The sequence below is a fragment of the Ranitomeya imitator genome, chromosome 4 (genome assembly GCF_032444005.1).
Source record: "Ranitomeya imitator isolate aRanImi1 chromosome 4, aRanImi1.pri, whole genome shotgun sequence".
Lineage (NCBI taxonomy): Eukaryota > Metazoa > Chordata > Amphibia > Anura > Dendrobatidae > Ranitomeya > Ranitomeya imitator.
Genome location: NC_091285.1, coordinates 638,555,133 through 638,627,221, shown reverse-complemented (window position 1 = coordinate 638,627,221; position 72,089 = coordinate 638,555,133). Strand labels below are relative to the sequence as shown.

Sequence of the window (72,089 nt, the reverse complement as noted above, 5' to 3'; positions counted from 1 at the left end):
TGAAAAACATGCATAAAATGCACCAGAGGGGGACCGCAGTGGAGTTGCTCCAAATTTTCCAACTTTTTGAAAATAGAAGTAAAAAAGGTGAACATAGAATAATGAATTAGGCTCAAAGAAGAAAAAAAGGAGCAAAACTAGACAAAAAACAGGCACAAAGGCAATTATGAATGTTTATTGACACCAATGTTGCACTATCGAGATTACCAAGTACCAGGAACACTATGGTGCTTTCAAGTATGGGGAAGACTCAGGTTCCAGCAGTATAACACAAGAATGGCAGGTATTGCCAATGGAAATCTGGGCCTAGTGGACCCCCAGTCTACTAGGCCCAGACTTCTATTGGCGACATCTACCATATTTGTATTACACTGCTGGAACTTGAGTCTAACACTTGGGATCAGAGCTTGCTCCAATCACAACAGTTCTATTGAGATAGTGGTATTTAAGAAGTGGGAAATTGGGGGAGTGAGGAAAAGATGTCCCTTCCAACATGATGATGCAGTGCTGGTGACATTACATACAGGGAAGAGGAGGCTTTATCTCAAGAACAGAGAGACACAGGAACATAAAAATCCTACCAGATTCAGAAGACTAGCGGCATTTACATCGACTAAGAAAAATTATATATACAAGGAGTTTGTCATGTACCCAAATACTGTTAATCTGCAAGTTAATAGCATTCCAAATTTCTGAAAGTGCAGCTACTGGGAGGAAGTGGACTTTATTCCTCCTGTAAGCCTCCGGCTTTTAGTCATAGAGGCGCGGCTGGAGTGGTTTCGGTCACCATTCAGTACACAGTCAGTAGCTGTGGTAACCGTGCCCAGGCATTTTGATAGCTCATTCTGCAGGGCATCAGTGCAGGGCAGGATGTCAATTAAAGCGCTAGGGCATAATTACACACTGCAGCTCACTGTGTACTGAGCAGAGTGAAGCCTCACCTCTATGACTGAAAACCAGCAGCTCCCAGGAGGAATTAAGTTAATTTCCTTCCCACCAGGGATTTCCCCGGTACCCCGCCAGGCCAGTCTGACCCTGTGTGTCTTGTTCAGTGGTGGTCGGGTGTCAGCCTCACCTCGGCCATGTCTCTTGAGCACTGAACACCTTGTACTTCTGTGTCTTGCTCAGTGGTGGTCATGTGTCAGCCTCCTCACCTCGGCCACGTCTCTGAGCACTGAACACCTTGTACTTCTGTGTCTTCTTCAGTGGTGGAGTTTGGTAGCACATGGAGAACTTTCTGCAGCAAATCTGCCTCAACTGAAAATCCATTCCATCCATGAGTGGGGTTGATTTCTTCAAAAGCCACAAACACAAAACGTTCTGCGGCAAATCTGCTAAGTGGGAATATAACCCAAGCATATACAGTCATGGCCAAAAGTATTGACATCCCTGCAATTCTGTCAGATAATAATCAGTTTCTTCCTGAAAATGATTGCAAACACAAATTCTTTGTTATTATTATCTTCATTTAATTTGTCTTAAATGATAAAAACACAAAAAGAATTGTCCTAAAGCCAAATTGGATATAATTCCACACCAAACATAAAAAAGGGGGTGGACAAAAGTATTGGCACTGTTGGAAAAATCATGTGATGCTTCTCTAATTTGGGTAATTAACAGCACCTGTAACTTACCTGTGGCACCTAACATCTGTTGGCAATAACTAAATCACACTTGCAGCCAGTTGACATGGATTAAAGTTGACTCATCCTCTGTCCTGTGTCCTTGTGTGTACCACATTGAGCATGGAGAAAAGAAAGGCGGCCAAAGAACTGTCTGAGGACTTGAGAAACCAAATTGTGAGGAAGCATGAGCAATCTCAAGGCTACAAGTCCATCTCCAAAGACCTGAATGTTCCTGTGTCTACCGTGCGCAGTGTCATCAAGAAGTTTAAAGCCCATAGCACTGTGGCTAACCTCCCTAGATGTGGACGGAAAAGAAAAATTGACAAGAGATTTCAACGCAAGATTGTGCGGATGTTGGATAAAGAACCTCGACTAACATCCAAACAAGTTCAAGCTGCCCTGCAGTCCGAGGGTACAACAGTGTCAACCCGTACTATCCGTTGGTGTCTGAATGAAAAGGGACTGTATGGTAGGAGACCCATCAAGACCCCACTTCTTACCCCGAGACATTAAAAAGCCAGGCTGGAGTTTGCCAAAACTTACCTGAAAAAGCCCAAAATGTTTTGGAAGAATGTTTTTTGGTCAGATGAGACAGAAGTAGAGCTTTTTGGGCAAAGACATCAACATAGAGTTTACAGGAGAAAAAAAGAGGCATTCAAGGAAAAGAACACGGTCCCTACAGTCAAACATGGCGGAGGTTCCCTGATGTTTTGGGGTTGCTTTGCTGCCTCTGGCACTGGACTGCTTGACCGTGTGCATGGCATTATGAAGTTTGAAGACTACCAATAAATTTTGCAGCATAATGTAGGGCCCAGTGTGAGAAAGCTGGGTCTCCCAGCAGGACAATGACCCAAAATACACTTCAAAGAGCTCTAGAAAATGGTTTGAGAGGAAGCACTGGAGACTTCTAAGGTGGCCAGCAATGAGTCCAGACCTGAATCCCATAGAACACCTGTGGAGAGATCTAAAAATGGCAGTTTGGAGAAGGCACCCTTCAAATATCAGGGACCTGGAGCAGTTTGCCAAAGAAGAATGGTCTAAAATTCCAGCAGAGCTTTGTAAGAAACTCATTGATGGTTACCGGAAGCGGTTGGTCGCAGTTATTTTGGCTAAAGGTTGTGCAACCAAGTATTAGGCTGAGGGTGCCAATACTTTTGTCTGGCCCATTTTTGGAGTTTTGTGTGAAATGATCAATGTTTTGCTTTTTGCTTCATTCTCTTTTGTGTTTTTTAATTTAAGATAAATTAAATGAAGATAATAATACCAAAGAATTTGTGATTGCAATCATTTTCAGGAAGAAACTGTGTCTTATCTGACAGAACTACAGGGGTGTCAATACTTTTGGCCATGACTGTATCTCCATGGATCAGGCACATTGTGTATTTTTTTGTTTCGATTTTTGGCTGGAAAATCAATTGGCGGCTTACATTGTACCAGATCTTTCACCATTCTGTGCAAATATACTATGCACGTATAAAATAATTTAATCCGCGTAATTTCAATGTTTGTTTTTAGATTGATAAATGTGACTAGAAATCCATATTCCAAACAGCAGAACAGAAACTTGCTTAAATAAACTCCTTTTGTAAAAGCCATAAAGAACCGACCATGGTTATTTAAATAGTAGGACGAGCCAAGTCCCTGCCGAACCCGCCGGGCCAGTCCTTACTATAGATCAGCATTCCTGCCTCGAACCCCGTGTATGCCACACACAACAAACCTGGCAGCGCTGCTATACATAGAACTCAAAATGGTCAAACTGGTCCCACCAACCCCGGGAAGCTGATAGCTGTTAAGATATCGTCAATGCGACAAGACTGAGGACATACTTTTCTAAATTTAGCTCCAGGCCCAAGATGCTCTCAAGAAAAGTCTTACGTAAAAAAGTCAGCTAAGAATTTCCTTAGAAGAACTGCAGGATCGTCTTAGCCGTGTCATGTTATTGTACAGTTGTGGCCAAAAGTTTTGAGACTGACACAAATGTTGGTTTTCACAGTTTATAGCTTCAATGTTTTTCGATCTTTTGTTTCTGTGGTTACTGATGTACTATTATCAGCGTTTCCTACGTTTTTATACTTTTATTGATAAATATATCAATGTTACGGATAGATTCAATATTTGTTGTTGTTGACCATTATGTTTCCCGACTTCTGCACTTGACCCCGCCATCTTGATATCAGATTCTGGACCAAATCCTGACTGATGACCCATTCTTGTCTCATCAGCGCTTGGAGATTATCACAATTTCTGTGCTTTTGTTTATCCACCCACTTTTTGAGGATCGACCGCAGGTTCTCTATGGGATTGAGATCTGGGGAGTTTCTTGACCATGGACCCAAACTTTCAGTATTTTCTTCACTGAGCCACTTCTGCCTTGTGACATGGTCTCCATTATGCTGGAAAAAGAATTGTTCATCATCAAATTGCTGCTGGAGAAGTTGCTCTTGGAGGATGTTTAGATCCCATTCTTTATTCATGGCCGTAATCTATGACGATATTGTTAGTCAGCCCACTTCTTTGTATGAGAAGCAACCCCACACTTGAATGGTTTCAGGATGGTTTACTGTTGGGATGACACAGGACTCATGGTGGCACTCACCTTTTCTTCTCCGGACAATCATTCTTCCAGATGTCCCAAACAGTCTGAAGTGGTTTTCATCAAAGATAACTTTACTCTAGTACTCTGCCCTATAATCACTGTACTTCATGCAGAATGTCAATCAGTTCATGATGTTTTTCTTGGAGAGAAGTAGCTTCTTTGCTGCCCTTCTTGACACCAGGCCTTCCTCCGAAAACCTTCACCTCACTGCGCTAACACGTTCCCACTACCATTACTGAGCAAGCTCTGCATTAGTGTCCAACCAATGCCGTATCTGAATCCTCTTTAGATGTTCATAGCACTTGCTGGACTTTCTCAGGTGTCCTGAAGACTTCTTCACAGCAACTGAACCTCTCTCTCAGAAATGCTTGATGATCCGATAAATGTTTGATTTATGGGCAATGTACTTGCCTGTAAAACCCTTTTGATGGAAAGCAATGATGACTGCGTGTGTTTCCTTGGAAGTAACCATGGATAGCAGAATACACTGATTTCAAGCACCAAGTCTCTTTTAAAACACTCAGTCCTCTCTTATAATTCAATCAGGATGGAGTGGTATCAGCTGCCTTGTCCTCATTAACACTTTCATCTGAGAAAACCAGAACATCTCTGTAATTATGTAAGAAGGTCATTATGTGGTAAGGCTACGTTCACATTTGCATTGCGTCGGGCGCAGGTTCGGCGACGCATAGTGACAATGACAATGGAATATTGTTTATCATGGCTCCCCAGACCCTCCTGCTAGCATCTGATGTAATTGTAGTTAGCGGGACCTGAGTCCAGCTCACACCTCTGTGAAGGTTTTTGGAATTTATCCACCATGCCAAGGAGGCTCTTACTCGTTCCCAAAAAATATGAGCTTGAAGCACTCTGGAGTGGGCCTCAGCCCAGGCTACTGATTGGATGCAGGCTGTCATGGAGCCCAAGACCGACATGCCTTCTCAGAGTGTAGGGGACCTCATGTCTCTGAACCTCTTGACCTTTGTTATTAAGGTCAGACGGTGGTCTTCTGAAAGGAAAGACATCTGTTTTGCAGAGTTCAGGAGTACTCCCAGGAATTTTCTGGTTTTGGAGGGCCGTAGCGGAGACTTTTTCAGGTTCGGGAGAGAGTATTTGATACATGAGACTCCAGGGCCGTCTTGGTGGAGGCTACTATCAGCAAGTCGTCCAGGTAAGGCACTATACAGACGCCTTGACTCCGGATAAAGGACCCTGCTTCTGCCATTTCCTTGGAGAAGATTCTTGGCGCTGAGGAGATGCTAAACGGAAGGATGTTGAACTGATAGTGCTCCACCTGACGATCTCCCTGTACTGCAAATCTGAGATATTTTCTGTGCCTCGGGTGGATTGGAATATGGAAGTAGGCATCTTTCAAGTCGATGGTCGACATGAAGAAGTGAGGCCCGATCAAAGGAATGGCTGATCTTACGGATTCCTTCTTGAATCTGCGGTATCTTACATGTTGGTTCAGTCCCTTCAGATTTATAAGGATATGAGCCTCGCCTGAGGGATTGGCTACCAGAAACAGTAGAGAGTAGTGGCCCAGGCCCTATTCCAACTCTGGGACCTGGGAGATCACGTTTGATCTTACAAGGTCTCTGACCTACTAGTAGCGCTGTTTGATCTCTTGGGGTTGGGAGGGAGGTGACTTTTAGACCCCGTGGAGAGGAGGAGGTGAAAACTGTATCAATAGGCCTTCCTTGATGATATTGAGGACCCAGTGATGTTCTGCCACTGATGTATGTATCTTGAGAGTCCCCCCCCACTGGGTCGGAGTCATTGTTTCTCTTGTTGGGACTGCTGTTGCTGGGGGACGAGAATATTCTCCCCCCCCCCCCCCCACCTTTTGCATAGCTCCACCTCTCAGTCTTGCCCTTCACCCTCTGGGAGGCTTGAGGCTGTGAGGCACGAAAAAAAACATTTTTTTAGAGGGTTTTTATTCCGGGAGGGCTTTTTTCTTATCTGTGGCCTCTTCTAGGATCTCGTCTAGGGAAGGCCCAAAGACATATTCCCCTTTAAGGGGTATGGCACATAATTTGGCTTTGGAGGTGATGTCACCAGACCACATCTTGAGCCAAAGAGCTCTCCTAGCAGAGTTAGATTGCACGAGCGACCTAGCGGCAACTCTGATGGATTGCATTAAGGCGTCTGCTAAAAACCCAGTAGCCCTGAGAAGGATAGGCAGTGAGTCTAACAGTTCACCCCTGGAGGTACCCTGGGATATGTGGGTTTCTAGTTCCTCTAACCAGCGGGAGAGGGCTCTAGCTACGCAGGTGGAAGCAATGTTAGCCATTAAGGCAAATGTAGATGTCTCCCAGGACTTCAAGAGACTCAATTTTTCTGTCCATTGGATCCTTCAATTGCAAAGAATCTTCAAATGGGAGTGCGGTTCTTTTCGCAACCCTTGCCATCTGAACATCGACTTTGGGAATGTCCTACAGGTCCTTCTCAAAAAATTAGCATATAGTGTTAAATTTCATTATTTACCATAATGTAATGATTACAATTAAACTTTCATATATTATAGATTCATTATCCACCAACTGAAATTTGTCAGGTCTTTTATTGTTTTAATACTGATGATTTTGGCATACAACTCCTGATAACCCAAAAAACCTGTCTCAATAAATTAGCATATCAAGAAAAGGTTCTCTAAACGACCTTTTACCCTAATCTTCTGAATCAACTAATTAACTCTAAACACATGCAAAAGATACCTGAGGCTTTTATTAACTCCCTGCCTGGTTCATTACTCAAAACCCCCATCATGGGTAAGACTAGCGACCTGACAGATGTCAAGAAGGCCATCATTGACACCCTCAAGCAAGAGGGTAAGACCCAGAAAGAAATTTCTCAACAAATAGGCTGTTCCCAGAGTGCTGTATCAAGGCACCTCAATGGTAAGTCTGTTGGAAGGAAACAATGTGGCAGAAAACGCTGTACAACGAGAAGAGGAGACCGGACCCTGAGGAAGATTGTGGAGAAGGACCGATTCCAGACCTTGGGGAACCTGAAGAAGCAGTGGACTGAGTCTGGTGTGGAAACATCCAGAGCCACCGTGCACAGGCGTGTGCAGGAAATGGGCTACAGGTGCCGCATTCCCCAGGTAAAGCCACTTTTGAACCATAAACAGCGGCAGAGGCGCCTGACCTGGGCTACAGAGAAGCAGCACTGGACTGTTGCTAAGTGGTCCCAAGTACTTTTTTCTGATGAAAGCAAATTTTGCATGTCATTCGGAAATCAAGGTGCCAGAGTCTGGAGGAAGACTGGGGAGAAGGAAATGCCAAAATGCCTGAAGTCCAGTGTCAAGTACCCACAGTCAGTGATGGTGTGGGGTGCCATGTCAGCTGCTGGTGTTGGTCCACTGTGTTTCATCAAGGGCAGGGTCAATGCAGCTAGCTATCAGGAGATTTTGGAGCACTTCATGCTTCCATCGGCTGAAATGCTTTATGGAGATGAAGATTTCATTTTTCAGCACGACCTGGCACCTGCTCACAGTGCCAAAACCACTGGTAAATGGTTTACTGACCATGGTATTACTGTGCTCAATTGGCCTGCCAACTCTCCTGACCTGAACCCCATAGAGAATCTGTGGGATATTGTGAAGAGAAAGTTGAGAGACGCAAGACCCAACACTCTGGATGAGCTTAAGGCCGCTATTGAAGCATCCTGGGCCTCCATAACATCTCAGCAGTGTCACAGGCTGATTGCCTCCATGCCACGCCGCATTGAAGCAGTCATTTCTGCCAAAGGATTCCCGACCAAGTATTGAGTGCATAACTGAACATTATTATTTGATGGTTTTTTTGTTTGTTATTAAAAAACACTTTTATTTGATTGGATGGGTGAAATATGCTAATTTATTGAGACAGGTTTTTTGGGTTATCAGGAGTTGTATGCCAAAATCATCAGTATTAAAACAATAAAAGACCTGACAAATTTCAGTTGGTGGATAATGAATCTATAATATATGAAAGTTTAATTGTAATCATTACATTATGGTAAATAATGAAATTTAACACTATATGCTAATTTTTTGAGAAGGACCTGTATCTAACAGAATCACCTTCCAAGGGGAATCTGTGTTTCATCTCTGAGGGGGTGCTGAGGCGTTTCTCTGGCAGTTCCCACTCCTGAGAAATCATGTCAAGTATATTAGCATGCATCGGGAACCCTACACTTTTCCCCATTTTTAGCCCACCAAACATCTGATCCTGAATGGTCTGAGGCAGATTCCTCTTCCAGCCCCATAGTACTGCGTACTGCAGATACCAGCTCCTCAATACGGTCAGAGGGAAAAAAGGTATTTCCTGGATTCCGAGGCTTTGGGTGACATGTTCCTCCCATTTAGCAGCGGACGATGAGTAGGATAGGTCTGATTCGGACTTAGAATCTTCAACCTGTATTTTCCTTTACTTCCCTGGAGAAGTGGGTGGTATAGGTAGAGGGGTAAAAGCCGCCAGGGAGGACTGCACCTCCTGCTTGACCAGCGAGGGAATCTCTTCCAAAAGGGAGGGTTGCTCTGCTCTGACTACGTTGTTGAAACATGACTAGCAGAGCTTTTTATCCCATAGTGAGGGTAGCTTTATATTACAAAAGGCGCACTTTTTCTTAATAGTGGTTTTGGGGGTAGACTTGTCTCCCTGGAACGAGAGGGAGAAAGGTGTCAGAAAGAAGGACCCCCTAAATTATCCACCTGAGGACCCCATCCCTGCATACACTTACTATGGCAGGGGCAGTGTTGGGCTCTGCAGACGCAGGGCATGAAGTGCCTTTCATGCTATATGATAGCCTTACCTCTGTGGCTACTTCGGGCAGGTTTTATGGTGGTCGGTAGCCAGCCCCTGCCCCCAGCGTGGAGTTTCCTCCTCCCATTCCGGGGTCCATGTGCAGGCAATGCGGCGTCTGAGCACCCGATAGCCGGACGTTCAGGTGTGTTCCACTGGAATGCAAAGTCCCGGAAGTGACGCACGCTCTCCACCGACGCCACTTCCGGAATACAGATCCCCGTGTATGGAGGGGGAGAAGACCAGGGAAGCTCAGGGAGGCCCCGGGTCAGGATCTCTGGCCTGTTTTGCCCTCTTGGGGAAGGCCAGAAGGGTGTCCCGAGGTCACCGAAATGGGGGAGGACAGGAGCAGCCTGAAAGAGGCGAGAAGCGACCACCTGCTGCCTGGCAATACAGGCTCTGCCTGTCAAATTACAGTAACTGCAGTCACCGGCCACTACAGGAAAGACACTGGCAAGTGGGAGGGCCTTTTAACATCTGTGTTTCCTGTCCCCCATCAGCGCAAAGAGGCAACCTCTGTATGCCGTCGTGGAACGTGACTAGAGAAAAACACTCTAAAAGGAAGAGTTTTCAATGAGTACTCGAAGCGATATTTGATATGGATTTTGAAGTCACGGTTCCTCAAAAAATCTATACGAGTCCAGCAGAATCTGCACCAAAATCTTTGCAGAGAAACAAAAAAAATATAAACTCAGGTGAACAAGGTCCACTCACACCTCCACATTTAGCATATCGTAGTTTTTTTGCAAATAGAAGACATACCCCAAAGAAAAAATAAATGCCATTACAGTTCTTTATAAAAAAATAAAATAAAAAAAAATGCATTTTTTTACTGTGTGTTACAGTAGGAGTAATAGGAATTCAGTCTGGCTCACACTGCAGAGAAAATCCACAGCATAAATTAACCAATTTAAAATCCATGTGACATTTGGAGGACCCCTGTGTCATTGCGGTACTATTGGATCATTTTTTTCAGCAATAACTACAATTAGCTGGAAAAAGAAAAAACATCCCAAAACATGCATTATGGAGATTTTTGGCCTTGTTATCGGTCCAGCAGAATCACACGTTTTTGTACAGGAAAACAATGTTTTCAAGTGCAAGAAAGACAAGATTCCTTCATTTTCTTATGTCATTTAGCAAGCAGTAGGTTTAAAGGGGTGCCAACAATATTGAGGTCTTCAATGTTTTTTCACCTATTTATTGATTTTTTTTTTTTTTAATTCCCATCTCCAAGATCCTATCCCAATATGTAGTATATGTAATATTAGCAAATACCTCCAATTAGAAATGTAGCATAGTTCTCCTGATAAACTATGTTGCATACCCCATGTGCAGGGTATTGCAGTAGCTTAGGTATCCATGGTTACGACCACATATAGTGACAGCTAGCTGTTAAAAGGTCGTAACCATGGATACTTAAGAGGCATGCATTGACCCGCACATGGAGTAAGAGACAGAATCAGAAGAACTATACTACATTTCTAATTGGAGGTATTTGCTAATATTACACCTACTACACATTGGGATCGGATCTTGCAGATGGGAATACCCCTTCAACTTATGGATTTAAATCAGCCCTCCATGGTAAATATGGCTTTCCATTGATGTGGGATGGAGCAATACTGCCATGAGCAAAAGCCGTACAGAACAGCAGAATTTTCCTATTTTTTTTTTTTTATATTTAAAGGGGTCTAAACTGAATTTACTTCAACTGGAATTCTCTTTCCCAGTAACTTAAAACAAAATTTTGCAAAATTCCAGAAACACTAATATTTAAAGTCCATAGCAATAAAATGGTATGAGCGTCTATAAATCTATGTAGCGTAAACACAAAAATAAAAAAAAGTTTGTGGCTTCTATAAAGAGCACCGTCTGGTAATACAGCTCCGTCCTTGGGGGTTATATGGCACCTGCTGTGCTGATAATGTCACAATCCCATACACAGGTCTCCAAATTTGAGTAGGATCCTAATGCAATTTGTTCATAGGTGGAAGTGAGCGGCGCTGGATAACCATTTTATAGGTTTAGTGCCACTCCCATCCAGAGCAGAGAGGTGCTGCTGTCAAGTCAGCTGCCTCTATTGTGGAGAGATTGGCATTCAATGTATTTGGCACCTAATAAAGTTTAACTTTTCTAAAGTCCAAGTAGGTGTTGGCAAATATTTTCCACTTCCTGTATGATTTGCCCAATCCTCCTCTCATGGCACAGTCTGCTCTGCTGTACTGCCCCGTCCCCAACACCGTCTGGAGACATGTCACCCTAACATCTGTTTAAAGCACAACAGAAATATGATTACTGACAGCTCAGGACACTGTGTGGAAAGGCACAGGACAGCAGAGCTGACAGTGCTATGAAAGGAGTAACGCTGATTGAAGGGTTTATAATAGGACACTGCTAACTTCCGCTGTGCTGCCCCACTCAGCATCTTATCTGAAGGGCGCGAGTCCTCTGTGCTCTAATCTCCCAGCACTTTCTAATCATGCAGGAGGTTAGACCAGGAGATCAGAGCTGTATCATTACATCTCACCTACTGAAAAACCCGAGCTGTTGTGGAGGAGTGTTATTTTTCTGCTGTGTAGCTGCCTGCTTATGATTGGTCAGCATCATACAGGGAGAAGTACGCGCCCCCAGTAAAAAATACCCGATATCACCCACTTGGACTTGAAAGCTCTCATAAGGTGCCAAATACTGTGATTGGCAATATCTCTGCAACTGAGGGGTGAAATTAAAAAACCTAAAATGTTTTATTCCGCTCTGCAGCCACTAGGACATTGTATGTTCAGCTTAACATGAAAAATTTGGTGAGATTCTCTAAGGCAGTGTTCCCCAAGTCTGGTCCTCAAGAGCCACCAACAGGTCATGTTTTCAGGATTTCCTTAGTACTGCATCACCTGGACAGGCAAGCATTCAATGACCTGGGTAATACTAAGGAAATCCTCAAAACATGACCTGTTGGTGGCTCTTGAGGACCGGAGTTGGGGAACACTGCTCTAAGGCAAGGAAAAAGTTTTAAACTTGGAAACCCCCTTTTTTTTGCATATTCATGCTACAGTCCACATAATGGAAGCATCCCTATATGGATAGAGTCAAGCTTTGTCTTCACTAGTACTAAACCAAATGAGCAAATTAGCTTGACGAGGGGTTAGTGGTGAACAGGCTCATAGCAAGTACAAGTCTGTACACGGTTTTGCCATCATCTCCGTAGAAAGCCGAGCAAAGCCAATCACAAGTCCAATGGTGATCTCTGCACCAGCACTCACTATGACTTGACCATTTCTTTCCTGGAAGAACAAGTTCGCTTCAAGAAGAACAACCAGTGCATTTTTAGGGTTCGTGTACAGCCTGAGGGGCTGGGATTCTCCTTGGCATCATGCACTAGACCGAAATCCCTTTAGCCACATACAGGTATTCCCATGCTCATGGTATAATGAAGAGCAGAAACACAATGATTAAAAAATAAACCAATCAAATTAAATCTTTAATGGGACTTCTTCCCCTCATTATTGTGGAACGTAAGTGCTCTCATCTTGGCGTCATTACATGCAGCCGAAATAATTTCATACATTTTACCCATAATTAATATATTGCGGCTGAAGACTAGTCCAGATAGAAAAAAAGGCTTAACGTAAAGTAATCCCCCTGGGATGTGTGGTAAGCGTGGACACATACGGTGCCGTCATCCGCTCAGGAGTTCAGTACTCATCCAGGGTGTCCGCTCTGGGAATAGACAGGCCGCGCTCCTTCAGGGCCTGCAGCTTCACCTTCTCGGCCTCCTGCTTGCCTTGCTGTTCTAATCGCTGCTCCTCTAAGATCTCCTCAATGGAGACTTGTAGCAATTGTGTGTCGCTCTCCTTCTCCAGGTCCTGTGGTGACAAAAAGAAAACATTTAGAATTTATTATCTTACTATTAAAGACCATTAAAGGGTTCGTCCAGAAAGCAACAGAAAAATAAAAAGTTCCAATACCCATTCTGATATTTGTTCTATATCCCCCACTTAAGATTTCACAACTTTACTGTTCATGGACGCCAGACTCGTACTCTGTGCGCATGGAGACTACATGTACCAGCATCCTCCCTTTTTCCATACATCATTAAAATTGTAGAAGGTTAGAGCTGTGAGGGACCTCCTGGGTCATCGTGTCCACCCCCTGCTCAATGCAGGATTCACTAAATCATCCCAGACAGATGTCTGTCCAGCCTCTGCTTGAAGACTTCCATTGAAGGAGAACTCACCACCTCTCGTGGCAGCCTGTTCCACTCATTGATCACCCTCACTGTCAAAAGGGTTTTCTAATATCTAATCTATCTTCTCCCTTTCATTCCATTGCTTTTCGTGTTTCCATGTACAAATGAGAATAATGATGATCTCTCTACAATGTGACAGCCCTTGAGATATTTGTAGACAGCTATTGAGTCTCCTCTTAGCTTTTTTGCAATCTAAACATTCCCAGGTCCTTTAACCATTCCTCATAGGACAAGGTTTTCAGACCAATCACCATCCCGGTAGCTCTTCTCTGAACTTGCTCTAGTTTTTCTAGAGTCTTTTTTTACAACGTGGTGCCCAGAGCCAGACACAGTATTCCAGATGAAGCCTGACCAAGGAGTAAAGAAGTATAATTACTTCACGTGATCTAAACTCTATGCTTCTCAATACATCTTAGATCTGTTTGCTTTTTTGCAGCTGCGTCACACTGTTGACTCATGTGCAGTTTGTGATCTATTAGTATACCCAAGTCTTTTCACATGTGCTGTTGCTTAGTTCTATTCCTCCAATTCTGTAGATATAATATTCACTTCTTGCCCAGATGTAGAATCTTGCATATCTTCTTGGTAAATACCATTCTACTAGTCACTGCCCATTGTTCAAGTTTATCTAGATCCTTATGAATCCTTTCTGTCTTCTCTAGTGTTAAGGTACCTTCACACTGAGCAACTTTAGAACGATAACAATAGCGATCCGTGACGTTGCAGCGTCCTGGATAGCGATATCGTTGTGTTTGACAGGCAACAGCGATCAGGATCCTGCTGTGAGATTGCTGGTTGGAGCTACAAGGCAAGAACTTTATTTCGTCGCTGGATCACCCGCTGACATCGCTGAATCGGCGTGTGTGACGCCGATTCAGCGATGTCTTCACTGGTAACCAGGATAAACATCGGGTTACTAAGCGCAGAGCCGCGCTTAGTAACCTGATATTTACCCTGGTTACCCAAAAAAAAACAAAAACACTACATACTTACATTCCGGTTTCTATCGCGTCCCTCGCCGTCAGCTTCCCGCACTGACTGAGGGCCGGCCGTAAAGCACAGCGGTGACGGCGCTCACAGTCAGTGCGGGAAGCTGACGGCGAGGGACGCGACAGACACCGTAATGTAAGTATGTAGTGTTTTTTTTTTTTTTTTTAGGTAACCAGGGTAAATATCGGTTTACTAAGCGCGGCCCTGCGCTTAGTAACCCAATGTTTACCCTGGTTACCCGGGGACCTCGGAATCGTTGGTCGCTGGAGAGCTGTCTGTGTGACAGCTCCCCAGCGACCACACAACGACGCTGCAGCAATCGGCATCGTTGTCTATATCGCTGCAGCGTCGCTTAATGTGACGGTACCTTTAGCTATCCCTCCAGCTTTGCATCACCTGTAAATTTGATTGCTTTACCTTCAGTTCCATTATGTAGATCACTTATAAAAAATGTTGAAAACTGGTCCCCACTTAAAACGCTCTTCCAATTGGATGTGCAATCATTTATCACTTATTACTGAGCTCGTTTCCAGACAGTCTCCGCTACCAGCCCCTTCCTTCCCTTTGTCCCACCACGTCAGCCACAAGGAGCTGTCAATATTACTTTTCGGCCCTTTGTGGTTCTATGAGCGATGATGCCGGACCCATGTCATTGGGTCATGATGTCAACTGACAGTGAGAGAACTACACGAATTCTTGCATCACATGACAGATATCTGTACGACTGTGCTAGACAACATCTGTAAGTTTTTATTATAACTAATTGAATATTTTGTAAAATATTTAAGAAATATTTGTCCCCTATGAATTAAAGGGCCACATAGGGAGTTAATATCAATAAATCGTGAAATTCTTAAAGGGATATTCCACTGGATAGGGCGCAAATATTAGATCAGTGGGGGTACCCTCCCTGGTGATCTGGAGAACAGGAGACCCTGGTACCTCATTCCCCCAGGAGCAGCTTTGTACACACACCAGTAGACCCCCACTGCTCTAATATTCATGACCCATCCTAAGGATAGATCAAGTTATAAGTCATAGAAAACCTCTTCATGGCTGAAAAGATCAAGGTTAACCAAGGTCGGGTGATCTTAACAGTTGAGCTCCATGCTGACACCAGCCAGATTGGGTTTTTTAGAAGATCACTGCATGGGGCATTCACCACTTTCGATACTTACTATCTCTCCTAGTAGGACCACATTTTCTCCTCGTACCACAAATATTCCCCTAGGAATATCTCCATATTTCTTCCCAACGTGTATCCTCTCCACAGTCTGATGCAGAACAAGATTGGCTAAAAACAGGGAAGGAAAATAGGCAGAAGTGACTCGTGAGATCAGATCTTTCCTGAAAGAGTCCAGGCGCTACGTGAGGCTGTGCCACCGTGCCAGGCCTGGGACAGAGCAGGAGAACGCTTTGTTAAAGGGGTTGTCTCAGGTGGGCACTGGGCGCAGCTCATGGGCAACATGGAACAGGTTTTTGTAAGGTGATTTTAACTTGCGCCATTACAGGTCTAGAGAAAAATCTAAAGCTCAGACATTGCACCATTACTCTTATTTCTCCTGGTAGTAGAAATGAATTGACAACATACATTTCTCATATCCTTTGCCAATTAGGTACAGATCAATTTACTCAAATTTTCAAGAGAAATAAAAGGATCGGTAAGATCCGAGCAGTAAAGTGGGGAAAGATTATTTACTAAACCAGATGACAGATCCTCTTATTGACTCAAGAAATGTGATGGTCTCTAGTTCTTTAGCGGTACCTTCACCTCGCCAATAATAAGTACTACTACGTAACATCTCCAAATCCTGATCCTCCGACGTGGCTAGTAACAGGTTATAGGCCGTGTGCCTGAATACATGGGGGGGGGGGGGGGGTTGACTTTTTGCATAACAAATGTTTAAGTTTCAGCAAGAACTAAAATTTCCCTCCAGATATTTGAATAACAATCACTCATCACAAAAGCAGGAATAGCTACTACATGGATGAGTACACCTCCAGTGTAAAAATAAACGTATAGGAAAGCGATATATAAACATATATAATGTATTTATTTAACGGGCTGTATTGGCATGTCATGTGAGACCCCACATACACACACGGTTACTGGATGGGTTGTATATATTTTAGAGGTCTGCATTTGGAATGATAATCAAATGTGATGAATCAAATTACAGGCTGACCCAACCTCAGTGTAAATGCCTCAAGACAAGGAAATGGCGCCCAGTAGAGTAAATGCTCTCACCCCTACAGGTACTGTACAGTAGCATAAGGCGGTATATACAACCCACAGATGTTGTTCGGGTAGTGCAGCTCATCCAGGATGGCACATCAATGCGAGCGGTGGCAAGAAGGGTAGCTGTATCACCACAGTGCACAGAGCATGGAGCAGATACCAGGAGACATGCCAGTCCACCAGGAGACATGGAGGGAGCCATAGGAGGGCAACAACCCAGCAGCAGGACCGCTACCTCAGCCTTTGTGCAAGGAGGAAAAGGAAGAGCAGTGCCAGATCCCTGCAAAATGACCTCCAGAAGTGGATCAGTATAGATGTGGGGTGGCATTTCTTTGGAGGGCCGCACAACCCTCGCCAGAGGTAACCCTGACTGCCATTAGGTACCCGGATGAGATCCTCAAACCAGTTGTGCGACCATATGCAGGGGCACTGGGACCTGGGTTCCTTCTGATGTAGGACAATACTAGGCCTCACATGGCTGAAGTGTGTCAGCAGTTCCTGCAAGATGAAGGCACTGAAACTATGGACTGGCCCGCCTGTTCCCCAGACCTGAATACAAAAACGAGCACATCTGGGACATCATGTCTGTTCCATCCACCAACACCACATTCCACCAGACTGTTGCAGAATTGACTGATACTTGAATCCATGTCTGGTAAAAGATCCCTCATGAGAACATCCGCCGCCTCATCAGGAGCATGCCCAGGCATTGTAGGGAGGTCATACAGGCACGACGAGGCCACACACACTACTGTTAATCATTTCCTTGTCATGAGGCATTTCCACTGAAGTTGGATCAGCCTGTAATTTGATTTTCCACTTTGATTTTGAGTATCCTTCCAACTCCAGACCTCCATGGTATATTAAGTTTGATTTAGATTGATCATTTTTATGTTTCATCGTTGTCTACCCATTCCACTATGGATGTGGTATGTTCGTGTTCCCTTTGTTTTTTTGAGCAGTACACACACACACTTACTGTGCTGTTATACATCTCTGCATATTACCATCTGGTGATGTGTCAGAATACAGGGTTACCCATGCATGGGAACATATCCCACCCCCCATGTATGCCTGCCAACGTATAAAACTCAGAATGCCCCCTGACCACCAAATGTTGGCAGTTTCCTCTCTCCAGCTGGACGTCCAATGGCCGGTGATCAGCTGCCTATACAGTGTGGCTATATAATACATAGCAATCAGTGCCAGCTCCACCACTGCCACCTAGTGATGGAGTGATGTACAGACCGTCAATAAGTCACTCTGAGGCTGTGAATCATGCCCAGCGCAAACAGGTTTCTATATTAACCCTTTAAAGGTGAAGCAGTTTTATGTAAACAAGGCTTAATCCATATATGAACCACGTTTTGCCTACCATCTCCTACGCTGGTGGGCCGTTACATCAATACTGGCCTTTCTTCTGTCACACTTGCCCCAGAATCTATATGAGCTGGAGATCATCTCACTATGAGTTCTCATGTTCTTATATAGTGGATGCTTTCCTGAAACGGAAAGTACTTGCAAGCAGCATAATACAAAGAATAGCAGGTTTACCCAGAATCCTTTGCAGTAGGCGGAGCTATGCAAATCATCTCTTTCCACCCCAGTCTAATCCACAGCGCTTGGAATCGCCAAGCGTGCAATGCTGCGGATTAGGTGGCTAGCATGTATGTATCGCATGTTCTTATAGTAATTATTGTGACGGCTGTGGTCAAGCCCACCACCTTCTGTCCCACCTTATATAGCTGGCGTAAGATATGAAAGGTTGCTACTTGCTACAATTCAATGTTGCACCCAAAATTGTGCCCCTTTACACGCCACACATCAAAAGCCCCAATCTCCAAGCCAAAATATTAAACTTTTATATAGGTAAAACTAGAAAATGGGTATTATTACCTACCGATAATTCGGTTTCCAGGAGTCCATCCTGACAGCACATTGGAGGACGTCCTCCTCCTCCTTGCAGGGACAGGAAACACAACACGAGAGGTTAAAAGGTCCCACTCCACCCCCTTTCCCTCAGTGTTTTGACAAGTACCACACCATGGATAGATATACTTTTGAAAACTTTATTTGACCAAACATATTACAGCATATGAACTGGCATGCATAGGGGGGGAAATAACGGTGCTGTCAGGATGGACTCCTGGAAACCGAATTATCGGTAGGTAATAATACCCATTTTCCAGGACGTCCCCCTGACAGCACATTGGAGAATACCAAAGAAAACTACGTTTAGGGTGGGACAACTGCTTGGAGAACTTTCCTCCCATAAGACGTCTGCTGAGCTGCTACTACGTCTAGCTTATAGTGCTTACAGAACGTGTTTACTCTGGCCCAAGTTGCTGCCTTGCAAATCTGATCTAGTGACGCTCCTGCTCGCTCAGCCCATGATGCTGAAACAGCCCTAGTAGAGTGAGCTTTAATCCCTGTTGGGCACGCTATCCCTTCTGATGCGTAGGCTTTTGAAATTATAGTAGTAATCCATCTAGCTATAGACGCCTTGGAAGCTTTTTTACCTTTATTCTTACCTCCAAATAGGATAAAAAGATTAGAATCCTTCCTCCAGGAGCTAGTGGCCTCTAGATAGTTTAATACTGCCTGCCTAACATCCAGGGAGTGTAAAGCCTGTTCTTTTTCATTAGAAGGGTTCTCACAAAAGGAAGGTAAAATTATTTCCTGATCTCGATTTTTAGCTGAAGCTATTTTTGGAATAAAAGCTGGGTCTAATTTTAGGATTATATGATCCTCTCTGACTTGAAGATATGGATCCTTAATTGATAGAGCCTGAATCTCCCCTACGCGTTTAGCTGTTGTAATCGCTACTAGGAAGGCCGTCTTCCAGGTACGAACTGAAATAGGCATGTCCTCCTCTAGAGAATAGGGATCTTTACAAAGAGACCTAAGGACTAAATTTAAGTCCCATGTGGGAGCTAGCTGTCTCAAGGTAGGCCGTAATCTTTGGGTAGCCCTCACAAATCTGATTATCCAGGGGTGGGAAGCTAATGGATAATCCAGAAAAGTACTAAGGGCCGAGATCTGGACTTTAATTGTAGCTGGCCTGAGCCCCAAGTCAAAGCCTGCCTGTAAGAATTTTAAGACTCTAGGAACATCTAAGACCCCCGGAATCACAGCTGACCCGCCACTTCCCATACAAAATTTTTTCCAGATTTTGAGGTAGATGGCAGAGGTGACAGGCTTCCTACTAGCCTGGATGGTTGTAATTACTTCATCTGAAAGACCTCTGGATTTCAAGATGTCCCTCTCAGGATCCATGCTGACAGATGCAGTCTCTCCGGGTTTTGGTGTAAAACAGGCCCTTGATGAATTATATCCTTCCATAACGGGAGTATGATAGGGTCTTCCGTTGCCATGGCCCCCAACAATGGGAACCAACTTCTCTTTGGCCAGAATGGTACAATCGTCAGCACTGTTGCCTGGTCTTCCTGAATCTTCCTGAGCACTACTGGAATTAGTGCTATTGGTGGAAATGCGTAAGACAGAGGTTCGCTCCATGCTTGACTTAAGGCGTCGACTGCTTCCGGCATGTCTAGAGGGTTGAGGGAATAAAATCTGGGAACCTTTGAATTTTTCCTTGTGGCGAATAAATCTATCCTGGGCGTTCCCCAACGGTGGCAAAGAATTTGGAACATTTCTTGACTTAGTTCCCATTCGGTTGGAGAAACTTTCCTTCTGCTTAGATAGTCGGCTAGTATGTTCTGTGACCCTTCTAGATGCACTGCTGTTATAGATAAGACAACGTCTTCTGCCCAGGCAAATATTCTCTGCGCTAGACCTTGAAGCGCTTTGTGTTTGGAACCTCCCTGATGCCTCAAAAAGGATACCGCTGTTACATTGTCGGATAGGATTTTTACATGTTTGTCCTTTAGGCGTGAACGGTTTCTTCTGAGAGCTTCCCAGACTGCGTATAATTCTCTGTAATTTGACGACATCTGACTGATCTCCTCGGGCCACTTGTCCTGAAAGAATTTTCCTTCCAGGTGCGCTCCCCATCCCCACTGACTTGCATCTGTGGTGATTATCACACAAGGGGTTGATATCCAAGTGATGCCCTTTTTTAGATTGTAGTCCTGGATCCACCATCGTAGTGATCTTCTTGTCTTCATTGATAGCTCTAGCCTCTTGTCTAATGTGGAACGACGTCGATCCCATACCATGAGTATCTGTTCTTGTAAAGGCCTTGAGTGAGCCTGAGCCCATCTGACACACGGAATGCATGCTGTCATCTTCCCCAAGATTTTCATAGCTGCTCTTATCGTCACTGGACTTCTTTGGAATTCTAAGATCATCTTTTTTAATGAGGTTCGTTTGTCCCTTGGTAAGAAGGACTGCCTGGTTGTAGAATCCAAGAGTACTCCTAGAAATATCTTCTGGGATTCTGGCTTTAAATGTGACTTTTTCCTGTTGACCACCCATCCTATTTCCTCTAATACTGCTATGACCCGATCTCTGTGTTGTAGCAGAATGGCCCTTGATCGTGCCACAACCAGAAAATCGTCCAAGTAAGGAATTATTGTTATTCCTTGGTTTCTTAAGAAAGCCACCACCTGCGCTACCAATTTGGTGAAAATTCTTGGGGCGGATGCTAGACCGAAAGGGAGGCATTGAAATTGGAAGTGGCAGGTCATGTCCGAAAGACTTACTGAGAATCTCAGAAGCTCCTGAGAAGAGAGATGTATCGGGACCTGATAATACGCACTCTTCAGATCGAGAGTGCACATTACCGAATCTTTGTTTATAAGATGAATGATGGACCTGATCGACTCCATTCTGAACCGTTTGTATTTGACGAAAACGTTTAGAGGTTTTAAATTTATTATTGTACGGGATTCCCCTGACGGTTTTGGAATAGAAAAAAAGAGAGGAATAGTGACCTGCACCTATTTCTGGAGTAGGAACCCGAACTATAACCCCGGAGTCGAACAGTTTTTGTAGGTCTAGAAACATAGGGGAATCTTTGATTAACATTGTTGGTAAGATACACCTTTGAGGTACGCGGGATGTTAACTCTATTCTGTAACCCTCTGAGATTATCTTGAGGACATAATCGTTGTCTGAGATCTGACTCCATTGTTTGAGGAAGAAACTTAATCTCCCGCCTATCCCTATGGCGTCATTGTTTCCTTGGTCTATAGCCAGAACCGAACAAGGAATTCCTACCCCTTCTATTCTGAGCGTAGGAACTCCTAAAAGATCCTCTACCTGATCTCCATTGTTCTCTATACTCTGGAAATCTGCGGGGGGGAGGGGGAGGGGGGAGAGGCCTCCTCCGAAAAGGCTGAAACTTCTTGGGTTTATCCTCGGGAAACCCTCTTTTACTATCAGCTGCTGACTCTAGGATGTCATCTAAAGCCTGACCAAATATTCTGGAACCTGAAAATGGAATGGCGCATAATTTATTTTTGGATGCATTATCCCCCGACCAAGATCTAAGCCAAATAGCCCTTCGTGTTGCATTGGACAAGGAGCTATTTCTAGCCGCAAATCTCACAGATTCAGCTGATGTATCTGCCATAAAGGCCGTGGCTGACTTAATGATAGGCAGAGAAGCAATTATATCCGCCCGTGAAGTCTTATTAATTAAATGTTCTTCCAGCTGTTCCATCCACAGGAACATGGATCTCGCTACAGAAGTAGCTGCGATGTTGGTTTTTATTAAAGCTGCTGAAGTCTCCCAGGCTCGACGTAAAAGGATATCCGCCTTGCGATCCATTGCATCCTTAAGACTAGATGAATCCTCGAAAGGTATTGATGTTTTCTTTGCCACCTTGGCTAAAGGGACATCTACCTTCGGAATCTCTTCCCATGTCTTGATCTCTTCTGAATCAAACGGAAGACGGTTTTTAAACTCTCTGGACATCACCAATCTTCGTTCCGCATCTTTCCATTCTTGCGAGATCATCTTACGTATGTGTTCACTCACCGGGAACACCGTCCGTTCCTGATATGTGAGCCCTCCGAACATCTGATCTTGTCTAGATCTCGGCTGTGGATCTTCTTTCACCTGCATAGTACGTCTGACCGCCTGGACCAGTTCTTCTGTTTCTTCAACTGGAAAGTAGTACCTCTTCCCTTCTTGTTCTTCTACTGGCAGTTCTCCTTCTTGATCAGAACCTCTATATTCTGATTCCGCCTCCGACGAACCATCCTGAACCTCCTGTTCTGGATCTTTCCTTGGTCTTTTACGAGCCGGGCCCGGACTGTACACTTCCCGTTGTGACATTGAAGCTAAGGAATTCTGGACCTCCTCCCGGATTATATTCCTCATTTCGGACAACATTGATGGTTGTTCTTCTCTGACAATTTTCTTAATACAAGAGCTGCACAGATCCTTTTTGTATGCTTCTGAAAGTTTTGTGTTACATAGAGAGCACCTCTTAGATTTAGTCAATGACTTGCCAGACCTTTTAGTCTGAGGGAGGGGAGCTTGACTGGCCTCTTTATCCTAAATGTAAGAATAAGGACAAGAACGGCTCAGTGTGTGCAGGCGTATATTTGAGTACTCTGCGCATTGCGCACTTACCCCTATCTCCTCATTCCTGTTCTCCATATCTTCTGTGGAGAAATACTACTATAAGTACATGATCTCATATGATCCCATATGTATAAAAGGGATATAGCAGCGTCTGCTGCACTCACCCTTGGTCTCCGGCATGTCCGCAGCAGACTGCTCGCACGTCTGTCCTGCAGCAAATATTCTCCAGGGATACACTCCGGCGCTCTCCTACCACCAGAGGAAGCGCTGGATAACCATCTGCGAGTGCCCTGAGCCTTGCGCCCTTAAAGCTGCCTACTTCCGCGTTCCACCAGGTGGAACGCACGCCGAGATGGCCCCGTCCCCGGATGTGACGTCACCTTACCTGCGCCTGACACCGGACGTACTGCACTCGGTCTAACAATCCTACTTCCGCGTTCCACTCAGTGGAACGCACGCTGCTGCCGCTGGCGCCGGACCTCTTGCGGCGCCTCTTCTCCTGGCGCCCGAACCGAGAGCCCCCCACCGGGAGGAAGCGGTTCGACCCAGGAGCTCGTCCGCTCGACTGGTCTTTTGGCAGAGGGACTCCCCACCGGGAAGTTTCTGCCTGGGGCTTAGTGATGCGGGGAAAGGATATTGGCGTTAGCCGCACGATCCCCCGAGCCCTCCGGACTGGTGAGTCTTCCCGCTTGTATAGCGCTGTATCCTCTCGTGTGTCCCTCCATGCAGGGACAGGAAAAACACTGAGGGAAAGGGGGTGGAGTGGGACCTTTTAACCTCTCGTGTTGTGTTTCCTGTCCCTGCAAGGAGGAGGAGGACGTCCTCCAATGTGCTGTCAGGGGGACGTCCTGGAAAAAAAACATGTCTAATATAGCGATGATCAAGGGAACGAGACTCTGCTGTCTCGAATAATCAGGACAATTACACACTTGACTGACAAGTGATGAACGTGGCTGTTTCCTCTACTAGGCCAGTTATTTGGGGACTCGCGGTGAGTATGGTATATACACCACCAACTCCAACGCACGGAATATATTCACATTTATATACATACACCCCAGTACGCGTTGCCTGGGCATATTAAATATCTGTGGTTAGTTATAGCACCTCACTTCTCTCATTTTCCCAATCACATCTTTCATTTTCTCCCTCACTCCTCTCATTCCCCCCTAACACTTGTCATTTCGACCTCACATCTGTCATTTTCCGATCACTCCACTATTTTCCCTCGCTCCTCTCATTTTGCACTCACACCTTTTCATTTTCACCTCACACCCCTCATTTTCACCTCAGTATATACATGTTTGCATCTCCCTTATATATAGTATACACCTGTATGTCATCTCCTGTATATAGTATATACCTGTATGTCATCTCCCCTGTATATAGTATATACCTGCTGTGTGTCATCTCTCCTGTATATAGTATATACCTGTATGTCATCTTCTATATAGTATATACCTGTATGTCATCTCCTTCTATATATAGTATATACCTGTATGTCATCTCCTCCTATATATAGTATATATCTGTGTCATCTCCTCCTGTATATAGTATATACCTGTATGTCATCTTCTATATATAGCATATACTTGTATGTCATCTCCTCCTGTATATAATACATACTTGTAGGTCATCTGCTCCTGTATATAGTATATACCCATGTGTCATCTCCTCCTGTATATAGTTTATACCTGTATGTCATCTCCTCCTCTATATAGTATATACCTGTGTGTCATCTCTCCTGTATATAGTATATACCTGTGTGTCATCTCCCCTGTATATAGTATATATGTGTGTGTCATCTCTCCTGTATATAGTATATACCTGTATGTCATCTCCTCCTGTATTAGACCTCGTTCACACGTTATTTGCTCAGTATTTTTACCTCAGTATTTGTAAGCTAAATTGGCAGCCTGATAAATCCCCAGCCAACAGGAAGCCCTCCCCCTGGCAGTATATATTAGTTCACACATACACATAATAGACAGGTCATGTGACTGACAGCTGCCGTATTTCCTATATGGTACATTTGTTGCTCTTGTAGTTTGTCTGCTTATTAATCAGATTTTTATTTTTGAAGAATAATACCAGACTTGTGTGTTTTAGGGCGAGTTTCGTTTGTCAAGTTGTGTGTTGAGTTGCGTGTGGCGACATGCATGTAGCGACTTGTGAGATGAGTTGTGTGGCAACATGCGTGTAGCAACTTTTTGTGTGTCGAGTTACATGTGACAGGCTAGTGTAGCAAGTTGTGTGCAGCAAGTTTTGCGCGTGGCGAGTTTTATGTGTGGTGCCTTTTGAGTATGTGCAAGTTTTTTGTGAGGCAACTTTTGCATGTGTTGCAACTTTTGTGCATGTGGCAATTTTTCCGTGTGTGCAAGTTTTGCGTGTGGCGAGTTTTCCATGAGGTGAGTTTTGCACGTGTGGCGAGTTTTGCGTGAGCCTAGTTTTTGCATGTGGCGAGTTTTGCGTGAGCCTAGTTTTTGCATGTGGCGAGTTTTGAGTGGCGACTTTTGTGTTTCGACTTGTGTGGCGAGGTTGGTGTATGTGTGGTGAAATGTGTGCTGAGGGTAATATGTGTTCAAGCACGTGGTAGTGTGTGGTGCATTTTGTGTGTGTGCTCATATCCCCATGTGTGGTGAGTATTCCATGTCGGGGCCCCACCTTAGCAACTGTACGGTATATACTCTTTGGCGCCATCGCTCTCTCTCTAAGTCCCCCTTGTTCAAATCTGGCAGCTGTCAATTTGCCTCTAACACTTTTCCTTTCACTTTTCCCCATTATGTATATAGGGGCAAAATTGTTTGGTGAATTGGAAAGTGCGGGGTTAAAATCTCGCCTCACAACATAGCCTATGACGCTCTCGGGGTCCAGACATGTGACTGTGCAAAATTTTGTGGCTGTAGCTGCGACGGTGCAGATGCCAATCCCGGACATACACACATACATACTGTACATACATACACACACATTCAGCTTTATATATTAGAGAATATATATATATATATATATATATATATATATATATATATATATATATATATATATATATATATAATCCAGAATGGTAGGAAGTATATATAAAAATATGCAAGATGATGCAAAATGGGAACAGAACAATACGGAATATACAATTACATCAATTACATAAAAGGGATAACTAAACATTACTAAACGTGATGTCACAGAAATGGCTGAGCTTAGCAGAGGGAAGTAACATAGCAAAATGGACTGAACCCAGCAAGGATTGCCAAAGGACCACACCCAACGTCTGCTCTTATTAAATCAAAGTTACATCCACATACCTCCCCTTGATTAGATCAAGCGGGGGCTGTTTGTAGGATGTGTTTGGCCATTCTAAATTTTATGAGATCCCCAACTTACAGGATATCTTCACCCCTGGAGGTCTCTATCACGATTTTACCTTTCAATACAGATATATGGCATGTACAGCCAGGGCTGTGGAATCTGAGCCCAATTTGGTGGAATCGGAGGTTTGGCTTTCCGGCTCCACAGCCCTGTGAACAGCATCATCTATTGACTAGTTATAAAAGAGGCATCTGGGACTTTATAAAAAAACAAAATGTACCTATGCACTAACAGGCAGGTAACTGCAACTTACCTGCAAGCCGTGCCTGGTGCTGTTCTTCCCCGGCACAGATGCTTCTGGCAGTCATTCAGTAACCTCTGCTGACCTCAGGTCTACAGAATGGAGAAGACTTTCCCGCTCCACCGACAGGGTGGGACTTTGACAGCTGGATCTCCGATATCTAATTGGGGGAGCCGCTGTCAGTCAGAATGCTGTCAGAAGTCCCACCCTGTCAGCAGACTCCCCCACCGGGAGCGATATGTGACCGCTCTGCACCAGGGAAGATTAGCACCGTGCACAACAGGCAGGTATGATGCAATTACCTACTTGATAGTGCTTGACACGTTTTTTTCTTTTATAAAGTCCCGGATATTCCCTTTACCGTAAGTTAAAGGGATTTTTGTCGGCCTTATGGTGATGTGAGTGAATGCGTTTTGTTCATCCCTTCGCTGCCGAAAATCTATTTACCATAAACATCAGATTCATGTAAACCCCAATATCCATATCTGGTCGCCGGAGACAAAGTCTAAGAAGATTATTAGATGAAAGGCAGGCTTATCCTTGGGAAAAATACTTCCCACCTCTGTATAAACAGATCTCAGGCTTGTTGCCTCTTCCCAGCATACCTCCCTGCTGTTTTGTCACCGCAGGAGGTCCCTGCTTCAATGGAGGTTGAAGTGTTAGCACTTCCTATGTTTCTAACTTTGTCAATTAGCTTTTCTCTTCCCTACTTGTGACTAATCCCATATGTTCAATGTGGCGTCTTACGGATTTTTAATTTTTGTTTATGACAACAAACTCTCTCACCCTGCCCACTGAGTGTCTACTGCTGCTCCCAGTGTCTGAGTCTGCGGCACGGACTTCAATTTGACAGCGCTCCAAACAGTGAGCAGCTCATGCAGTCAACTCTGGTAGAGTCGCTAAGCCCAGTGATTGGCTGCAGCGCTGCTGATGAGACAGACCTCTGGGAGCAGTGGCAGAGGCTCTAGCCTTTACACACCCTTACTGGGTCCAGAGCCTTTTTTTTTTTCTTTAAACTGCACAAGAAGCTTCTGTAATTGAAAAAAAAATCTGTTTGAGCCATTAATTTAGGGGTTAATCGGTTAATCAATATAGGGGCCACTCCAGTTATCTTGTGTCTGGTATTGACTCCACACAAATGTAAGATGTCAGTATTTTTAACAGCTCAACGTTGCATATTGGAGACCCCTGTTCAAAGGAAATGAAGCCCACCAAGATGAGACTTACCAAACTGGTCAATGCTTCTCAAGTATCCAATGAGAGTTCTTCCATCTCTGAGAAGGACCAAGTGCTTTTCTGGAACAAAAGAAATGTACAGTCATATGGCAGAGCCACCAAGTGATCTACAGACAAACCCAGGGGGGAGGAAGTCAGACTGAGCAGATTCCAGGCGCTCCCGCATCACCACTGATTATTAGCCATTAAAGGGGTTGTCCAAGTTATCACCTATCTATAGGACTGATCGATTGAGGCCAATCCCTGGGACCGGCATCAATACACAGTTCAGGGGAACATATCTCCGTTGCAAAATTACATCCAACCACAGCGTCATTCTTCTGCAGCCCCATAGAGAATGAACAAAGCCGCGCTATTCTAACTGGGATAGAAGTGCCCTGTTCCGCTGATCGCAGCTACTGGACCCCGTCCAATCAAGTTGTCATTTCACTTGTGGACAGGTACGTTTTTTCAGACGATCCCTTTAAAGTGAAATCCCAATCTTACCACGACATCTCCTTGTTATACCCTCTACGCCAGTTTTCTAGTATTAAAGTCTCAAAGTTTATCTCAAGTAGTTTTGTGAAAGAATTTGGCAACTTTTCTTCCTTTTCTGAAAAGTGAGCACAGACCGTCACATTGCAGTGGGCAGAGAGTTGGCGCTGCCCATGCCCCAGACTTATCACAATGGTTGCACCCCTTACGCAAACTTAGCGTCCTATGCCAAGCAGGTTTTCGGTACAAGACTGGCAGATGAAACGCCCGTCTTTGATAAATTCTCTCCAATTGTGTCAAGTTTTGTGCCCCAGTGTTCTATAAAGATATTGTAGAACTAAAGCGGGTTTAGAGGCGAGTAGGAAAAGTAATAGATGGAATGGGTGGACTACAATAACCAGAAATATTAAAACTAGAGTTTAGAAAGAAAAAAAAAAAAAACTATGGATCCCTTTGTTAAAGAATCTGTTAATCTTTTGCTCCCCCAGCTTTATACAAGGACAGACCCCGATTCCTGCGCTGGGTCACTTACTGGACTTCTTGATGCAGTTTTGATAAAACATTGATCGGCTGCAGCTCTGTTAGTCCTCTCGGTGAGATCCTGCTAGAAAATCCTCCATATTCATGAGCTGTGGCCAGCTCCACCCCCACCACTGATTGGCAGCTTACTGCCTATGCACAGTGTATACAGACTGCTAATCATCATGTGGGCAAGGACCTCAACATTGAGACTAGCTGAGCTGTTTAGAGAACAACAAAACCTTTTAATCATAACTACAGCAAGCAGCTCAGTAAGTGACCCTGCTGTGAAATCAGATCTATGCCCCTACTTTATGCCGGTCCTCAAACTGGGCAAGCAGAAACCAAGTGCCCCTTAATCTCTCCCCCCCCCCCCCCCTTCACCACCTTCCTAGAGTCATACCTTATTTTCCTACAATATAGCCAAATATTTACCAGATGAAGTACTGAAAAATATTTAAAAAAAACTCACCACCACCATTATCTGGGATTTTTGTGGCCTGACAATTTGATTCTTTAAGTCAGTGCGACCAACAATACATTAGGTTTATTTTTTTTTATATTTTCATTGTTTAGAAGAATAGTGGCTCTTGCGGGGATGATATGGTAAATGTAAAAAAAAAATGTGGAGAAAGATTGTGCTTTATGGACCCAAGTGTTTTTTCAACCTATGTAACAAAATGTTGCTCAATCTTAAAGGGTTTTAACCAGGACTGTGGAGTCGGTATAAAATGGACTGACTCCTAAATATATAAGACATTGGGTGAAGTATTACAATGTAGGATGTGCTGTAAATGTTTTCATAAGAATTTGGGAAAGTTGTGAAATGTCCTATAAGTGTCTGTTCTGTTCCTGATCTAAGGATCTCAGCCAATAGTGGAGATGAATCTGTGCTGCACTTTATGCACATGCTCAGTAGTGACCAGGGCTGTGGGGTCAGAGTCAGGGAAATTGAGGGGTCGGATGTTTGGCTTACTGACTCCACAACTTGGGATTTCAGGATAAATACCCACATGGCAGATATTCAGTTCCACTGATCTCATTATGGATGGAAGCTCTGAAGCAGAGGGGGAATCAGCTGATACACCATGATTATTATATACCGTACCCTTCTCCTGGCCAAGTGTCTGAAAATCTCAGTCACTTAACCCCTTACCGGCATCGGACGTACTATACCGTCCGATGCCGGCTCCCCTGCTTTGATGCAGGGCTCCGCGGTGAGCCCGCACCAAAGCCGGGACATGTCAGCTGTTTTGAACAGCTGACATGTGCCCGTAATAGGCGCGGGCAGAATCGCGATCTGCCCGCACCTATTAACTAGTTAAATGCCGCTGTCAAACGCAGACAGCGGCATTTAACTACCGCTTCCGGCCGGGCGGCCGGAAATGACGTCATCGCCGACCCCCGTCATGTCCGGGGGTCGGCGATGCGTCTCCATTGTAGCCATAGAGGTCCTTGAGACCTCTATGGTTACTGATTGCCCGTCGCTGTGAGCGCCACCCTGTGGTCGGCGCTCACAGCACACGTGCAATTCTGCTACATAGCAGCGATCAGCAGATCGCTGCTATGTAGCAGAGCCGATCGAGTTGTGCCTGCTTCTAGCCTCCCATGGAGGCTATTGAAGCATGGCAAAAGTTAAAAAAAAAAGTTTAAAAAAATGTGAAAAAAATAAAAAAAACAAAAGTTTAAATCACCCCCCTTTCGCCCCAATCAAAATAAATCAATAAAAAAAATATCAAATCTACGCATATTTGGTATCGCCGCGCTCAGAATTGCCCGATCTATCAAATAAAAAAAAGTATTAACCTGATCGCTAAACAGTGTAGCGGGAAAAAAACTCGAAACGCCAGAATTACGTTTTTTTGGTCACCGCGACATTGCATTAAAATGCAATAACGGGCGATCAAAAGAACGTATCTGCACCGAAATGCTATCATTAAAAACGTCATCTCGGCACGCAAAAAATAAGCCCTCAACCGACCCCAGATCACGAAAAATGGAGACGCTACGAGTATCGGAAAATGGCGCATTTTTTTTTTTTTTTTTTAGCAAAGTTTGGAATTTTTTTTCACCACTTAGATAAAAAATAACCTAGTCATGTTTGGTGTCTATGAACTCGTAATGACCTGGAGAATCATAATGGCAGGTTATTTTTAGCATTTAGTGAACCTAGCAAAAAAGCCAAACAAAAAACCAATGTGGGATTGCACTTTTTTTGCAATTTCACCGCACTTGGAATTTTTTTCCCGTTTTCTAGTACACGACATGCTAAAACCAATGATGTCGTTCAAAAGTACAACTCGTCCCGCAAAAAATAAGCCCTCACATGGCCAAATTGACGGAAAAATAAAAAAGTTATGGCTCTGGGAAGGAGGGGAACGAAAAACGAACACGGAAAAACGAAAAATCCCCTGGTCATGAAGGGGTTAAAGGGCATCTGTCAGCAGGTTGCTGCTCTTATCTGTGGGCAGCATAATGTAGGAGCCGAGACCCTGATTTCTGGATGTTTCACATACTGATCATGTGTGCCGTTTCAATACAATAAGTGTTTTATCAGCAGGATATTATCACTGCCGGACCGCTGCCCTCCTGACACCTGGCCTGACCACGTCCCCTCCTGTGCTTACATGACGTACACGTAGAACCAGGTGTGGGCAGCTTTCTGAACTCTGCTACATCTAAAGACTACCACAACTACTGCACCCAATAAACTGAAAATGATATATTGCAGGAATCAGGGTCTCCGTCCCTACATCATGCTGCTCTCTGGTGAGGTAGCAAAAACCTACTGACAGATTTCAAAGGGGTTTTCTGGTTTTGGAAACCACATTCCCAAGCAAAAACACAATTGTGCTTTACTCACCCTCCCCTGTATCATCACCGATCACCATCGCTGCTCCCAGGGTATTATCTGCAGTGCTGAAGCCAAGAATGGGGCTCAGTGGCTCAAACCGCAAATGATTGGCTGCAGCTGGACCTGGTGATGGGAGTAAAGCCAATGCCTAACAACAAAAACCTTCAGCTGGGGGAACAGAGCTTTTCTGAAACTTAAAACCCAGTTTTAAAGGGACATGTGAGAGACATTGCATATACTCAGGACAATCCCTTTAAGTGGAATAAAAGCACCGCAGTTGCCTATGGCAACCCACCGGAAGGCAGCGTGGAGCTCAGTCACTGCCGCCTCCCCTCCTCCCGCCCCAGACGCGCGCTATACTGACTGTCAATGTCCTCTATGAGGCTGGCGGTCCCCGGCATGTAATTCATCCTCTCACCCGCCCCCTACTCGGGGCAAAGCCTCACACCGGACACGGCGCCAACCAGCCGGCAGGAACCGTCGCCATACTTCGATACAAAAATAATAAATGACGCCCGCCACACAAGTCGCGGATTATAACCACAACCATGACGTCACATTTCCGCGCCGGGTGGGTGTGGTTACACAGCTGCCGTCTATTATTACGTTACACCGATTGGACAGCAGGCTCTAAATAGGCGTGGTTAGCATCTAAATCCTGATTGGCTTAAATAATAAAAGTAGGCGCGGTCAAGAAATGATATGGATCATACGCGCTTGCGCTTATAGTGCAGTTACTATTTGAGAAGGTTAGTGTGACGTAACCGAATTATTGCACTCCTGATTGGCTAGAATACTTATAGAGGACAAGTGAAGGCGGTAACTTATGGGTAAAGTGACAGATAATTTCCCTAACACCTTATTGGCTGTTTGAAACTGTAGTGGGCGTGTCATATGTCGCACGCTGAAGTCTAATTGGCTGCTGATTATTCTCAACCGCTGTGATTGGCTCATGGTTGCTTGCCATGCTTCGTACCGCGCTTGCGCACTAGCAGTGGGTTTGCGCGGCTGGCTGTTTACTCTGCTACTTTCATGTCGGCTACGCACAGAGCCGGAGATGGCAGCGGATATTATCCCTCCGGGGAGGTGATGGCGCGGCAGCGGCAGGGGGAGGCCGCCTCCGGCTGGGGCTCCGGGTATTACCCCCAGGAGACTGCGAGAAGCTGGGCCGGAGGCGGAGAGATGGGAGGAGCCGCCGGAGCCCAGGTATTGTGTCCCCTCCGTCCGGTGCTTCAGTGACCGTGCACCTCCTCACCGTGTGCGGCCTCCTAGGGCGCCCCACTGTGGTAGAGCTGGGGGACGGCCAATATGGCGGCAGTGCAGTCAGCAAGGCGGAGAGAGGCTGACAGCCGCGGTCCGGGAGGCGTCTGTGGGGTGGGTGTCACCAGGTGCCATGAAGAAGCGGGAGGGTGTGACTGGTCCGCGGGGGCAGAGAGTCCCCAAAAGTGCACATATTGTGGGGGTGCTCCCCGGGACGTGGCACATATGGGGGTGCTCCCCGGGACGTGGCACGTATTGTGGGGGTGCTCCCCAGGACGTGGCACATATTATTATGGGGGTGCTCCCCGGGACATGGCATGTATTGCGGGGGTGCTCCCCGGGACGTGGCACGTATTGTGGGGGTGCTCCCCGGGACGTGGCACGTATTGTGGGGGTGCTCCCCAGGACGTGGCACATATTATTATGGGGGTGCTCCCCGGGACATGGCATGTATTGCGGGGGTGCTCCCCGGGACGTGGCACGTATTGTGGGGGTGCTCCCCGGGATGAGGCATGTATTGTGGGGGTGCTCCTCGGGACGTGGCATGTATTGTGGGGGTGCTCCCCGGGACGAGGCGCGCATTGCGGGGGGTGCTCCTCGGGATGAGGCATGTATTGTGGGGGTGCTCCCCGGGACGTGGCATGTATTGTGGGGGTGCTCCTCGGGACGTGGCACGCACTGCGGGGGGTGCTCCTCGGGACGTGGCATGTATTGTGGGGGTGCTCCTCGGGAAGTGGAATGTATTGCGGGGGGTGCTCCTCGGGACGTGGCACGTATTGCGGGGGGTGCTCCTCGGGACGTGGGACGTATTGCGGGGGGTGCTCCTCGGGATGAGGCATGTATTGTGGGGGTGCTCCCCGGGACGTGGCATGTATTGTGGGGGTGCTCCTCGGGACGTGGCACGCACTGCGGGGGGTGCTCCTCGGGATGAGGCATGTATTGTGGGGGTGCTCCCCGGGACGTGGCATGTATTGTGGGGGTGCTCCTCGGGACGTGGCACGCACTGCGGGGGGTGCTCCTCGGGACGTGGCATGTATTGCGGGGGGTGCTCCTCGGGATGAGGCATGTATTGTGGGGGTGCTCCCCGGGACGTGGCATGTATTGTGGGGGTGCTCCTCGGGACGTGGCACGCACTGCGGGGGGTGCTCCTCGGGACGTGGCACGTATTGCGGGGGGTGCTCCTCGGGACGTGGCACGTATTGCGGGGGGTGCTCCTCGGGACGTGGCACGTACTGCGGGGGGTGCTCCTTGGCACAACTATCACCACACGTACTGGAGACACTGACGTACTGGAGACACCGTGTGGAGGGGCCTTCGCCGGAGGACACAGTCTCCATTTATTTTAATCACCACAACAACGCAGTCAATAAATCCCATAAAATATATCACTTTATTAAGTACAAAATTAAAACCAATTAACAGGAACAGGTACAGCAGCTAAAGTGGGGAAGTGGAACATTATATGGCAGTACAAAAACAAGTAGGGGCTATACGAAACCCCCCCTACACAGGCACACCATAGATCAATTTGTATTGGCTAACTGGCCATAGATATAGAGGAATAAATCTATGTATACAGAGTATATCAATAACGAATAATCAACGCCAAGCCATTAAGACTAGAGTAGTCATACAGTACCTGGTATGCGTAGTAGTGGGGGACCTAGAGCCCACCCCAACGCGCGTTTCGGAGCAACAGAAGCTCCTTCCTCGGGGCGTTATTGCAGCCTCCTTCAGCATTTTTTGCCTCTCGCTGACTATTCCTGCCGCTCCAACCTCAGCGATTTGTTCCTCTCTAATGGAGCGAATATAATAAGGGGTCAGTGATAGGACAACTCTTATGGGGCTATGTCCATGTAGACTCGGTGGGTTTCCGAGGCATTGGACCCCCATCGATTATAGAAACATACTATTCATAAGAAAACCCCTTTCTCTACCAATAACTTGCTCTGGGGGAGTCTGTTGTGACATCTGCTGACTGTGGGCCACCGTCGTGCTGTAGACAGTAGTGACAGTCGTCCCTTTCTGCCGAGGGACATGTCACCATTCTGTGTAGATGGAAGAGGAGGTCCTGACTCTGCAGTTATGACGTCAGCAGAGCGTTGGTGACTTTTCTGTCCTCAGCGCTCCACTCTGGGGGCGGTCTCTCATGGGGCCCTCGAGGGGGGGAAAATAATTACCCACCCCTGTTTTACACCATCCATTGTAGCTCTGGCAGTATGGTTAGGGCCATCGTCCTGCTGGAAGGTGAACCTGCACTCAAGTCTTTTACAGCCTTTAACAGATTTTCCTCCAGGATTGCCCTGTATTTAACTCCATCCATCTTCCCATCAACTCTGACCAGGTTCCATGTCATTGCTGAAAAAAGCCTAACCACAGCAAGATGATGCTGCCACCACCATGAATGACGGTAGGGATGGTGTTTTGAGGGTGATGTGTATTGTTAGTTTTCTGTAAAACAGTGTTTTGCATTTAGCCAATAAACTTCTACTTTGGTCTCATGTGACCAGGGCGCCTTCTTCCACATGCTCGCTGTGGTCCTATATGACTTTTCGCAAATTGCAAATGGAACTTCTTATGGCTTTCAGAAATGGCTTTCTTCTTGCCACTCCTCTGTAAAGGCCAGATTTGTGGAGCACATGACTAATAGTTCTTTTGTGGACGATTATCCCTCCTGAGCTGTGGATTTCTGCGGCTCCTCCAGAGTGACCATGGGTGTTGTGAATTCTGTTTTCGGGCTCTCTCCTGTGGTCATGAATGGTACTTCGGCTGGTTCTGTCCATGGACTTTCTCTGATGCCTGTGGGTGTTTCTGAGTTTCCTTCCACAGGTGATGAGGCTAATTCGTTAGTGGGCTGCTCTATTTAACTCCACTTGGATCCTTGTCCGATGCCAGCTGTCAATGTTGTAGCATTGGTCTAGTTCGCTCCTGGATCTTCCTGGTTACCTGTTTTCTCCAGCAGAAGCTAAGTTTCGCTTTGCTTTTTTCTTGTTTGCTATTTTTTCTGTCCAGCATGCTTATGTGAATTTTGCCTTGCTTGCTGGAAGCTCTGGGACGCAGAGGGGCGCCTCCGCTCTGTTAGTCGGTGCGGAAGGTATTTTTCCCTGCACTCTCTGTGTGGCTTTTTTAGAGTTTTGTGCTGACTGCAAAGTGACCTTTCCTATCTTCTGTCTGTTTAGTAAGTCGGGCCTCTCTTTGCTAAATCTATTTCATCTCTGTGTTTGTGATTTCATCTTACTCACAGTCAATATATGTGGGGGGCTGCCTTTTCCTTTGGGGAATTTTCCCTGAGGCAAGATAGGCTTATTTTTCCTATCTCTAGGGCTAGCTAGTTCTGAGGCTGTGACGAGGCGCCTAGGTCATGATAGGAGCGCTCCACGGCTATTTCTAGTGTACGTGATAGGATTAGGGATTGCGGGCAGCAGAGGTTCCACTTCCCAGAGCTTGTCCTGTATTCATGTGCTATCAGGTCTTTTCTGGTGCTCTAACTACCAGGTCCACTATTTGTTCTAACCACCAGATCATAACACATGGGCCTCTTGGCTGCTTCTAATTAGTGCTCTCCTTTCTTGGTGTAAGATAACCACACATGAGAGGAGCCGGAGGATACCGATATCCCCTCGCCGTCATCAGTCTGTGATGGAGCAGCTCTCTAGCGCCACCCTTACCCTCAGGTCAGTCAGGGAACTTGATGCAAGGTGACTTGCACCAAAGACAGCAGGGGTCTCAGCTCTGCTCCCCTTCTCCCCTTCTTTAACATGTGGCCTCTAATTCTCTGGCCAGTTGTAAAGTTAAGAGCTTTTTGGAAGTGTGTACTTTTCCCAAGAGTGGGGGTTCACAATTCAGAAGTGGAGGGAGATCTCTGGATAATCTATTGGTTCTGAATTCATAAATCCAAAATGGAGTCTCCCTTGTCCCTCACACTTGGGATGTCGATTTAGGTGGGCGGCCAGGTCTTTGTAGGTTTGCAGTTGTGCCATACTCCTTTCGTTTTTGAATGATGGATTGCACAGTTCTCTGTGAGATGTTCAGAGCTTGACGTTTGTTTGTTTTTTATGACCTAACCATGCTTTAGTCTTGTCTACAACTTTATCCCTGATCTGTCTGGTGTGTTCCTTGGGTTTTATGATGCTGTGGGCAGGCTGGAGAGCGGTCCTATTACCTGTCATGTACAGTGGCATGTAAAGATATGGGCACCCCTTTTTACATTTTAAAAGTTACAAAAAGAAAACTGGGCTGTTGCAAACGTTTGTGCACCCTGAATGGTTAGTATCTAGCACCCCCTCCCCACCCTTTTGCAAGTTTCACAGCTTGTAGACGCCTTTTGTAACCAGACAAGATTCTTTCAATTCTTGTTTGAGGGATTTTCATCCATTCTTCCTTGGAAAATTCTTCCAGTTCTGTGAGATTCCTTTTGGTATTTTGAGATCTAGCCACAGATTTTTCTATGATGATCAGATCAGGGGACTGTGAGGGCCATTGTAAAACCTTCAGCTTGCGCCTTTTTGAGGTCGTCTATTGTGGATTTTAATGTGTGTTTAGGATCATTATCCATTTGTAGAAGCCATCCTCTTTTCAACTTCAGCTTTTTTACAGATGCTGTTATGTCTGCATCAAGAACTTGTTGAAATTTCATTGAATTTATTCTTTTCTCTTCCCGTGAAATGTTCCCCCGTGCTATTGGCTGCAACACAACCCCAAAGCATGATTGATCCACCCCCATGCTTAATGGTTGGTGAGGTGTTCTTTTCTTTAATTTCTATGCCTTTTTTCTACACATAACTTTTGATCATTGTGGCCAAAGAGTTCTATTTTACCTCATTGGTCCACAGGACTGGTTTCCAAAATGCATTAGACTTGTTTAGATGTACTTTTGCACACTTCTGACTCTGTATTTTATGGTGAGGACTCAGGAGAGGTTTTCTTCTGATGACTTTTCCATGAAGGCCATATTTGTGAAGGTGTCTCTGAAGAACAATGTAACACACCTCCAGAGTCTGCTAAATCTTTCTGAAGGTCTTTTGCAGTCAAGCTGGGGTTCTGATTTGCCTCTTCAGCAATCCTAAGAGCAGCTCTCACTGAAATTTTGGTTGGTCTTCCAGACCTTATTTTGACCTCCACTGTTCCTTCTAACTTCTATTTCGTAATTACATTTTGAACTGAGGAAAGAGCAGTTTGAAAATGCTTTGCTATCCTTTCATATCCTTCCCCTACTTTGTGGGCCTCCACCATTTTCATTTTCTTAGTGCTAGGCATCTGCTTAGAATAACCCATGGCTGCTGTTTTTTTTTTTTTTTGCACAAGGTTAGAGGAGGCTGGGTTTTTATACAGCTGGGAAATTTGCTTCAATTGGCCTTTCCTAACGATGGTGGAGAACAAGCCATAACCCAAACAAGCTATCATATATACTTGAGTATAAGCCAAAATTTTCAGCCCATTTTTTTTTTTTTTTTTTTTTTTTTAGGCTGAAAGTGCCCCTCTCTGCTTATACTCGAGTCATTGTCCCAGGGGGTCGGCTGCAGCTGCCCATCATACTCACGTGCTCCCGGCGCGTCTCTGCATGTCCCTGCTTCTCCGGCGCCCGCAGCTCTCCTGTACTCAGCGGTCACGTGGTACCGCTCATTAAAGTAATGAATATGGAGGCATATTCATTACTTTAGTGAGCGGTACCACGTGGCTGCTGAACTCGGGAACAAGCTGCCTGCCCAGGACGACGTAGAAGCAGGGACAGCGCCAGGAGGGTGAGTAAAACGGGAGAGCGTGAGCATTGCGATATTCACCTGTCCCCATTCCACCGCCTGGCTCCGTCTTCCGCGTCCTCTGCCTGTGACATTCAGGTCAGAGGGCGCAATGACGTAGTTAGTGCTTGCTGCCCTCTGCCTGAACAGTCATAGAGCCAGAATACGGAGCGGCGCACGGCAGTGGAACCGGGGACAGGTGAATATCACAAGTTCCGGGGACCGGAGCGACGAGAGGTGAGTATGTGATATATATATATTTTTTTCTTCATTGCAACAGCATATGGGGCATAATCTATGGAGCATCTTATGGGGCCATCAACCTTTGTGCAGCATTATATAGGACATATTTTAATATGGAGCATCTTATGGGGCATCATGAACTGTATGGAGCATTATATGGGGCTCCTGATTCAATATGGATATTCAAAAACACTTAAAGGGAACCTATCAACCCCCCCCCCCAGGCGTTTGAAACTAAAAGAGCCACCTTGTGCAGCAGTAATGCTGCATTCTGACAAGGTGGCTCATTTAGTTATTGGTGCTGTAAATGCAGAAATAATCCGTTTTGTAATTTGTCCAAAATACCTGTCTTCAGTACTGTCGGCAGGTCTTTCCCCCCCTGCTGCAGATGCCTCACAGCCGTCCCTCAAGTCTTCTTGGCGACGGGCGCCGCCTCCTCAGCGCTGTTTTGAAATCTGCCGCTGCCTGCGCTCTTTTGTTATGCCTGGGGCAGGCGCAGTGAGCGCTGCCCGTCTGACCTCATATGCAGTCTTGCTGACTGCGCCTGTGCGGTATGCAGTCTTGCTGACTGCGCCTGTGCGGCCGCCCTGCTTGTGAATCCCAGCCCCTCAGTGTCTTATGATTTATCCACACTGCGGGGCTGGGATTCCTGGGCAGGCGCACTGCGTGTCTAAGCCACTCACCCAGGTCGCAGTGCGCATGCCCAGGAATCCCAGCCCCGTAGTGTGGATAAATCATAAGACACTGCAGGGCTGGGATTCACAAGCAGGGCGGCCGCACAGGCGCAGTCAGCAAGACTGCATATGAGGTCAGACGGGCAGCGCTCACTGCGCCTGCCCCAGGCAAGACAAAATAGCGCAGGCGCCGGATGATTTGAAAACAGTCCCGAGGAGGCGGCGCCCGGCGCCGAGAAGACTTGACTGATGGCTGTGTGGCGTGTGCAGCAGGGGGGAAAGACCTGCCTCCAGGACTAAAGACAGGTATTCTTGACAAATTACAAAACGCTTTATTTCTGCATTTACAGCCCCAATAACTAAAAGAGCCACCTTGTCAGAATGCAGCATTACTGCTGCACAAGGTGGCTCTTTTAGTTTCAAACGCCTGGGGGGGGGGGGGGGGGGGTGACAGAGGCCCTTTAACCTACTGATGTCTCAATCAATTTTACTTTTATTGGTTTCTATTTTTATTTTTGAAATTTACCGGTAGCTGCTGCATTTCCCACCCTAGGCTTATACTCGAGTCATTAAGTTTTCCAAGTTTTTTGTGGCAAAATTAGGGGGTTGGCTTATACGCGAGTATATACGGTAATTAAGGTCTGAAATCTTGGACAAAGTTATCTGAGCACACAAATCTCCATGGGCACCCAGACTTTTGCATCGGCCCATTTTCCTTTTTGGCACTTTTAAAATGTAAAAGCGGAAAATTATTTATATATATATATATATATATATATATATATATATATATATATATATATATATATATATATACACACCGTATTTTTCGGACTATAAGACGCACCGGACCATAAGACGCACCCCAAATTTGGGGTGAAAATTGCAGAAAAAAAGATTTTTTATAACATGGGGGTCCGTCTTATTGTCCGAATTTACAGTATCTTATGGCGGTGGCAGAGCAGGGTCACAGGAGGCAAGGTGGGGTGATGCTGGGATCAGGAGGTGCTGGGATCAGGAGGTGCTGGGATCAGGAGGTGCTGGGATCAGGAGGTGCAGTGAGAGGTATGGCGTGAGAGGGGTCCCTGGCGTACCATGCAGGCTTACCTAGGTGGCAGAGGTCCGGTGGCAGAGGTGCGGTGGCGGGGGTGTGGCAGCAGAGGAGGCGCAGGAAGCGGGGTCCCTTTCCCCGGTATGGTGATGCAGCAGGCCCGGTATGCAGCAGAGCCGGGTGAATCCTCTTGTTATCGGTGGGCGCGGCCATCTTCCTGAGGCCGCGTGTGTGCAGATGAAGCGCTCTGCTCCCGGGGCTTCAGGAAAATGGCCGCGGGAGGCCGCACGTGCGCAGATGGAGATCGCGGCGGCCATTTTCCTGAAGCCCCGAGAAGCAGAGCGCTCCATCTGCGCACGTGCGGCCTCCGGAAAATGGCTGCCACCACCGATAACAAGAGGATTCACCCGGCTCTGCTGCATACCGGGCCTGCTGCATCACCATACCGGGGAAAGGGACCCCGCTTACTGCGCCTCCTCTGCCGCCACACCCCCGCAACCGCACCTCTGCCACCGGACCTCTGCCACCGCACCTCTGCCACCTAGGTAAGCCTGCATTGCGACTATTAGACGCACCCCCCATTTTCCCCCCTTTTTTGGGGGGGAAAAAAGTGCGTCTTTTAGTCCGGAAAAATACGGTATATATATATATATATATATATATATATATATATATATATATATATATATATATATATATATATACATACATACATACATACATACATACATACATACGTACATACATACGTTCAAAAGTCCTGCATAGGCGTGAAGAAAACTATATGTTTCATACTTCTGCATCTCTACAGTGAAACTGGTGGAACAGATATGTTTTTGTAATCCCTCATTGTATGCCATACTCATTTTTGAATGTCCCAAGTGTATAAATTGTTATGGTATGTGCATTTTTGATAATTTTTTTTACAGCATAACCATACCTACACTAGTACAGTGTGTAGAATGGTGAACAGGTTTCTAAGTTCACTAACTTCCAATGCAAGTTCACACAGACTTAAATTTAACTTCTTAAGATTTATTATTTTTTATTTAATTCAGAGTGTTGAGCAGAAGGCAGCATTTTCTTATTAAGGATGTCTATGTATTTTTTTGCATTAACCATACCCTCCACAATATGAAGCCTTCCAACACCATTGGCTGCCATACAGCCCCAGACCATGACTTTCATAGGATGTTTCACAGAGGAGCTCAAACACTCTGGCTTGTACTCTTCATGTGGGAACCTTCTCACATAAGACTTGCCATCATTTCATCACTAAATAGCACTTTTTCCCACTCCTCCTTCCTCCATTTTAACTATTTCAATGCCCACAGTTTTCGCCTTTGTCTTTGTATGGCTGTCATCAATGGCTTCTTTCGGGCCTTGCACCCTCTCAATCCTGCTTCCAAACATCTCTTCCTAACAGTTGATGTTGCTACCTCAATATTGCACTTTTCTTGCCATTCTCGCAGAAGCTGAGGAGTGGTGAGCTTTCCATTGGCAAGGGATGTTCTTATCAGTACTCTATCCTCCCTTTTAGTTGACTTTCTGGGCCGACCAGATCTGGGCCTGTCCTGGGTGATTCCAAGCTGCTTATGTTTCTGCAAAATTCTTACGACTGTACTCTGATTACAGCCGCCCTTCCTTGCGATCTGGGGGCCGGTATAACCCTCTTCATGTAGCACCACAACTCGCACACGATCCTCCGCTGGCAAAAATCTGAAGGCTCCCATCATAAAACTCTACAGTATGATTCACTAGATAGACCAACAGATAAAACAAACAAACCAAGCAGCAGACGTGATGCAATGTGATTGGCTGCCATATCCCGGTTATGATTGGTCACAAGAACCTCATCTGTGATTGGCTAATTTTGGATCTGAAGCTGTACAATGTTTAGTTCTGCTTTCAATTCCCATATTGTTGCAATAATTTCAGGCAAAACTGCTTCAAAAGCTAAAAATATTACAGGGAAAGAATGCAAAATTGTATTCTGAACAAAACGATATATAATATGTCATATTAGCATCGAAAATATGCGACAGAAAACGTTTAAAACTTGAAAAATCAATCAATTTATCCTATGCAGGACTTTTGAACACCACTATATATATATATGTATGTATATATATATATATATATATATATATATATATATATATATACACACACACACACACACACACACACACACACACACACACACACACACACACACACACACACACACACACACACACACACACGGCCCGATTGTGACGCATCGGGTATTCTAGAATATGCATGTCCACGTAGTATATTGCCCAGTCACGTAGTATACAGCACAGAGCCACTTAGTATATTGCCCAGCTACGTAGTATATTGCCCATCCACATATGTCACAGGTTAAAAAAAAATAAATAAACATACTCACCTTCTGAGGGCCACTTGTAGTTCGATCACATGACCGTGACATCATGGCAGGTCCTTCTCCCATACCACCGGAACCTGCCGCTTGCATGGAGCGGTCAGCGGAGCGTAGCAAGGAGCGGGGAAGGTGGTGGAAGGTGAGTATATAATGATTTTTTATTTTTTTTTTAACATTAGATGTTTTTACTATTGACGCTGCATAGGCAGCATCAATAGTAAAAACTTGGTCACACAGGGTTAATAGCGGCGGTATATATATATAGTACAGACCAAAGTTTGGACACACCTTCTCATTTAAAGATTTTTCTGTATTTTCATGACTATGAAAATTGTACATTCACACTGAAGGCATCAAAACTATGAATTAACACATGTGGAATTATATACTTAACAAAAAAGTGTGAAACAACTGAAAATATGTCTTATATTTTAGGTTCTTCAAAGTAGCCACCTTTTGCTTTGATGACTGCTTTGCACACTCTTGGCATTCTCTTGATTAGCTTCAAGAGGTAGTCACCGGGAATGGTTTTCACTTCACAGGTGTGCCCCGTCAGGTTTAATAAGTGGGATTTCTTGCCTTATAATAGGTGTTGGGACCATCAGTTGTGTTGAGCAGAAGTCTGGTGGATACACAGCTGATAGTCCTACTGAATAGACTGTTAGAATTTGTATTATGGCAAGAAAAAAGCAGCTAAGTAAAGAAAAACGAGTGGCCATCATTACTATGGTTTCATAGTCGTGAAAATACAGAAAAATCTTTAAATGAGAAGGTGTCCAAACTTTTGATCTATAAAATATATATATATATATATATTTGTCTAAGGGTCCCTTCCGTCTGTCTGTCTGTCCTTCTGTCACGGTTATTCGTTCGCTGATTGGTCTCGGCAGCTGCCTGTCATGGCTGCCACGACCAATCAGCGACGGCCACAGTCCGATTAGTCCCTCCCCAGCAGTCACTGCCCGGCGCCCGCTCCATGATCCCCTCCACTCCCCGCTCACACAGGGTTAATGGCAGCGGTAACGGCCCGCGGTGTAACGCACTCCGTTACCGCTGCTATTAGCCCTGTGTGTCCCCAACTATTTACTATTGATGCTGCCTATGCAGCATCAATAGTAAAAATGTCATGTTAAAAATAATTTAAAAAAAAAACAAAAACCTGCTATACTCACCCTCCGCCGCCTTTCTCGCTCCTCTGGACGCTCCCGGGACCGCTCCATTGCAAGCTTCTGGTCCCAGGGCTGGTGTGCGAGAAGGACCTGCTGTGACGGTACGGTCATGTGACCGCGACGTCATCATAGGTTCTGCACACACCAGCCCTGGGACCGGAAGCTGCGCTTGCAATGGAGCGGTCCCGGGAGCGTCCAGAGGAGCGGGAAAGGCGGCGGAGGGTGAGTATAGCAGGACTTCAACGGACCTTCGGAAGGTGAGTATATGTTTATTTTTTTTTTTGTGTGTGTCTCTATACTACGTAGCTCTGTACTGTATACTCCATCGCTGTGCAATATACTACGTGCCTGGGCAATATACTACGTGGATCTGCAATATACTATGTGGCTGGACAATATACTCCATCGCTGGGCAATATACTACGCGGCTCTGCTATATACTGCGTGGCTGGGCAATATACTGCGTGGCTGGGCAATATACTACGTGGATCTGCAATATACTATGTGGCTGGACAATATACTCCATCGCTGGGCAATATACTACGCGGCTCTGCTATATACTGCGTGGCTGGGCAATATACTGCGTGGCTGGGCAATATACTGCGTGGCTGGGCAATATACTGCGTGGACATGCATATTCTAGAATACCCGATGCGTTAGAATCGGGCCACCATTATTTATATATATATATATATATATATATATATATATATATATATATATTTTTTTTTTTTTTTTTTTGTTGCCAAAAATACAGATTAAATACGTAATCTTTAATTTTAAGCCTTTTAGAGATCATTTCATTTTTGCAATTTCCTTAACTGTTCACAATGACAGTATCTTTGACCCGGGGTGCGCAGACTTTGACGTGCCTCTGCAGTTGCTCATCCATCATTATATAAGATCACAGTCATCCTTTATTTACGCTGGAAGACGTCTCGGGCGTGATCCTTGTAATGGCGGTGACGAGGCTCAGCACTCCTTGTGTAATTGTCTGGGCTCGTCGTCACGTGCTGCGATTGTCTTCGCATGACTCAGTTACCTGTGAGGAGAAGTCGGCGGCCACTTGGTCTGCAGGTCTGAGGTAAGGATGCCGTGCTTCATACCTGGTGTCGGTGTTCTGGCCGTTGCTGACTTCTAGTCTTCCACCTTTAGTGGTCGCTCCACACTGTGAGGGTCGGCAGAGTCTTGTGCTTTGTTTTCAGGATGGTTTTCGGCTCCTTTCTATTGTGCTCATTATTGAGGCGTCTGAGGCAGCCGTTATGGGTGCATACTTTATCCCCCCAGTGTCTGGTTTGGGTGCGGCGGGTGGCATTAGAAATCTCGAACTTCTTCAGTTTACCTCTTGCGTTCCCTGACAGACATTGCACCTGAGGATTCTCGTGGTCATCTTTCCTTCCCTGATTCAGCCAGCCCCATATGCTGTAGCAGATCCCTTTTATTTAAAGGGTCGTTAGGACAGACCCTGCCTTTATTCCTGACAGGGTCCTCCACCCCATAAGCCAGGTTTTGTGAAGCTTTACTTGTAGTAGTAATTGGCCACCATGTTGTCTTACATTTACCCTTTACCTGCCACACTGGCAGCTGCTTTCCCCCAGTTATTTTCATGGGGTGCTGCGAGTGGGACCTGATCGCCCCAGTGTTTGGTCCTCCCGACACAACCCTTTAAGATAACTTCACTTTGCTGTACCTTTATCACCTATCCACAAGGATGATGATCCCAGCGGCCCGATAAGTAAAATGGCACCTGGCGTTACTCATGAACGCTACAAGTGGCTCTCACTATAAGGCTCAAACACCGTTTTGGGGATTTGTTTTGGTTTTGACAGATCCGCCGCATAATAATCATTCCCCCGAAATACACTTGGAAACGCTGCTTATTAATTTCTATGGTAAATCCACTTTGATTTTTGTATGTGGATTTTTCTTTAAAAGAGAAAACAAAGCCTTGGGGGGGGGAGGGATACATATCACGTTTTTAGAGCCGCTGCTGATAGGATCCTCCCAAAACTGGATCCTGGCCAATCAAAAGGCTGAAAAACTCTTCAAAATACAAAACTTGTTGGACTTATCCTGCTTGAGTGTTTACTGAAGCTTAAAAAAAAAAAATAATAATCAAAACTTCACTCTGTGTGAATATAGCATTAGAGAGGATCATAAAAAAAAAAGCGCTCCAGGCTAGTACTTTCCAATTTACCTTGAGAATGGAGGCCAAAGTCTCTTTTTCCAGGGAAAAGTCCATATCTTTAGTCACATTCAGTTAGTCTGAGTAAGCATGCTATTTTAAACAATGGCTGGAAATGTTTCTTAAAGGGGTTGTCCACTTTACCTTTATTTTATCAAATATATTTGGGATTTTTCGTGGCACGTAATAATATATAAGTATTACTGATTCTTCTACTTAGGCCACGTTCACATATTCAGTATTTGGTCAATATTTTACCTCAGTATCTGTAAGAAAAAAAACCAGGAGTGGGTGATAAATACAGAAGTGGTGACGTGTTTGTTATACTTTTCCTCTGATTGTTCCACTTCTGGTTTTGGCTTACAAATACTGAGGTAAAATACTGACCAAATACTGACCGTGGCCTATGGCACAGGCTTCACAGGTCTTCTAAAAAAAAAATGGCCACTGATGGACTGGTCTGGCCATCACCTCCTCAATTAGCCTCGTCCAAATCAATATCCACTTTCTTATGTGTCTTTATTTGGAGGAGAACCTGTAATACTTATATATTAGTAAGTGTCACTCATCTGTTAAAATAATGTGGGGAAAACCCCTTTAATTAGTTTTTTTTAGCTGTTAGTGTAATGAATTTCTCACTACAATGTCTGCCACCTATTGCAGACTTTTCTCGGCAGCACTTGCTCGCTGTGGCCTGATTTCATGTCTTCTGTACCACTGTCTTCCATCATGATCTTTGACTAGAATGCACCATCCATGTTTGGGCTTTGAAAAAGGCACAGGGATGAAGTGCATCACATAAGGGTGCGGGTGTAAGTAGCGGGCTCAGTCGCTGAGCCTTCCACATACGGGACAGATGCAGGCTGTGTTTATGAAGCCGACACCTGCCTCTGACAGCAGCGATCAGAGCTAGCTCCTATCGCACATTTTTAATCACTTATGTGTCGCTGTCAATCATTTCTGGCACCTCTGCGTTGTGACCTTGAGAATTATTGTCTTTAGCCATTTTTACCAGGTTGAGGAGCCTTGTACTGGAGTCCGCAGTATTGAGGATAGGGCTAAATGCTTACTGTTGCATCTCTGTGTGGCCCTTTTATTAATGGTGTCTGGATTGGTGCATTTTGCTTTACTACAACCTGGATATTGCTCTAAAAATGTATTCTGATCTGTCCTAGAATTCTCCATATCCTGGATACGATCCGAGCGGCTGGTCCTGCGCTGGTCAACCCCAGCCTCCCTATCCCTCCACGTATACAGTTGGCGGTCAGGTATGTCAATTGAAAAATTCCTTATCATTATACCTTTTTACGGTGATTTTCCATAAGGCTAGGTTCACATTGCGTTAGGGCAATCCGTTAAGCGCCTAGCGCTAGCAGATTGCGCTAACGCAATGTTTATTTTGGGTCCGCGTTTGCCGTCCTAGCTAGCGCAGATCCCCAATCTGCGCTAGCGAGGGACGGACCTCGGACGCACCTCAGACGCTGCAAGCAGCGTCCAAGGTCTGTCACAAAAGAACGGCACATCGCTACCGCGTGCCGAAAATGGCATGCGCCAGCGATGCGCTACAGGCACAAATCACATTGCTGTCAATGGGTGCGCTAACGCAGGGGTCCCCAACTCCAGTCCTCAAGGCCCACCAACATGTCATGTTTTCAGGATTTCCTTAGTCTTGCCCAGGTAATAATTGCATCACCTGTGCAATGCAAAGGAAATCCTGAAAACATGACCTGTTGGTGGGCCTTGAGGACTGGAGTTGGGGACCCCTGCGCTAACGGACCCGTTGCACGGCGTTAATTGTGACATTTTCGCCGTGCAACGCAGTCCGTTAGCGTTAACCCATTAACGCAATGTGAACCTAGCTTAATACACGAAAAAATTAAATTGGACGCTATTCCCTATCCATCTGTTAACCCCCTCCTTCCCTCATTACTGGGGTCCAGCCACCTGGACCCCCAAAAATCTGGGACTCTGAAGATGGATGGAGCAGTTGTCAATCATGTCCACCTCTGCTTTATTGATTCTTAAATAGGAGTCCTGGTCTTCGACGCTCTCATAGAGGTGCATATCATCCACCACCACTCCATTTACTATAGATCATCTTCTTGGATCGATTTGCGTCACAGCGGTCTGACCCCCTCAGTAATAGGGAAGATATCCAAGGATAGGGGATAGCCTCCAAACTGAGGATAACCCTTTAAAGGGAACCTGTCACCCCCAAAATCGATGATGAGGTAAGCTCACCGTCATCAGGGGCTTATCTACAGCATCCTGTAATGCTGTAGAGAAGCCCCCGATGTTACCTGAAAGAAAAGAAATATATATTTCACTCAGTTTTTCCTACAAGTCCTTCCTCCTTTTTGTGTTTTTTTTCACAGGTCAGAGTGCACACAACTAATGTGTGATGTTTCTTACAGGGCATGGAGCACTATACCAATGGTTCATATGGACCACCCTATAACCAGTCTACAATGAATCCCCCTTACCCCAGCGTCCACCCAGCGAACCCTTACTACCCGCCTCCTTCACAGCCACATTATCCTGTTGATCCCTACAAGTCAGCCATGCAGCAGCAGCAGGGGGCCCCTCAGGCACCTTCTCATTGGGGATACCCTCAGCAGGGTGGTCACAACATTCCTCAGCAGAGGCCACAGTTTCCTCAGTACTCTGCTCCGGTGAGTGACAACCATTCCCTGTATTGGTCTTTTTAATGTTTTTGATGATTGGTGTTAATGGGGGCAACCTGGACTCTTCATTGATGTCCTATCCTCTAAGTTACAGCACCCCTCCTAGTGGTCAGCAATGTATCACCTGTACAGTGGATACTGAATAGTATATATCAGTCATGAGTATTGATAAATGCACGCTTTGGGGTGGCTATATACGTGATGTTGATCAGGCCGGTGTTGCCTGTGTATCTGCGCGATCAGCTGCAGAAGCTCTACTGACATACAACCGCATGGAGCAGTGAAAAACAACAATCCCTGTAGCTTAAAGGGAACCTATCGGCAGAATTGTGCTCAGTAACCTACAGACAGTGTCAGGTTGGTGCAGTTATACTGATTACAGTGATACCTGGTGATGAAATCTGTCTTGTGGTTGTTGTGTAATCTGTATTTGTAGTTTTCAGTTAGAGATTCTCGTTCTTCGGGGCGGCCTGTGGGGAGGGGGCTTTATGTGGTGTTCTGCTTAGGTATTCGTCTGTATGCACTTATGGTGGGTCACTGACCCCTTACTGACCTGCCCCTTATCTTACCTACTGCATAGAATTGTGTGGGGGGAAAAAAAATCAACATTCATCACGTAGACGGCGGTGTCTGCGCATTAGCATGATGCAATGGATAATATGCATATATTCATTTATGATTTGGTCTTCAGTCAACAGCCTCCAAACTTCTGTCCCTTACCTCATCCTTTGGACTTACTCAGTGGTCCTCCGCAGCCACCCACACAGACGGACACACATTAGACCTCGTATTCACCCGTCTCTGCTCTCTATCTAATTTCACCACCTCCACTCTCCCTCTATCCGACCACCATCTGCTCACCTTCTCATCCCTGTCCTCCTCACCGGTCATCCATGTCCAGCAAAATGCGCACCCCCGTGGAAACCTTGCACACCTAGACACCAACACTCTCTGACTCTATCCTACCACTGGCATCCATATCCTCACTCCACGACACACAGTGCCTCTGCTTTCTACAATGCCACTCTTGCATCAGCTATTGACGCGGTCGCCCCTCTCGTCCATAGCAGAGTGCGACGTATCAATAGACAACCCTGGCACAATAACACCACTAAAAAGCTCTGGCAAGTGTCCAGGGTTGCGGATCGGCGTTGGAAGAAAACACACTTGCAAGACGACTTCGCTGCATTCAAACAGGCAACACTCACTTTTAAATCTGCTCTCACCTCTGCTACACAGGCCTACTTCACAACCCTCGTATCTTCCCTATCCTACAACCCCAAACAGTTATTCAAAACCTTTAACTCCCTCCTCCGCCCCCCACTGCCCCCTCCAACCTCCCTCATCTCTGCTGAGGACTTTGCCACACACTTTAAAAATAAGATCGACCAAACAAGGCAAGTCTTCATTGTTCAACCACCACAACCCCTTTGTATACCAGACCAATGCCCAAACCCCATAACCTCCCTCTCCAACATCACTGAAGGGGGCTTAATTGTCTCCTCTCCAAATCGCACCTCACCACCTGTGCGCTCGATCCCATCCCACCTCCTCCCCAACTGCACCACCACACTTATCCCATCCATAACCCACCTCTTCAACCTGTCACTATCTTCTGGCACCTTCCCTTCTGCTTTCAAACATGCCACAATCAGGCCTATCCTTAAAAAGCCAACCCTCGATCCAACTGCTATGTCCAGCTATCGCCCAATATCACTGCTCCCATTCGCTTCCAAACTCCTGGAGCAGCACGTCCACGCTGAACGTTCCTCCCACCTCTCATCTAACTTGCTCTTTGACAATCTACAATCTGGTTTCCGCCCCCATCACTCAACTGAGACAGCCCTCACCAAAATCACTAACGACCTACTTACCGCAAAAGCTAATGGACAACACTCTGTACTCCTCCTTCTAGACCTGTCCTCTGCTTTCGACACAGTTGACCACTGCCTCCTACTACAGATACTCTCCTCCTTTGGCATCAAAGACCTCGCTCTATCCTGGATCTTCTCGTACATTCAGCGTCTCCCACACTACCTCCTCATCCCGCCCTCTCTCTGTTGGAGTCCCCCAAGGCTCTTTTCTAGGACCCTTACTCTTCTCAATCTATACACTTGGCTTGGGACAACTCATAAAGTCCCATGGATTCCAGTACCACCTCTATACTGATGACACTCAGATCTACCTCTTTGGCCCAGACCTCACCGCTCTGCTGTCCAGAATCCCAGAGTGCCTATCAGCCATATCCTCCTTCTTCTCCTCTCGCTTCCTCAAACTCAATGTGGATAAATCTGAACTCCTCTTTCCTCCATCCCATAGATCTTCCTTACCTGACCTATCTATCGCAATCAATGACATCATGCTTTCCCCCGTACCGGAAGTCCGCTGCCTCGGAGTAACCTTCCACTCTGCCCTGTCCTTCAAACCTCACATCCAAGCTCTATCCACCTCCTGTCGCCTCCAGCTCAAAAATATCTCCAGAATCCGTCCTTTCCTCAACCGTCAATCTACTAAAATGCTTGTGAATGCCCTCATCATCTCCCGCCTTGACTACTGCAACATCCTTTTCTGCGGCCTCCCTGCTAACACCCTTGCACCTCTCCAGTCCATCCTTAACTCTGCTGCCCGACTAATTCATCTCTTTCCTCGCTACTACTCCTCTGCTTCCCCCCTCTGCAAATCTCTTCACTGGCTCCCATTCCCTCAGCGTATCCAGTTCAAATTACTAATACTGACCTACAAAGCCATCCATAACCTGTCTCCTCCATATATCTCTGAACTATTCTCCCAATATCTTCCCTCACGTAATCTCCGGTCCTCCCAAGACCTCCTTCTCTCCTCCACACTTATTCGCTCCTCATCCAATCGCCTCCAAGACTTCTCCCGAATATCCCCCATCCTCTGGAATTCTTTGCCCCAACACGTTCGACTATCAACCACATTCGGATCCTTCAGACGGAACTGGAAAACCCATCTCTTCAGGAAAGCCTACAGCCTGCACTGACACCGCTGCCTCCTCATCACTATCGAAGCTACCGCCTCACCAACACCGGAGCTCCTGCAACCCTCAACCTACTGTCTCCTTCCCCATAATCCTGTAGAATGTAACTCCGCAAGGGCAGGGTCCTCGCCCCTCTGTATCAGTCCGTCATTGTTAGTTTGTTTACTGTAAGTGATAGCTGTAACTTGTGTGTAACCCCTTGGATTCCCATGGAATCAATGGTGCTATACAAATAAATAATAAATAATAATAATATAGTATTGTGGGGAGGAAAAAAAATAAATAAATATTTATTTATGAATATCACAGTAATTCACAGAAGGTGCCAGGCCTCCAGGCAAACAGTCCAATACTTGCCAAACTAACCAGAAGAAAAAAAAAATGAAGGTAGCACTCCAGTTGTTTCAGGTGAAAAAAAAACTTTATTCTGGGCAACGTTTCAGCTTCTCCTGAGCCTTTGTCAAGCCTCAGTAGGAGCCGAAACGTTGCCCAGGATGAGTGGGACAGAATAAAAGAAGGTCTTTCACTTTTTTACACCTGAAACAATTGGAGTGCTTGCCTATATATATACTAGATGGTGGCCCGATTCTAACGCATCGGGTATTCTAGAATATGCATGTCCACGTAGTATATTGCCCAGTCACGTAGTATGTTGCACAGCCCACGTAGTATATTGCCCAGCCGCGTAGTATAATGCCCAGCCGCGTAGTATATTGCCCAGCCACGTAGTATACAGCACAGTGTCACGTAGTATATTGCCCAGCCACGTAGTATATTGCCCAGACACGTATGTAACAGGTTAAAAAAGACTTAAAATAAAAAATAAACATATACTCACCTTCCGAGGGAGCCCTTGTAGTCCTGGCGCTTGTGTGCGGTGCAGGCGGCAGCTTCCGGTCCCAGGGTTGGATGAGCGCATGACCTGTGATGACGTCGCGGTCACATGACCGTGACGTCATGGAAGGTCCTTGTCGCATACCATCCTTGCCACCGGAACCTGCCGCTTGCATGGAGCCGGCACAGGAGCGTTGCGAGGAGCGGGAAAGGTGGCGGAAGGTGAGTATATGATGATTTTTTTATTTTTAACATTAGATCTTTTTACTATTGAGGCTGCATAGGCAGCATCAATAGTAAAAACTTGGTCACACAGGGTTAATAGCGGCGGTAACGGAGTGAGTTACCCGCGGCATAACGTGGTCCGTTACCACTCGCATTAACCCTGTGTGAGGGGAGTATGGAGCGGGCGCTGACTGCGGGGAGTATGGAGCGGGCGCCGGGCACTGACTGCAGGGGACTAGGGAGGGACTAATCAGACTGTGGCCGTCGCTCATTGGTCGCGGCAGCCATGACAGGCAGCTGGCGAGACCAATCAGCGACTGGATTTCCATGACAGACAGAGGCCGCGACCAATGAATATCCGAGACAGACAGACAGACGCAAGTGACCCTTAGACAATTATATAGTAGATTTAATCCATCCATCTAATTTACTCACTGATTCTGTGATGGTTTGACTTGCATAGCACTAGCTTAAATACAAACCTTTATGTTGAATCAGTGACCCTTAGGCCTCTTTCACACTTCAGTCTTTTGGCGTCAGTTTGAATCCGCCGTTTTCATCAAATAGCGGATCCGCCATTTTTTGGGGGGCGGATCCGCTATTTTCCAATAGACTTGCATTAGCGACGGAATGTGGCGGATGGTCGTCCGTTCCATCCGCCATGTGACGGATCCGTTGAAATTTGGCAGACGTCGTCTACACATTGACGGACATTGCAACGTTTTTTTGTCTGCGCCGAAATGGCGGTTCGTGACGGATCCGTCGTGTCCGCCATTTCCTAGAATGGCCGCCTATGGGCGACGGATCCGTTGCGACCGTCAATTGGCGAATCCGTCGCCCCAATCCGCTTTTTCAATTGAGCATGCTTCAAAAAAGATACTTTTCCCAGATACACGGATGCGTAAAAAAAAATGGATCCGTTAGAACCGTTTTCTCAACAATTTTGACGGATCCGTCGATCCGTCACTGTCGGAGCAGACTAACGCCAAACAACTGAAGTGTGAAAGAAGCCTTACTTACATCATTTCCAGCATCAGAAGCATATTACCCACACATCTGTTCCTTTTGAGTAAAGTGATTCAACCTAAACCTTCAAGCCCGATATCCCTGTCTAATAAGTCCTTAATAGGAAAGGTGTTTTTGATACTGGAAATATTTTATATCCCTTCCATGTATTGAATGTATTTTTTCAATTTATTCTATGTGGGCCACACCAGTGTCCCCTGTTGGACATTTTTCTTTTTAAAGATTTTTTTTTAAACTTGCAAATCAAGTTAATGGATTTGTTCAGTGCTCGGCCTCCATTAGTCTGAGGTTTGTTTTGAAATTGTTTATACAAGTGCCATTCGCAATCTACACGTGGATATTAATGAATAATATATTATACATTGTATCATGCTACAGCATAGGCGTCACTGCCTGAGTGATGAATTTTAATTTTTTTTTTTCCCCGCACAATTCTATGCAGTATGTAAAATAGGGGGCCGGTCACTGCAGGATCAGTGACCTGTCATAACAAAGCCAATAAATATGAAAGGACAGCAGGGTTAGCAGCCTCTTCTTACCTCAGCATCCCTTGTATCTCCTTTATATGATCAGATAAAGAGGGTGGACAGCAGTGCGAGCAGCCTCTCTTTTACCTCAGCACCCCTGGTAGCTCCAGTATTAGATCAAACAGACAGGAAGGATAACCTCAGTACCCCTGGTATCTCCAGTATTAGATCAGATAGATATGATGGACAGCAGTGTGAGCAGCCTCTTCTAACCTCAGCACCCCTGGTAGCTCCAGTATTAGATCAAACAGACAGGAAGAATAGCCGTGTGAGCAGCCTCTTCTTACCTCAGCACCTCTGGTATCTCCAGTATTAGATCAGATATACATTATGGACAGCAGTGTGAGCAGCCTCTTCTAAGGGTACCGTCACACAGTGCAATTTTCATCGCTACGACGGTACGATCCGTGACGCTCCAGCGTCGTAACAATATCGCTCCAGCGTCGTAGACTGCTGTCACACTTTGCAATCTACGACGCTGGAGCGATAATTTCATGACGTATGTGCGATGTAGAAGCCGTTGGTTACTATGCGCACATCGTATACGATATATGTTACACCATGCAATCATGCCGCCACAGCGGGACACTAGACGACGAAAGAAAGTTTCAAACGATCTGCTACGACGTACGATTCTCAGCGGGGTCCCTGATCGCAGGAGCGTGTCAGACACTGTGATCTCGTAACTATATCGCTCGAACGTCACGAATCGTGCCGTCGTAGCGATCAAAATTGCACTGTGTGACGGTACCCTTACCTTAGCACCTCTGGTATCTCCAGTATTAGATCAGATATACATTGTGGACAGCAGTGTGAGCAGCCTCTTCTTACCTCAGCACTTCTGGTATCTCCAGTATTAGATCAGATAGACAGGGTGGACAGCAGTGTGAGCAGCCTCTTCTTACCTCAGCACCCCTGTTATCTCCAGTATTAGATCAAACAGACAGGAAGAATAGCAGTGTGAGCAGCCTCTTCTTACCTCAGCACTTCTGGTATCTCCAGTATTAGATCAGATAGACAGGGTGGCCAGCAGTGTGAGCAGCCTCTTCTTACCCCAGTACCTCTGGTATCTCCAGTATTAGATCAGATAGACAGGGTGGACAGCAGTGTGAGCAGCCTTTTCTTACCTCAGTACCTCTGGTATCTCCAGTATTAGATCAGATAGACAGGGTGGACAGCAGTGTGAGCAGCCTCTTCTTACCTCAGTACCTCTGGTATCTCCAGTATTAGATCAGATAGACAGGGTGGACTGCAGTGTGAGCAGCCTCTTCTTACCTCAGTACCTCTGGTATCTCCAGTATTAGATCAGATAGACAGGGTGGACAGTAGTGTGAGAAGCCTCTTCTTACTTCAGTACCTCTGGTATCTCCAGTATTAGATCAGATAGACAGGGTGGACAGCAGTGTGAGCAGCCTCTTCTTACCTCAGCACCTCTGGTATCTCCAGTATTAGATCAGATATACATTGTGGACAGCAGTGTGAGCAGCCTCTTCTTACCTCAGCAACTCTGGTTTCTCCAGTATTAGATCAGACAGGAAGGACAGCAGTGTGAGCAGCCTCTTCTTACCTCAGCACCTCTGGTATCTCCAGTATTAGATCAGATATACATTGTGGACACCAGTGTGAGCAGCCTCTTCTTACCTCAGCAACTCTGGTTTCTCCAGTATTAGATCAGACAGGAAGGACAGCAGTGTGAGCAGCCTCTTCTTACCTCAGCACCCCTGGTATCTCCAGTATTAGATCAGATAGACAGGGAGGACAGCAGTGTGAGCAGCCTCTTCTTAACTCAGCACCCCTGGTATCTCCAGTATTAGATCAAACAGACAGGAAGAATAGCAGTGTGAACAGCCTCTTCTTACCTCAGCACCCCTGGTATCCCCAGTGTTAGATCAGATAGACAGGGTGGACAGCAGTGTGAGCAGCCTCTTCTTACCTCAGTACCTCTGGTATCTCCAGTATTAGATCAGATAGACAGGGAAGAATAGCAGTGTGAGCAGCCTCTTCTTACCTCAGCACTTCTGGTATCTCCAGTATTAGATCAGATAGACAGAGAGGACAGCAGTGTGAGCAACCTCTTCTTACCTCAGCACCTCTGGTATTAGATCGGATAATTGAAAGTATTTAGGAATTTATTAATGACATTTTCCTTTTTTATTTATTTTCAATTTTTTAAAGGGCAAAATATGAAAACAAAAAAAAAAAATTTTTGTTGCCTTTAGCAACCAATCACTGCACTGCTTTCATTTTTCAAGAGAATACTATGAAATTTAAACTGCACTGTGATTTGGTTGATATTTACAATAAAGACAGTTCATTGAGTAGGCACTTTCACAGATCTCCCCCAATGTTTTAATTAAATGTATTGGGGGGTCAGTTCACCATCCTTTCTTACCCTTTGTATTCACAGAGGTGCAGAAACTGAGATCTAGGCTGCTTGTATCCAGAGACTTTTCGTTATAGCATTTTTTATTTTTTTTTTATCTGCTACTTTCCCTCCAGCATATTGGGGAGGAACGTAATTTACTGATACCCGAGTGATAAAATTGATCGCTTCAAGATGATGTGCGGTAATAAGAGCACTAAATACTGAACCCTCTATAGACCCATGTACTTTGCACCTTCAGGACCTGACTTTTTTTTTTTTTTTTTATCTGGCCGCATGAAAGCTTCTGTTATTGTGTTTTGTTTTGGGGTTTTTTGGCCCAGTTTTTAAAAATGAAAGCAACTCGTGGACGCATCCTATAAATGAGTCCAAATTTGTACAGGTTTTATATACAGTTAAGTCCATATATATTTGGACAGAGACAACATTTTGCTAATTTTGGTTCTAGACATTACCACAATGAATTTTAAACAAAACAATTCGGGTGCAGTTGAAGTTCAGGCTTTCAGCTTTCATTTGAGGGTATCCACATTAAAATTGGATGAAGGGTTTAGGAGTTTCAGCTTATATACACACACACACACACACACACACACACACACACACACACACACACACACACACACACACACACACACACACACCAACGGTTTGGACAGACACACCTTCTCATTTAAAGATTTTTCTGTATTTTCATGACTGAAAATTGTACATTCACACTGAAGGCATCAAAACTATGAATTAACACATGTGGAATTATATACTTAACAAAAAAGTGTGAAATAACTGAAAATATGTCTTATATTCTAGGTTCTTCAAAGTAGCCACCTTTTGCTTTGATGACTGCTTTGCACACTCTTAGCATTCTCTTGATGAGCTTCAAGAGGTAGTCACCGGAAATGGTCTTCCAACAATCTTGAAGGAGTTCCCAGAGATGCTTAGCACTTGTGGGCCCTTTTGCCTTCACTCTGCGGTCCAGCTCACCCCAAACCATCTCGAATGGGTTCAGGTCTGGTGACTGTGGAGGCCAGGTCATCTGGCGCAGCACCCCATCACTCTCCTTCTTGGTCAAATGGCCCTTACACAGCCTGGAGGTGTGTTTGGGGTCATTGTCCTGTTGAAAAATAAATGATCCAACTAAACGCAAACCGGATAGAATAGCATGCCGCTGCAAGATGCTGTGGTAGCCATGCTTGTTCAGTATGCCTTCAATTTTGAATAAATCCCCAACAGTGTCACCAGCAAAGCCCCCCCACAACATCACACCTCCTCCTCCATGCTTCACGGTAGGAACCAGGCATGTAGAGTCCATCCGTTCACCTTTTCTGAGTCGCACAAAGATTCTCATTGGGGTCTGTTACAAACCCCCAAATATAACAGAAACCATGGAAAGTCTACTTCTAAAGCAGATAGATGAAGCTGCAACCCATAATGAGGTCCTGGTTATGGGGGACTTTAACTACCCGGATATTAACTGGGAAACAGAAACCTGTGAAACCCATAAAGGCAACAGGTTTCTGCTAATAACCAAGAAAAATTATCTTTCACAATTGGTGCAGAATCCAACCAGAGGAGCAGCACTTTTAGACCTAATACTATCTAATAGACCTGACAGAATAACAAATCTGCAGGTGGTTGGGCATTTAGGAAATAGCGACCACAATATTGTACAGTTTCACCTGTCTTTCACTAGGGGGACTTGTCAGGGAGTCACAAAAACACTGAACTTTAGGAAGGCAAAGTTTGACCAGCTTAGAGATGCCCTTAATCTGGTAGACTGGGACAATATCCTCAGAAATAAGAATACAGATAATAAATGGGAAATGTTTAAGAACATCCTAAATAGGCAGTGTAAGCGGTTTATACCTTGTGGGAATAAAAGGACTAGAAATGGGAAAAACCCAATGTGGCTAAACAAAGAAGTAAGACAGGCAATTAACAGTAAAAAGAAAGCATTTGCACTACTAAAGCAGGATGGCACCATTGAAGCTCTAAAAAACTATAGGGAGAAAAATACTTTATCTAAAAAACTAATTAAAGCTGCCAAAAAGGAAACAGAGAAGCACATTGCTAAGGAGAGTAAAACTAATCCCAAACTGTTCTTCAACTATATCAATAGTAAAAGAATAAAAACTGAAAATGTAGGCCCCTTAAAAAATAGTGAGGAAAGAATGGTTGTAGATGACGAGGAAAAAGCTAACATATTAAACACCTTCTTCTCCACGGTATTCACGGTGGAAAATGAAATGCTAGGTGAAATCCCAAGAAACAATGAAAACCCTATATTAAGGGTCACCAATCTAACCCAAGAAGAGGTGCGAAACCGGCTAAATAAGATTAAAATAGATAAATCTCCGGGTCCGGATGGCATACACCCACGAGTACTAAGAGAACTAAGTAATGTAATAGATAAACCATTATTTCTTATTTTTAGGGACTCTATAGCGACAGGGTCTGTTCCGCAGGATTGGCGCATAGCAAATGTGGTGCCAATATTCAAAAAGGGCTCTAAAAGTGAACCTGGAAATTATAGGCCAGTAAGTCTAACCTCTATTGTTGGTAAAATATTTGAAGGGTTTCTGAGGGATGTTATTCTGGATTATCTCAATGAGAATAACTGTTTAACTCCATATCCGCATGGGTTTATGAGAAATCGCTCCTGTCAAACCAATCTAATCAGTTTTTATGAAGAGGTAAGCTATAGGCTGGACCACGGTGAGTCATTGGATGTGGTATATCTCGATTTTTCCAAAGCGTTTGATACCGTGCCGCACAAGAGGTTGGTACACAAAATGAGAATGCTTGGTCTGGGGGAAATTGTGTGTAAATGGGTTAGTAACTGGCTTAGTGATAGAAAGCAGAGGGTGGTTATAAATGGTATAGTTTCTAACTGGGTCGCTGTGACCAGTGGGGTACCGCAGGGGTCGGTATTGGGACCTGTTCTCTTCAACATATTCATTAATGATCTGGTAGAAGGTTTACACAGTAAAATATCGATATTTGCAGATGATACAAAACTATGTAAAGCAGTTAATACAAGAGAAGATAGTATTCTGCTACAGATGGATCTGGATAAGTTGGAAACTTGGGCTGAAAGGTGGCAGATGAGGTTTAACAATGATAAATGTAAGGTTATACACATGGGAAGAAGGAATCAATGTCACCATTACACACTGAATGGGAAACCACTGGGTAAATCTGACAGGGAGAAGGACTTGGGGATCCTAGTTAATGATAAACTTACCTGGAGCAGCCAGTGCCAGGCAGCAGCTGCCAAGGCAAACAGGATCATGGGGTGCATTAAAAGAGGTCTGGATACACATGATGAGAGCATTATACTGACTCTGTACAAATCCCTAGTTAGACCGCACATGGAGTACTGTGTCCAGTTTTGGGCACCGGTGCTCAGGAAGGATATAATGGAACTAGAGAGAGTACAAAGGAGGGCAACAAAATTAATAAAGGGGATGGGAGAACTACAATACCCAGATAGATTAGCGAAATTAGGATTATTTAGTCTAGAAAAAAGACGACTGAGGGGCGATCTAATAACCATGTATAAGTATATAAGGGGACAATACAAATATCTCGCTGAGGATCTGTTTATACCAAGGAAGGTGACGGGCACAAGGGGGCATTCTTTGCGTCTGGAGGAGAGAAGGTTTTTCCACCAACATAGAAGAGGATTCTTTACTGTTAGGGCAGTGAGAATCTGGAATTGCTTGCCTGAGGAGGTGGTGATGGCGAACTCAGTCGGGGGGTTCAAGAGAGGCCTGGATGTCTTCCTGGAGCAGAACAATATTGTATCATACAATTAGGTTCTGTAGAAGGACGTAGATCTGGGGATTTATTATGATGGAATATAGGCTGAACTGGATGGACAAATGTCTTTTTTCGGCCTTACTAACTATGTTACTATGTTACTGTGGTTGGAGCGAAAGATCTCAAATTTGGACTCATCAGACCAAAGCACAGATTTCCACTGGTCTAATGTCCATTCCTTGTGTTCTTTAGCCCAAACAAGTCTCTTCTGCTTGTTGCCTGTCCTTGGCAGTGGTTTCCTAGCAGCTATTTTACCATGAAGGCCTGCTGCACAAAGTCTCCTTTTAACAGTTGTTGTAGAGATGTGTCTGCTGCTAGAACTCTGTGTGGCATTAACCTGGTCTCTAATCTGAGCTGCTCTTAACCTGCGATTTCTGAGGCTGGTCACTCAGATAAACTTATCCTCAGAAGCAGAGGTGACTCTTGGTCTTCCTTTCCTGGGGCGGTCCTCATGTGAGCCAGTTTCTTTGTAGTGCTTGATGGTTTTTGCAACTGCACTTGGGGACACTTTCAAAGTTTGCCCAATTTTTCAGACTGACTGACCTTCATTTATTAAAATAATGATGGCCACTCGTTTATCTTTACTTGGCTGCTTTTTTCTTGCCATAATACAAATTCTAACAGTCTTCCCGGTGACTACCTCTTGAAGCTCATCAAGAGAATGCCAAGAGTGTGCAAAGCAGTCATCAAAGCAAAAGGTGGCTACTTTGAAGAACCTAGAATATAAGACATATTTTCAGTTGTTTCACACTTTTTTGTTAAGTTTATAATTCCACATGTGTTAATTCATAGTTTTGATGCCTTCAGTGTGAATGTGCAATTTTCAGTCATGAAAATACAGAAAAATCTTTAAATGAGAAGGTGTGTCCAAACTTTTGGTCTGTACTTAGTTGTATTTCTATTTTGGCTATCAGTGGCACCAAATAACAGAACACTATTTGTCCCAGCATGACAGTATGACTAGCAGCATAACCTACATCTAAGCTTTAGTTCTGTAATTGTGTTCCCTGCCTAAGAGCAGATCAGTCTGAGCTTTATGTAACAACGTTAATCTTATAGGTGTTGTCTGGCACTTGGCTATTGATGACGTAGGTCATCAATATCCGATTGGTGGGGGTCCGATCCTTAGCACCCCCATAAACAGCGATTTGCCGTTTCCATGGGGGCTTGGATGTAAACGGTGCGGAGCCAGAGCTCCGTGTAGTGGCCATTGTTACTGCAGCTCTTATTCCATTCAGGAGCAGAACTGCAGTACCGCGGAACTGCCACTACTTGGAGTATAGAGCAGAACATTTCTGATTGGTGGAGACTCCCACCAATCTGATATTGATGACATAAGTCCTGGACAGCCCAAGAGGATGTGTAGCACTGTTCTACAAAGCATGAGGTGCCGCCATGTTGCCAACAGGTTACTCTGACCTGTATTGTATGTTTCACAGCAGGCTCCTAGAGATGACAGCTGGAATATGTACGCACCTCCTAACCCCTACCAATGGCACTCGGCCCCGCCGCAGAACCTGAACGACACGCATTATGTGACTGGAGGCCGATCACCCTGGCCCGGAGGAGACGTCCAGTCGCCAGTGTATGATGTAAAGGTAGGTCCTGTATGTAGAAGTCGGGGTGCACCGCAGACGGTATTAATAATGTCTTTGTTTAGGAGCCCAGTGGTTATAGTTAGTCTAATTCCCACAAAGCTTTCACATCAGAGATGTGTCAGAAGGTTTGATCAGCCGGGATCTGGGTGCTTAGACCCCACCTATAACTAGAACGGGGGGACAGAATCCCTCACCCCTGCTCGGAGGCTGAGGACAAACTCAGACAGCCGGTCAGCAGGAGAGCAGCCATCGGCCCAGCGCTTCTGACCCACCAGTCGGCATTTCAACATCCTGAACTTCACCTTTAGATTTTTTTTATTAAAGGGAATCTGTCACCTCATTTTGGCCTATAGGCTGCTGCCATCGGCATCAGGGGCTTATCTACAACTTTCTGTAATGCTGTAGATAAGCCCCCGATGTATCCTGAAAGATGAGAAAAAAAGGTTAGATTATAGTGATGGCGGTGGCCGCAGTTTATAGGGCCAAAATGAGGTGACAGATTCCCGATGATGATGATGAATTTATTTATTTTTGATGAGGAAAAGGAGGCGATTCAAACTTTTTATTTTATATAAATGAACAAATATAGTAAATAAAAATTAATTTCTCCTGTGTACTGGTGGCAGCTATGGGGGCCTTCAGTAGGCCCCCGAGCTGCGATGGCAACCTATCCTAATCACACAATTGCATCATGTAGGGGAAGGAGGTGGGTAATGGGTGTCTAATCGAATTCTACAATCGGATTGCTCCACTTAAGTGTAGCTGTCAGAGCTGACAGCAGCATTGAAATGGTTAAATAAGTGATCGGCGCTGGCTCCTGTCACTGCTGTTAGAGATGGGTCTCTGCTGTGTAAGACAGCCATCACCTGCCCTATATGGAGCAGCTCAACCTCTGAGCGGCAAATGGTAGAAACTTCTGAAATGTCGCTGTGAAACGCCAAAAGATTTCTAATGGGATTCTCCAGGATACAAAATCAGCTGATTAATGGCACTGCAGCTGGATTGTTAGACACCATTCATTGCTTACCAGGTACTACATCCTACGTTTAGTAGTCACTGTGCCTGCTTTCTCAACTCAGTTCCATTCACTTGAATAGGACTGAGTGGTTCTGAGTTGGAATAGCAGATACAGCCACAACCAGTGGTGGCGGACCGACAATGAAGAGGATGTTGCCATAGATGAATCTCCATGGACCCATGTCCGTTTTGTTCTACAGTACAAATATTGTGTTTTCCCTAATTCTATGGAGATATGCATAGGGTCAAAGCTGATATTTAGTATAAATTTCATAACTTTTTTTTGTCTCTTAATTCTACTTTTAGGATTCGCCTCAAAATCCTGGTTACCATCAAAGGCAATTCCCTGGCTACCCCGCAGACATGCCCCAATCATGCCCACCTTCTGAACCGAAGCCAAACCTTCCTCCACCAAACCCTCATTACAGCTCTTCTCCGCAAATTTATAATAGAAAGGAGCCTTCAAATCCAGAGTCAGTTCCCAGGCCTAAAGAAGCCAACAATCCCCCAGCCGATCTTTCTAGTGCCACACATCCGGGAATACTGAAGATCTGCCAGGTCTTGGAAAGGGTGGAAGATCTGGAAGAAGAAGTGGATGAGTTTGTAGGGAAAAAGACTGACATGAGTTACCGGTGTTTAGAAGAAATGTTGACCAAGGAATTACTAGAGCTAGATTCAGTAGAAACCGGCGGCCAGGACGGTATTCGGCAAGCACGGAAGGAAGCCGTGAAAAAACTGCAGTCTATTTTGGAAAGGCTTGAGAGGAAGGGGCTGTGACTACAAGGTGGATTCTCAAACCAGTGGATGGCATCCGTCAACAAAAAAAAAAGAATCTCGAGAGTTCTTGAAGAACATTCGTGGCCATTGTGTTCGTTGAAGACCTGAAGAAGCGAAGATCTGACCAAAGGAAGGAGATAATAAACCATCTCCAGAGGAGCTACGTGGATTCTGAGAAATGAGGGGGTAAAAAAGGCATCTTTTTTTTCGGAGGGTGATGGGAAGGATTTGAGGGAAACTTTCCCACTAGATGAACAAGGCTAAAACATGTACAGATATACCGCCATTTTCCAGTCACCGTGAAGAATGTACAGAAATGACAATTATCTCCAAAAACGTTTCAATTAAAATAATAATAATGAAAAAAAAACACACATTTTAGGTGAAACAGAAGTTTTCCGTGAAGCTTAACATTAAATCAAGCCATTTGTGAATAAACAGATTTTAATTCTTTGAAGCCATTTCAAGACATTTGGCGGGACCGATTACAGACCTATGAGACCATTATGACATTTCATGGTCCTTTTGTTTTTGAAAGCTAAAAATAAAACCGGAACAGCCCTGTGACCTATACTTTACTTCGGCCATAAATTCTGTCCAAACTTTTTTTTTCTTTGGATGAAAGATGTGAAATGCTCATTGGAGCAGGAAATGTTAACTTCTTTTTCGCATTTTTCAATAATCCAAATTTTGCTGTGCAATCAAATTTATGAAACGGGGAGGACTGTTCTGAGAAAGATGGAATGTAGCGAATGTCAAGTAAAACTTTCTGTGATTTCAGTTATGGGAATGTGTTCGGCTGGGTCTAGACGGCGATGTCGGCTACAATCCAGATTTGCATCTTGACTCAAGAGTACGACGACAAGCAAGTCGCAAAAATTCCAACCGGTTCCAACTTTTTGTGATTTATTTCTCGCGGTACCCTACGGGTTTCAACACAACCCCATTCACCTGCATTGCGCTGCACAGTATGATCTTTGGCCGTGAGACCTATGTAGATGTCGTCGTCGTCATCTAGCCCCAGCCTTGCAAATATAACTGCTCACAGAAATGAGATATTTGCCATCGAATCGAGCCAGTTCTGGAAGAATATTTGTTACATTAGGTCTTTCTTTATAGGATGTTTGTGTGAGATGGATAAATGTTGGCCAGCAGCGTCTCATGTATTTGGTTATCTCAAGACCATAGATGGTTTGATGCCTCCAAAACAGAAGTTATTTTGCACAAAAACACCAGAAACGTAATTGTATATATTTTTTTTCTAAGTTGTTGAACTATTTCCTACATGTGAGACGTTAATGAGCTTCTCCAATTTTTACAAAAATCTGATTAGTTTGGCAATAAGAGAAAGGTGCGGTTTAAGACCCTTGTAATCCAAAGTCCGCCGGTTAATAAGGAAGTGCTGTTTGACAACCTAATAAAAAGCACAATATTTGTAAGTCAGATGTGACTGATGGATCAACAGTATCACAAGGTACTAAAAGTGGAAGTGGCGCAAATAATTTCCCATCTGGGGCTGCTGTATTTAATCAGATTTTTCTTCCAAATGCAATTCTAGAGGGAAGATCTTTTGACGAAAAATAAAAAATGTACGGTTTGAGAATTCTATTCAATGGTCACCTCCACTGCTTGGATAGACTTATTAAAGGGATTAAGGCATACTGTCAGAGGGTAACTGCATGCCGGGCTCCTAACCCAAGCGTAACAGCCTCATGGGCACCTCGAAGGCTGTTGTTTGGGTCTGCCAGGTCCGTACTCGGTCTGTATTTCACAGATGTCTGAATTCGACTTTTAAGCCCAATATTGGATCTCGTATGCAAGTGGACGTCTGTTGTTTTCGGTCAAACGCACCAATTCTTAATCTAATCCCACGTTTTGCCCAAAAAAATGTCCGAGAGTGCAACACCTCCGTTAAACCCCTTTTCCACTTTATGCATTGATGGTACTAAATCGTTAAACCGTCTTGGTAATGTGGCAGCGTCCCCTCTGTGGCAGGACCCCTTGCCTGTTCTTCGATCTTCTCACCCTTGGGGCAGGTTTACAAGTGGTGTTTTTGCAGCAGTTCTATTTGTCTGCTGTGTATTACAGTACCTGCAAAATGAATGAGATTTTACAAGCTGCATTTTTTTGAACTGGGCATTGTCTTTTTTTTTTTTTGTTTGTTTTAAACCTGCAGCAAGTCAGTTTTTTCACTGTTTTTTTTTTTTTTTTTTGCAGCGTTTTTGATCCATTGAAATGATAGGTGGGGAAAAGGGGTAAAATCATAGTGAGAACACTTTTACTATATGCAGCGGGTTTGTTTCTGCACCAAAAACCAAACATGTGAACATACCCTTAGTTATGGCCACCTTCTTTATGACAGTCATGTTTACCCGGTGACACCTTTTTATCATTGCTAACTAGCGATGAGCGAATATGCTCGGATAAGGTGTTATCTGAGCATGCTTGTGTTAACCGATGTCTTCGGCGTGCTGGAAAAATATGTTTGAGTCCCCGCGGCTGCATGTCTCGCGGTTGTGGCTGTCGAACAGCAGTGAGACATGCAGCCGCGGGGACTCGAACATAGTATTCGAGAACACTGAAGACACTCGGTTAGCACACAAGCATGCTCAGATAACACCTTATCCGAGCACATTCGCTCATCTCTATAGCCAACGTCTGGGTGGCCTCTCCATACATACTGGGGCACTGTGTGACTAGTTCCGGCTACCACATGGTGGTTGGATTTGTTTTCCCTGCCCATCATCATGTCTCTCTGATACCTCTTTTTTTTTTTTTCCTGTTGGTTTCCACATGGCAAGTGGCCATTTCACACGATCTACCCACTAGTGTTATTTCTCGGCACGTTTAGGACTTGCACGCACTCACTTGGCTTTAAAATGTAAAAATATGGTATTCTGTATGTCCTTTCTTTACTATTTCCAGTCTGATCGTAGCTGGGCTCCCACATGGCGAGATCCGTGTGGCCAATGGTGACGACATGGACGGGGAGGAGTTATTTATATATATATAAAAAAATATATATAAAATATTTTGCACTAGCGAGTGACTTCCATATAAGTGGACTGGCCCTTTAAATACATATTCTCCCCCCCCAAGGCCCATGTGGATACCTCTTATCAAATTGTCTGAACTCTGGGAATAATTAAGACAATCGTTAACTGTATCACAGGAGGATTGATATTGTCCTGCCCGCGTATTACCATTTGAGTAATAATTTTTTTTTATTATCTCAGGAAAATGACTGTTTCCAGTTGATTCATGAATAGAAAAAACATAAAAGTAAAAATGTAAACTAATTTCTTCAGAATAAAGTGTATATATTGGGGGGTGGGGGAGATATCCTTTAAATCGCCATGGCAACAGGAAAGACTTGAAACTCGCATCCGACTGTCTTGGGGATGTATGGACGTTTTAATATTTGCACTGAGGAAAACTGATTGCTGTTGTACATTTGCATATATATAATGAAGGCACTTGTTGAGTTTCCTAAATAAAGCCATATAGAAATAGCACGGTCTGTTATGTTTTTTTTTTTTTCTATTGAAGCTTCCACTCATTGAAGAGACTCAGCTGCTTTGGTGTCTTACAGGCAAAGCTCCATGGGAAAACCCCATCATCCTCCATCTTGACTCCTAGCTCCCATCCTGCATGTTATTCCTTTATGCTCCGCTGTCAGCCCCATGTTGGATCAGCACAACATCACATGGGCATCTAGAGTCCACGTCATCTTATCTGAGGGGTGACCCTGATTATCCTCCCATTTTTATTCTCCTAAAAAAACTAATTATATGTTTATAGTAAGGTAGGTTCAGCTGTGTTCTGCATTATAACCGACAGGGGCTGTGCAGTCATCATCATTATCTTTGATAGAAGCTTCTGTTCTGTGGAAACCTTTAGCGGTACGATCCATGCAATTGCATCGTACAGATTGCTATCCACTGAGATGGTGACCCACTTCAGAGAACATAAACCTGTCCAATCCCCTAGAGAAGTATTAGATAAGTCTCCAGAAAGGAAAATTATATATAGTACTACTAGCTGAATTACCGGTGTTTGTATGTACTGTATGTGTGTGTATATATGTATAAATATATACTTTATATTAGGGGACCAGTGAGAGGATAAATTTAAAAAGAAAATAACATTGGGGAGTGCTACTTTCAAGAAGCACTCCCATCACGGTTTTTATCCTTGCAATATTTTGTAGTCCTGTTATATAACACTGTGTACTTACAATTGCCCATTTTGCCTTTTATTCTCAGTTAATTATTTTTCCATTATGGCAATGAACATCACGTGATTAAAAACTGACCAGCTGAATCCTTCTAAATTCTATGTAGAATCTGGAAATTTTGTTTTCCCTGCATGAGTCATCATTAGAACTATAGTTTGTCATTACTGCAAAGTCACTGGCCGGGGGGGGGGGAGGGGGGAGCAGAACAGTTGGATCAGGATTTGAAGAGAAGGTGGAGCTGGGCTACCGGGGACTTTGCACTGAATTGTGAAAGCCTGACTTGGATCACAAATGGCTTACACATGGATAAAAGGATCTCTTATGCCCGGAAAGCCCTGTAGGGCGCCAAGTATCCACCAAAAAAAATGTAAAATATCCAGCAAAGGGTATCATAAAACTCTTTAAGGCTATGTGCACACGTCCGGAATTCCGCAACTGTGCAGCGGGTAAAGCGCATGCGAAATTGGCATGCGTATTCCCGCTAAACACTAGCGTTTTGCAAGCGTAATTATCTTGCAGAATGTTAGCGTTTTCCAAGCGGTCTGTAGCATCGCTTGGAAAACCGATTGACGGGTTGGTCACACTTGTCAAACATAGTGTTTGATAAGTGTGACCAACTTTGTACTATGCAGCATCAATAGTAAAAAGTTCTAATGTTAAAAATAATAAAAAATCGTGATATTCTCACCTTCCGGCGTCCCCCGCAGCCTTCCCGCTCCTCGCGATTCTCCCATTCCCAATAATGCCTTGCGGCAATGACCCCACATGACGTAGTGGTCTCGCAAGACCGCTACATCATCACGGGTCATTGTCGCAAAGCATCCTTGGGAGCGGAAGCAGCGTGAGGGATGCATCACGAGTTTTTAATTTTTCTAAGGGTTAGTAGGTAAAAACGGACCTCAGTTTGTTGTGTTTGGTGTAAAAATTTCTCCTGACTGCACCAATAAACTACATGTAATCAGTAAATACTTCTGAGGCACAGTGCGAAGGGTAGAAGCGCCATATTATAGTGCGATTTTACTCTTCTGGTTTGCAGGTGCCATGACCCACTGGGAGAGCCCCTGAGGTGCCAGAACAGCAGAACCCCCATGAGTGACCCTATTTTACAAACTACACCTCAATTAATTCATCTAGGGGTGCAGTGATCATATTAAAACCACAGGTGGGTCACATAATTATATTCCATTGGACAGTGAAGGAAAAATAATTACATTTTTGCCACACAAATTTTGTTTTCGCCAGATTTTACATTTTGACAAAGGGAAATGGGTAAAAATTGCACCAAATTTTGTCCCCCAATTTCTGCTGAATGTAGAAATACTTCATATGTAGCTGTACAGTACTGCTTAGCCATACAGAGAGACTCTGGAGGGATGGACTGTTATTTTCCTCCTGGAGTGCAGATTTTCCTAGTTTAGTTCGCAGACTCCATATACAGAGCCCCTAAGTACTAGAAGAGCGGATCACATTTTTCCGGCACTCTACGCTGAGCACTTACTTTGGAGATTCCATCTAAATCTCCTAGTGAAGTGATTAAGATCAAACCCCTGAGGGATCCATTCACTATATGAGGCAGCAGAGTTACTCTGGACTCTGTATGGCCTCTGTTCAACAGTGTTCTTTTTAGAAGTGCACAAAACTGTGTAGGACCGCACTTTCATGTACGCCTAAAAAGACGGATACCGCCAGATCATAGGCCAGACAGCATCCACAGTGTCTCCATCTGCCTGAGTATAGGGACTGTTCCACCGGGGGTTCCATCTGATGCACGTAGTTCAGAGATTTACATGGAAACCACGGTGCAAGCGCTCTTCATAGAGTGCAGGATAAATGTGCCCCAAACCTTACTACAATCTTTGGGAGGCAGAAAGAAAAAATCAACAGCAGGTAAAGAATTGGTTTTATTTATTTTATACGCCATTCCTTATGCAGTATAAGTGATCTTCGGGTCGGTGCGATTTACAGCGATACCAGATTTATATATATATATTTTTTTGTGTCTGCCTGCTGTTAAACACTAAAAAATGCCATATTTTCAGAGCTATAATTTTTCCATATTTTGGCCGACAAAATCCTGTCAGTGTTTGCTTTTTGCGGGATGAGTTTATGGTTTTATTGGTACCACTTTCAGGGGCATAAAGTTGGTTGATCACTTTCTATTCCAATTTTTGGGAGGCAGAATGAACAAAAAAACAGCAATTCAGGAATTGATTTTTATTTTTTGGGGGGAGGGTTATACCGTTCCGCATGTGGCAAAATGGATAGAGCAGCTCTATTCTTCCGGTCAGTACAATTACAGCGATACCCCAGTTCTATAGTTTTTTGTAATTTTTTTTAGGTTTTGTCACTTTTACACAATAAAAACTATTTTATAGAAAAAATAATTATTTTTGCATTGATTTATTCCTAGAGCTATAACTATTTTTTCCGCTGATGGAGCTGTATGGCGGCTTCTTTTTTGTGGGACAAGATGACATTAATTTTTGTCCTCTGGTCATCATGGCAATAATTGGGCCCCACAATGATGTTCCGAGGGCGCCAATCAAGGGGAGAGGGAGCCCCATCCCGCTACCTGCTTTCTAAATGCGGTGATTGATGCTGCTCCAAAAAAAACGCTAAAAAAAAAATTCATCAGGCTTTCAAAACAGTCAAGCGTTTAAAAGAAGTCACTTTTTCAGGCGTTTTCCACTGGAATGACGCTCAATACTTTAGAAGACAAGTCAGTAAAAAGTCTAAAAAAAACCATAGAAGATGCCTGGGTGTCTTTTTGAGCAGTTTTTAAGGTGTTTTCTTTTTTGCAAAAAAAAAATGCTAGCAGTTTAACCATTGCTTAATAGATTTCCAAATGCATCTGAAAAACACTAATAAAGATGCCCCCCCTAAAAAAAAAAAAAAAAAAGCTGAAATAAGCGTCCTACAAAAATGCTGGTGGAAGAATAAAATAACGTGAAATAAAAAAAAATGCTTTGTATTACAAAATATTGAGAAAACGTCAGGAAAAGAGAAGCGACCTCTGAAGCATCTTCTGACTGAAAAACTGATGTTTTTTTTTACAGGAAAATTACGCAGTGTAAACATAACCTAAGACTATAGCCATATCCCAATGCTACTGATAGAAGTGGAGTATTTCTTTTTCACAGGTGTTTTGCATCCTAGGGGCATCAGTTTTTTTTTTTATTGTTTTTCTCATCTCAGATCTGTTGTGTGGAAGGATCAATGAGACTCTGCGGATCTGCGTGTTGTTCCTGGTGTTGAAACCTGAAGCATGAGGTAATCTGTACGAAAGCTCCTGGTAGATGAGAGAAGTCGTTTCTTAAGGCTTTTGTCAGAACAGTTCAGATTTGTTTTTCTTGCATGCTCTAACAAAGAGCCCATCCTGCCAAGAGGAAGGGACACACCCGGCCACATAGTGAGTCACGCTTGTGTCAGGATTTATTAGTGCAAACTCTCCTACGTGTCCCTCAGATTCATCAAAACAATGCTAAAAATATTAAATAGGCAGAATCCAAAATCAGGTGAAAAAGATAGATGCGATATTTCCACTTGACATAGG

At 44.9% G+C, this 72,089-nt stretch overlaps 2 protein-coding genes across 4 annotated transcripts; one reads left to right on the top strand and one right to left on the bottom strand.

Moving 5' to 3' along the window:
* Positions 1 to 12,463: 12,463 nt before the first annotated feature.
* LSM1 (LSM1 homolog, mRNA degradation associated) lies at positions 12,464 to 32,247 on the bottom strand. Of its 2 annotated transcripts, none has more exons than XM_069766852.1 (4): positions 31,688 to 32,247; positions 27,823 to 27,891; positions 15,429 to 15,544; positions 12,464 to 12,877 (listed from the first exon to the last, which is right to left on the bottom strand). In XM_069766852.1, exons 1-4 carry the CDS (start codon positions 31,713 to 31,715, stop codon positions 12,707 to 12,709), a joined length of 384 nt encoding a protein of 127 aa, XP_069622953.1. In that variant the 5' UTR covers positions 31,716 to 32,247; the 3' UTR covers positions 12,464 to 12,706. The 2 variants fall into 2 exon arrangements, with proteins under 2 accessions (XP_069622953.1, XP_069622952.1); XM_069766851.1 differs by having other exon boundaries at positions 32,043 to 32,244.
* Positions 32,248 to 32,656: 409 nt separating this feature from the next.
* Positions 32,657 to 64,645, top strand: BAG4 (BAG cochaperone 4). Of its 2 annotated transcripts, none has more exons than XM_069766849.1 (5): positions 32,657 to 32,884; positions 47,581 to 47,673; positions 48,820 to 49,077; positions 62,347 to 62,505; positions 63,829 to 64,645. In XM_069766849.1, exons 1-5 carry the CDS (start codon positions 32,711 to 32,713, stop codon positions 64,297 to 64,299), a joined length of 1,155 nt encoding a protein of 384 aa, XP_069622950.1. In that variant the 5' UTR covers positions 32,657 to 32,710; the 3' UTR covers positions 64,300 to 64,645. The 2 variants fall into 2 exon arrangements, with proteins under 2 accessions (XP_069622950.1, XP_069622951.1); XM_069766850.1 differs by having other exon boundaries at positions 32,666 to 32,884; positions 62,350 to 62,505; positions 63,829 to 64,437.
* The last annotated feature ends 7,444 nt before the right edge of the window (positions 64,646 to 72,089 follow it).

Excerpts from the sequence above, each read along its gene's own strand:
- LSM1 (XM_069766851.1), bottom strand. The coding sequence starts at position 32,088 with ATGAATTACATGCCGGGGACCGCCAGCCTCATAGAGGACATTGACA. Across the intron at positions 27,892-32,042 it reads CCTCATAGAGGACATTGACA|AAAAGCACTTGGTCCTTCTC; the intron begins GTCAGTATAGCG and ends CTTTTGTTCCAG. Across the intron at positions 12,878-15,428 it reads TGGTCCTACTAGGAGAGATA|GACCTGGAGAAGGAGAGCGA; the intron begins GTAAGTATCGAA and ends TTGTCACCACAG.
- BAG4 (XM_069766849.1), top strand. The coding sequence starts at position 32,711 with ATGTCGGCTACGCACAGAGCCGGAGATGGCAGCGGATATTATCCCTCC. Across the intron at positions 32,885-47,580 it reads GAGGAGCCGCCGGAGCCCAG|AATTCTCCATATCCTGGATA; the intron begins GTATTGTGTCCC and ends GATCTGTCCTAG. Across the intron at positions 49,078-62,346 it reads TTCCTCAGTACTCTGCTCCG|CAGGCTCCTAGAGATGACAG; the intron begins GTGAGTGACAAC and ends TATGTTTCACAG.